Source organism: Oryza brachyantha, chromosome 6 (genome assembly GCF_000231095.2).
Source record: "Oryza brachyantha chromosome 6, ObraRS2, whole genome shotgun sequence".
Taxonomy (NCBI): domain Eukaryota; kingdom Viridiplantae; phylum Streptophyta; class Magnoliopsida; order Poales; family Poaceae; genus Oryza; species Oryza brachyantha.
This window is the reverse complement of record NC_023168.2, coordinates 15,464,826-15,536,914: the sequence shown is the minus strand read 5'-3', so window position 1 is coordinate 15,536,914 and position 72,089 is coordinate 15,464,826. Positions and strand designations below refer to the sequence as shown.

At 40.0% G+C, this 72,089-nt stretch overlaps 3 protein-coding genes across 5 annotated transcripts in view; 1 reads left to right on the top strand and 2 right to left on the bottom strand.

Moving 5' to 3' along the window:
• The window catches only part of LOC102705259, a 6,467-nt gene extending 143 nt beyond the window's left edge, over positions 1-6,324 (bottom strand). The window contains exons 1-9 of one of the 2 annotated variants that reach the window (XM_006656128.3): positions 5,888-6,324; positions 5,077-5,128; positions 4,122-4,195; positions 3,919-4,008; positions 3,272-3,415; positions 2,362-2,413; positions 1,719-1,792; positions 814-903; positions 1-293 (exon numbers count right to left, since the gene is read on the bottom strand). The exon at positions 1-293 is cut by the window's left edge and continues 143 nt beyond it. In XM_006656128.3, the coding sequence (XP_006656191.1) occupies positions 230-293; positions 814-903; positions 1,719-1,792; positions 2,362-2,413; positions 3,272-3,415; positions 3,919-4,008; positions 4,122-4,195; positions 5,077-5,128; positions 5,888-6,015 (768 nt within the window). In that variant the 5' untranslated portion in view covers positions 6,016-6,324 and the 3' untranslated portion in view covers positions 1-229. Of the gene's footprint in view, positions 294-402; positions 695-813; positions 904-1,718; positions 1,793-2,361; positions 2,414-3,271; positions 3,416-3,918; positions 4,009-4,121; positions 4,196-5,076; positions 5,129-5,887 lie in introns of those variants that run through there. The other variant, XM_015838880.2, reaches the window with a different exon arrangement.
• A 29,255-nt stretch (positions 6,325-35,579) lies between these two features.
• Positions 35,580-44,387, top strand: LOC102699875 (protein NRT1/ PTR FAMILY 4.6). Its single transcript, XM_015838848.2, has 4 exons — positions 35,580-35,671; positions 35,777-35,891; positions 37,354-37,571; positions 42,656-44,387. Exons 1-4 carry the CDS (start codon positions 35,669-35,671, stop codon positions 44,084-44,086), a joined length of 1,767 nt encoding a protein of 588 aa, XP_015694334.2. The 5' UTR covers positions 35,580-35,668; the 3' UTR covers positions 44,087-44,387.
• Positions 44,388-54,941: 10,554 nt separating this feature from the next.
• On the bottom strand, positions 54,942-58,347 carry LOC102705538. Of its 2 annotated transcripts, none has more exons than XM_006656129.3 (2): positions 58,213-58,347; positions 54,942-55,599 (listed from the first exon to the last, which is right to left on the bottom strand). In XM_006656129.3, the coding sequence occupies exon 2, from the start codon at positions 55,550-55,552 to the stop codon at positions 55,085-55,087; it is 468 nt and encodes a 155-aa protein (XP_006656192.1). In that variant the 5' UTR covers positions 55,553-55,599; positions 58,213-58,347; the 3' UTR covers positions 54,942-55,084. The 2 variants fall into 2 exon arrangements, with proteins under 2 accessions (XP_006656192.1, XP_015694155.1); XM_015838669.2 differs by having other exon boundaries at positions 54,942-55,585.
• Positions 58,348-72,089: the final 13,742 nt, after the last annotated feature.

Here is a 72,089-nt window from a genome sequence, read left to right as displayed (position 1 = left end):
GCTACATTTACGAGTATTAGACACTGAAACCTTGTAAGAATCTTGACAGTGTGACCAAGCATTGGCTTCAAGGGTCTCGATTTCAAAGCTGTTATGTATTCGAGTTTTGACCGTAGCAAGGATTCTTTTTCCAGCTCCAACAGAGATAACCAAATGAGAATGATGAGCCTTCTCTTCATATTGGAGTTCTGTGTGCAAAAGAATTGCCAAAAGATTGCATACATATTCTTCATGCTTTGACAGAGATAGAGGGTATAATGCTTGGAGGTCTTCCCTGCTCTGTGTTTAGGCTCCTTCACACACTCAAGATAGAGATCATCAAATCAAAGGAGTCGTGCAAGCCAATTTCCGCAAGACTTTAAACTAATTTGGCAATTCAAGTAATTTCCCCATCAACCAAGATAGTCACAATTTCCTTACTTGACTTTATTAACTCTGTGTTAAATGACCTTACAATGTTATAACAACTACATGAAGAAAGCTTTTGTAAAACGACTAAATTAGATATACAAATAAACAGCATAAAGGAGCTGCAACTGCATAAAAAGTCTGGCTCTTTTTGTAGAGAAATTGCCTGAAGTTATGTCATTAAGCCAGGAAAAACATTCTCTAATTGCTATATGATATACCATTTATTGAGATAATATTATTGTATACCAAGCAGACAGCCCTTCAATGAATTTTTCAAATCTTCCTACATTTCAGATAGATGAATACCGGATAAATGACCATATGCCAAGCTAAGTTTAGACAATTGCAAGCTAACCAGGCTTGGAGAAGATCGAGGATTACTGGGAAGGAGCAATGTCATACTTGTTATGAAGGTTCAATAACACATGATAGATAGGATCTTGGTATGATACTTGGAAAAGTTGGACGACAATGTAGCCACACGTCGTGATGCTAGATCAAAGAAAAAAAATTGTGACAAGGATCAATAAGTTATTTACAAATAAACAAGTCATGATGGAATGATGCATATAACTTGGGTAACTATTCTTGAGCAGGAAAGTCCTTCCATATAAAAACTAAACATAATCTATGGTGGTGCTGCTCATAAAGAGAAGCCCTAGAAAATAATCGTATATCTGGTTGAACAATATATGCATCATATAGCTATCATGGTACGACCTCCATTGGTTTCCAAAAAGAAGTCTTCAAGATTAAACTTCGACAATGGATTTCTCATAAAACATACTCTCAGTAGTTATAAAACCTACATTGTATGGAGTCACCTTGAATTACGGATCTATTGGTATAACTTTTTTTAAACTTAATCTATACTTTGGAATTTGAATAACTGGTTGCCAAAAATCTATGTAGTGTGAATTTTTAAATTGAAATATGACTTGTAAATATTTTTGGGGTCCTCCTACTTTGTAAATATTTTTGTGTTCTTTTTTCTTCCCCTTAATGAAATGAAATGCAGCTCTCCTACGTTTTCAAGAAAAAAAAGAAATATGCCTTGTAAAAATTAACAGAGGAGGTAATAATTTCTTAGTACAGGCAAGGTTTTATCAGTTAGCAGACAATAAGGTGATACATTTGATAGGTGGCAGCAACTACTATTTACACCTTATGTTTATAATGTGTAAGCAAGAAATAGCCTACCAAATTCGTGCAGTAAAATCCAAGTCACAAGGACAAAAAGAACCCCAATGCAATGTAGTAATGCAATGAAATGCTTTTTTCAAAGCCTCGATGAAAAAACTGTGTACCTTCCGAAGCATATTAGCAAGCATATCCAAATGGCAGTTGATATCCAGTTTGACTCCTTGTGAGCAACCCATACCTGAGGGGAAATATCACCAAAAGTTTACTGTTTGGTCTTAAGTTCCAACCTATAAAGTTCTTTTTTGTAATTTTTTGAAATTTATTTTAGAAATATCATGTTACTCATGTTACCGATAGCAGATATAGCTATTATAAAGTTTTTCTTTTAAAAAAAGTAGAACTACTGTCCAGTATTCCTGTGCCTAGGGCGCTACCAGCGTACTAGTGCCTCGCCATTTCAAAGTTGCAGGATGCATTACCTACTTCAAGGAGACATCTTTACAGTATGTGGACGGATGTGCTACTTCCGTTTTAATTTTTTTTTAAAAAAATAAGGTCGTCTTCATAAATTTTCAACAAGGAAAGAAAAATGATAAGATGCACTGCAGTTAGACAAATTTAATGAAACTGTGGGTGATATAGCATGATTAGAGTTGAGTTTAAAACAACCGAAACCTTCTCCAAATATCAATAGATTCACGCACTAGTTGTTTTAGCAAATGAAAAATTAGTTTCTGGATATATTCATGCAGGCAAACTAGTATGCTGCACATAATTAATTCTATAGGATGAAGAAGATATTTTTACCGATATTGCGAAGACATTTATATAGAAGTCAAGTAAGGTTGCCGCCATCCACCTGAATGCAAAGGAAAATGGTAAATTTGACACTTTTCTAACTGATAACACAAGTATGATAAAGAAAAAAAAATAAAAAATGCCAGCAAGCTTCTACATAGATAGCATATTTGAAGAATATATTGATAAAACTACAGATCAATTGGAAACATATATAACATTATCCTAATTGAAAATCTAGTTCCAGGGCATTAATTAGGGTTGGCCTCCAATAAATCTCAACTCTTCATGGCCAATAACATTTCCTGTGCTTCCTACTCCTATGGTGAAAATACTCATGAAAAGCTCTAATAATTTGCTGCAGTGATACAAAATAAATCTATCATGACAAGAAGTTTCAAATATAAATTATCTGGAAATAGAAAAGGGAAGTCCTATAGAAAGTGAAACGACAAAACCAAAGAAAAAGGGAAAAGGGAAAGCTGCTAATCACTAGAATTTGTTTTTTAGTATCTCCCAATACAAGTCACATTTAGTTTCTTAGGTAATAACCTATCTTGCCAAATTATTTCATAATTTTTCATGAGTTTTTGGAGTGATTTTTTAGAAGAGAAGTTCAGGCACAGAAGACACATTTTCCTGCATACCTGTAAGCAACTATGGTAATTGCTAAGTTGTCTTAACAGGACAATTGATAGATAACTATTGAATGTAAATTCAGCATAGGGTGCTTCTAGCACTTGTGAATGCACACTTATCTTTCCTTCAGCTGTATTGTCATTCTATGCCTATGTGATTTTTAATTTAATCACTGGCATTATCCATTTCCATGTTGCATTCAACTGTATTTACACTATACTTAAAGAAAATAAGGTCTTAAACGATATGAGCAGGTGTGCTTCATGAATGTATCACTTACGGCGTCAACAATTCCTTCCTAAAAGGTAGCCCATCAGTGATGACAGTATATATGACAATTGCAGCCATCATAGCCCCCAAAATGCTGAAAATAATCCTCCCAGTTATGACAAAAGAGGACTTTCTTTGGGAGAGATTTCCTTGCCTGAAATGAAGTTGAGAAATGCCTCAAGACACAGAAGATAAGAATAACAGTTGATATATGCAAAAAATATTCCTTCGACATCCAGAATGTAGTACAAGAAGGTCACTGCATTGGTCATTGCATGCAGCATGGCACTATGGCATGGGGAGTCTTTGGTATAGTACTCAAGATAAGAGGGATCTAAACCCAACAGGTGCAAAAATTGTGAAAGCAAATATTTCTTGTTGCAGGTGTTGAAATTTACTTGATAAAATATTTTACAGGTCCCCCAAAAGGTGAAAGAGAACATAGTGTAGCCACTAACCAACATAAGCTTCTTATAGTCCACCAGTGCCCCCAGAGAAAGAAAAAGATTGCCTAATCCATTTCTATTTTCAGTATTGACACAATAAAAAAATAAAACGAAGATATTTGTTTTACTTGCTCTGCCAAATTTATGCTGTCAAAAATGTCAAACTAAAATATTAAAATGTTCCTACAATAGGAATAATTTGAATCTGTACCTGAGGAATAAAAGATCAAGTGGATCCTGAAAAGGTCCTGAAGGTTTTATTTCAGAAAGCTTCACAACAAGATAAGCACATGTAGCAGAACTGAAAAGATAACAGGAAAGAAAGATGATCGCATCATGAAAAAAATGAATAACTCCATTCAAAACTTACAAAAATCTGACAAGACAAAATATTATCAAGAAGGAATCGGTTACCCGCCAAAACAGAACAACAGAACTACCCAGAAGATAGAATTAATCCAGTTTACTTCCTTGTAGACAACCCAAGTCTGCAACATACAAGAACACCTCTAGCTCACATCAAGATGAACATAATATTCAAATGTATCTCCATACATGAAGCATGGAAATATAGTATAATTTTAGTTTGCATTATTTATATCAATTAGAGTAAAGCATTTTAGTCATTAATCCTTGCAGACCAAAAATATCCTTTAGTGTTTGTGTGTGTGTATACATATATATGGTGAAATCCAAAAATTGCTTGTCTTAATCAGGGGGAGGGGCTAAATAGGAGTAAAAAATAAACAAAAAAACTTGGGTAATTTTCCAGTGGTACACAGGTTGGAGTTGGAGCACAAATATTAGCTCTGGTTCCGATTTATACAAAAAAGCTTACATATTAAGAGAGACTCTTATTGTAGAGTCTATCTACCTTCTTTTAGGCAAAAGAAAAACATGTTATGGAAGATAATACAACAGAACTTCTCTACCATCCTTTGATTTTTGATATCTGAGATCACCCAAGGTGGAATTTACTTATAGCTTCGACCAGTTAGATACAACTCCCTCATGCAGATTTGGAATTATATTTTTCACCAGATTTGCAGATTAAAAATTATTTTACCAATTGAGTACACAAAAATAAAAGGCTAACTCCAAGTACTATAGTTAATGTGCAGTATGTTTTGCCAGTGCTGAATTTATTCATGAGTGACAGATAAATAAATGGTAGAACATTGTCTACTTTTGTACAATGCATGCAAACGATTGACCACTTGACACTTTCACTTCATGCTTCACACTCCAGTAAACATTTCCATCTAACTATGCTGCTTGCAAAGATCACAAAATTCCTGTAGAACTTGTCTTACCAAAGTGACTAGTTAGTGACAGGATGCAAAGTACAGTATAGAGATAAAAGAATTACCAAAATTGCAATCACATTCACATAAAAATCAATCAGTGTTGCCACCATCCACCTGTAGAGAGAAAAGAACAAGTACATGTTAAGGCTTTTTTTAAAAAAGAAAAAGAAAAATGTGAGGTACTAAGGAGGTAGTTAGTACCAACTATTTTTTAGAAAATGGGATAAACCCGGCCTCTGCAAGACTGCAACCAACTCGATGTACACAGACAACAACAATATAAGAGTTCTCAGACTCTAACACCTTAAACACTATTAAGAAATAAGAAACTTAATCCTGCCCATAGTTTAATTTTGGGACGTGGTGACTGGTGAGTATCATGGGTTCGAACCCAATCCAGTAGCTTGCTCCTGGAAGCTCCCTGCCAGCTACTTTTAAAACATGCTTGGACAATAGTTCTGGTCTTGCCTAATGCCTACCCAGCTACCCTGATGCAAGAGATAGTTCATTGCTTAAGAACATGCCAATTCTCTCCAAGTCTTGAGGACAAACTATAAACCTAGAAAATAATTGGTGCACACAGTTTCCAATACTGCATCCATCAAGACTCAAGAACTACCTATACTTGCTGTCTTTCTGCAGCACCATTGTGCAGATCACAGGCTGGAACAATGCTTAAATAGTACTAAAGATTCCCAGCATTTGCTAATCATTAGCAACGCATTCCACGCTTAATTTTTTTTTTAGACCAATCCAAAAGCTTGAAATGGTTGACTCGAGTATAGGAACATACTCTTCATAAAATAAACGCAATAGCTGACTTAACAATCCTCCTTCATTTCGGGAAAAGCGAAGTAGTGTAGCAATACTCACGGGGTGAGCAGTTCGGGGCGAAACGGCGAGCCATCGGTGACGGTGGTGTACACCAGGGTGCCCACCATGAGCACGCCCAGCGCCGCGAACACCACCTTGTACACGCCTATGGATCCTGCCGCCGCCATGGATGCGCCGCTGCGGTCGCCGTCGCCGGTATCGAACTACCAACTCACTGGGAGAAGCAAAGGGAAACCGGGAATTCGGGGCGGAGCAGTGCAAAAATACTAGTAGCGGGAGGAATTCTACGCGTGGAAGAGCGGACGGGAAGCGGACACGTCGGGGCGGCGGAAGCGGAGGCGGAGGCGAGGCCACGTAGGCCGGAGAGCTGGTAATGCGACTAGGTCGGTCGCACTGGAGGAGGAAGACACCGGGAAGGATAGGTGAGGATCCGAGGTGGCCGGCGGCCGCCGCCGCCGCCGCTCGCGGCTCCGGCGATGTCGGCGAAGGGCTAGATCCGTAGATGAGACGGGTTCTCTTCTCGGAGAGCCGACGGGCCGCGGCCCACTTACGTAATGGGCCCGATCGAATTGGGCCCACATTGACGTCAGGCCTTTTATAAGTCGGAATGCGGGCCAATCAGGTGAGCAGACTTAATTCTGCATGAAAAAAATTTGAAGCATATGGGCCCATCAGAAAGGTCAAGAACATACGAAAATTCGAGATAGATCAGATCATTTCTTTGACAAAACATTGCATGTTCAACATTCTTTTGAGAAAATGGGGAGGCTATTCGAGTTTTGGCCTCACTTGATCGAGAATGAAGAATTGAGGAGCCCTTTGGATTGAAGGAAAATCATAGGATTTTTGGAGGATTTTTTGAGGAATATCATTGGAAAATTTCCATATAACATCCTATTGGACAAAGAAATACGATTGAAATTTGTCCAAGTATTTATTTCCTGTACCCTTAATCTATAGGAATTTTACAAAACTTATGGTTTCTTTTCCAATCCACAGAATTCCTATATTTTTAATTCATATGAACTCTTTCTACTATCTCTTCGGAATGGAGTAATTTTACAAAACTTTCACAGTTCAGTTCCTCCTATTTTACTTTAAAAACCCTTTAAACCGAGGATGCAAAAAAAATATTCAATTCCTCTAATCATAACATGAGACGACCTATTCTAACATTTTGCTTATTCATGTGTCCTAGAGGAACCTGAAGTATGATTTTCCCTACAGAAAACATGGATTGATGGTTTGGATGTGGGCTGTAACGACTTTCGAGGATAACATTCCAACTCCCTCAACCCCAACATAATTGACCTCAAAATTTCACCAAAACTACTATACTGTACTTCTCCCGATGATTCTATCAATAGAGATAGAAAACGTGTATGAATATAAAAATACGGCATATTAATTCATATGAATTTTTTAGAGGTTCAAGCGTATAAAAATTCTCCTATGTTTTCTCCGTAAAATATAGAGAGAAAAATTATCTTTTATTTTTCTTTACTTCATTTGTACAAACTAAATAGCTTTAATATAAATTATTCATTAGTTTTGTTTTTCTCCCAACCGAATAAAGCATATGACTCGCATACCTCCGACCATGCTGCTGGTCACGACGTTTGCGGATAAGCACCACTGTCATCTGTCATCGCTGGCAAATTTCATCAACTCTGATAATTTCACATATATTTTTATACTCAGGTTTTACGTGTATATTTTCTCAACTACCAAATAATATATTCTTTACAAAATATTTTTACATAAAAGATTATTATCCTAATTAATTAATGATTTATATTATCACATAAGTTAACTACTGAAAAATCAGATAATATTCTGTCACATGGTTTTGGCCTCGGCTGTCATCACCACTGCCATCAAGACGGTAGCAGCAGCAGTAAATGGCTAGACGACGGTGCGGAGAGTCAGTGAATTGGTCGGAGCCCAATGAATCTCCGCAGCCAGCCAGCCAGCCAGCCAGCCAGCCAGCCAGCGGAGCCGCTCTGACGACGCGCCTCGGAGTGATGGACAGGCTCGTCTTCAATTAACCGCAGCAAGAAGAACCATCGAATCCATCAGAAAATTCCGCCCTGCTTGATTGCTTCTCGCGATGGCTGCCGCCTGCAGCTGCGTCATCAGAAAAACCGGCCGCTCTGCTTTGGAATTTTCGCCACCGATCGTCGCTGGATGGGCTGCAGCAGCAGCAGTAGCCGCCGCCGGCTGCTCGGCCATGGCTGCATACATGGCATGCCACGCACGCGTCGTATCCGCATGCAAAGAAAAGATTCATCGACTAGCTTGTGTTCGTGCAGATTTTCAGATAAGGAAGGAGAGGCATCCAGCTTAGCTGACGACATCTTACTTGAGCAGAGGAAAAGCTTCCTAGAGATGATCGAATTGATCATGTTCATAGGTGTAATGCCATATCACTCTTGCAGAATCCATCAAACTTTTCGTCGGTTGATTAAAAGCGTCTCAACTTTGTCACATCACATGGCTGATTGGCTGAACATAGATCATAGCTTCACCAACGATTGAGCATACTATTAAAAGTTCTATTTCGTTTTCAGTTCCAAACTCTGCATTTTTATTGTACTCCAAAGTCCAAAGTAAACGGTCTGACATGTGAAGTCCAGAATATAGTAGAGAGGGGTTCCATCACAGAAACAGCTGGTGGAATCAGGATGAACCAGCAAAGCTAGCCACCAAGGCCCCGTTTAGTCCACAAAAACTTTTCGTAAAAACATCAAATCGAATCTTTGAACACCTAAATAAAACATTAAATATACATGAACATTAAAACTAATTATACAGTTATAAAAAAAATCGTGAGACGAATCTTTTAAGCCTAATTAGGACATAATTAGCCATAAGTGCTATAGTAACCAACATGTGCTAACGACAGATTAATTAGACTCAAAAGATTCGTCTCGCGGATTCTAGGCTAGCCGTGAAATTTGTTTTTTCATTCGTGTCCGAAAACCCCTTTCGACATCCGGTCAAACGTTCGATGTGATGTTTTTGCCAAAAAATTTTCGTATAAACACCATCTAACTAAACGGGGCCCAAATTTTCTTCTGATGCACTGTACTCCTGGGACCAGGTATTTATTATTATTGTTGCTCCTGCCTACTACCTTCACTGATGACAAAGTGAGTGCATTAATAAGTTAACTAATCTAAAGTCAACAGCTTGAGGTGATCTTTGATGCTCTAGCTAGTCTTATAATTTTCTTATATTTCGTTGACATGATGCAGCTCTGAAGTAGATTGCACACTAATAACTGTCATGTGCTGCCGTTAGTTCAGGCAACCTAAATTTCTGGAGCCGTCCTGAACATGACCGATCATTATTACAAATTATTACTAATAACAAATTAAGTTGAATACAGATAGTGTAAAGTCATGGTCAGATCCACATATATACGACCAAATGGAATAGGTATTAAGGTATCGTCTCGTCCTAATTGTACTATTTTACAAGGTCTTATTTTTTATTTTGCGACATGATAGAAGCACTTCACTAAAACTATAACTAGGTCAACTTCTTTCTTCAGTTACATAATTTGAACACGTCGCTTAGTTAACGAAGTAATATGTTTGCTACAATTTGTCTAAGCACACAACAATTGTCATCTCCACTAGTTTTTTTTTGTCTCACCAACTGATGATCATCTGATAAAGTCTTGCATATATAGCTTTCAAGAAAAAGAAACAAAACCATCTTAACCTGACATCTTTTTTTTTTAAAAAAAAGAAACGACTTCTGAAACTTCTTGCTTAAGTTCTTTGTAGCCAATAGCATGAAAAGCAATGCTTCTCCACACTTCTAATGCTCACGAAAGCAATTCCAGCAGGAGATCTTGTTGTGTGTGCATTGGATGCCACTAACAATTAATCGTAGTAGCTTGGTTGGCCTGCCTCTCTCCCAAGAACAGCCTTTATGCTTATTTATTCCAAAGGGAATTTGCAGTTTATGTGCAGGACAAAACCTATCACTGGTTCCTCCTTGCTCTAGAGCTGCTACCAAATTAGGAAATACTCCCACTGTCATATTGTTATGGACATATGCAATTAATCATGTGTTAAAACAAAGGCTGGTAAGATTAGTGATCCAAATGATATCTTGCAGCACTGAGAAATTGTAGTGGTTAATTAACATGTTGAAAATGCGGCTATAAATTGAGGAGAGACAACTTCGATGATTCGATCAGCTTCAATTTCTTGCAACTGCAAAAGTTTCTACCACAAGACAGTTAAAAGGATGTCAAAAAATAAATTGAATTAATCAATCAATCAATCTGAACCGTATATTCCCACAATATACAAGCAATAATTCGGTTGAACAAACAAGAAAGGCAAAGCATTCACCATTATCGATCAGTGGAAAGGAAAAAGGCATTAATCACGCCATATATTCCCACAATAATTCATAACAGATATTCCACTTGAACAAACAAGAAAGGCCGGCCACCTCATGGATAGCTACGAAAATGATGAACAGCACACAAGATTCTCATATAAGCGACAGAGATTAGATTCCATACATGATTAAATACTCTTGGAACAACCAGAAGAGTTCTTTAGAAAATAGGGGGTTGAGTCTGTATATTTTTTTTATTCATTCAAAAAAGGTTTATATATTTTTTAATTTCTATAAATTCGATGGACAATTAAAAAAAGGAATGATGTTCCCCTTTTCACATTCATGTAGTTCCTTTAGAGCCATCCTAATGCAAGACACTAGTCATGATTTCTACATCCTTCATGTCATTAATAAACTAGTACTAAACACCACTCTTGTAATGCAAACACCACTAATTGACATATAATTTATTTGTAATTATCATAGTCATTGCATGATGAATGCCCTTAGTCAAAATTGATACACTAATTGCAATTTTTTACTGTAAATGGATCACAATTTTACTATTTGTATTAAAAAAGTTTCCGCAAAAGAGGTGAGCTAGAGCTAACAAAGAGTTCTTTTGAATATTTTAAGGATCTGCCTTGACATCCTATATGTCTATGACACGAGAATCCTAACCTCATATGTCATAGTGACATGAATGATAAATTGTTAAATGTCACTATTATAGCAGTGACAAAAACTTACGTACCCCTTATAGATGTTGTATGAAATTATAAACATAGTAAATCCTCAAGCCAAGAAATTATATGCAATGCCAGTTGCACTAACCAAAACATGTTTATACCAAAATGCATATAATTGATAAGCGGCAAAACATTAGTGACCAAATTAAAACTTATCAAGTTGTAATATCCATGATTATAGTACACAATAGATCTGAACCGTTGGATCATTGGTATGCAGGGGCAGATTTAACGTGGGGGCGATGGGGACTCGAGCTCCCGCTACCCCCGTTAAATCCATTGGAATCCTACGAAGACCCCCCCTCCCCACCCTACCCCAAATTTTATGGCCAGGATCAATAGAAATGAGAGCTGAAACTCTATCTAACTTGTTCAGATCCCCTAATCTTGTTGGCTAGATCCACCACTGTTGGTATGATCCACTAGTATATATATACAGATCAGTAGTACGGTGTAGCATAAATGATCTCTAGACTAGAAGGTCCACACATTACATTAGTAGGCAAGTACCTTTACTTTAATTTGTTTGAAAGAATGACTTGGTGGTAAGGTTGGTTGAATATGATCGATTTGGGCAGAAAGAAAGTCTACAAGGAGGAGAACTCCAAGTAGTCTAATTCTCTAGCAGTAGTAGTCATCTTTGTATGTGGATGGTAATCCTTAAAAGAAACTAGTATATATATATGAGAATGGAACCTAATTCTCCTATTCGTTTCCATTTACAGGCTTTCCTAAAAGAAGGGAAGATTATATTCCTCCTATGTATGAACAATGGGAACAAGATCCATATATTGTTTCTCCACTGTTCTAACTCTAATTAAATTTAACAGAAGAATTATATTAATATATGTGGATCTTAGACAAGAATGCCTACACAAGGGGGAACTGGCCAATATCTTTGTTTTATATATAGGGGCATGGAGCCATGGAGATGTACAATAATTAATTTATCAGCTATCTATCTAGCTAGGTTTCTTACTGAGATTTAGACACATATAGGTGGGGTTAACACTAAAACAACAATGTTAGAACACCCTTATGATGAAACAAAACTTTATCTCTAGATAGTCTAAACAATGCTATAATTCTACTCATAGTAAAAGACTAGCAAATCCACTCATTCGGATTCTGATCATTGGATACTTGTAATTACACACAACTTATTTTGTCCATTTTTTCAGAGCCCCTTTTCCAGTGCATTCTAGAAATTAATCAACACCGTTGATCTATTTTTTATCGAATAGTTGTCGAATAGTTGTGAATAAATTATACTACAAATGACATTACGAGTAGTAGAAATTTGGAGGGATATTATCATCTTCTTAATTGTGAGCCTGAAAGTCACATACATATTATCTTCTCTTCTGTTGGGCTGCCGTGGATCGCAGTCTCGCCACCACGGATGCACGCACGGACGAAACGATCTTCTTTTCTGCCAGGCTGCCAAAAATCACGTATGTATTACTTTTTTGTTTGCCAAAATAATCTAAATTACAAAGTACAACTAATCAATTAGTTAACAAAGTACTAAAATACCCTTTTAAAACAATAACTCAGATTAATTCTAGCGGTAATATAATTCTACCAGTTGAGAGCACTGGAAAGGGCCCCATTTTTCAACCACTTGGGCTACATATCTCTATCGTCCCATTTCTTTGTCATGGGGAATTATGGATTTTTTAGCACTCTTTTCAAGCTCCTAAAGAATACATTTTGTGCAAAAAAAAATCTATGTAAAAGTTTATCCTCTGTCATTTCTAAAATAAATGTTCACTTTCTAATAGTCTTAAATAACTAACAGAAAAATCAGAAATTATTTAACCATTCAATCTCAGCTATTTCATAAACACCTACCCTAACATAGAATATTTTTTTTACTGAAGATGGGATATGTTCAATCCAATCAATCAAGCTGTATGAATACGTGAGAAAGAGATATAACTTGGAAAAATTCCTCCCAGAGCTTTCTGTGCTTTGGAGGAACCAAATTCTAACAGTATTCGAATCACGACCAGGAATTAACACTCTACAAGTTGGACTACGACAAATGCAGAAGGCCGGTATCGCTGTTGGTAATAGTTCTTTTCTTTTCTTTTCTTTTCCCTGTGGCGACACCGAATTTTAATTGACAAGATCGATGGTCTACACGGAATCGATACCCAGTAGTTACACAGAAAAAAGCACATCACAGGACGGTGCGTGTGTGCGACCCATCCTATGGAGTCATCGATCGAGCAAATTGTCGCAGCGATCGACGAGAGAGATCAATATATCATGCAGAGATTAAAGAAAGAAATCAATTAAGGATCATACTTTTGAAGCTAACCACTCGATATGATCGTGCATATGAACACACTTAGGGCGAAAAGTTCTTTTCACAACGATGTGGGGAAGTAACGGCCCTCGGAAAACGTGTGGCATGCAATGGAACATTGCATTTTTGTCGATAACTTTTGGCCAGTCTCAATACATAGTTTTATCATACAGTTATGCTATAAATTAGGTAACCGAGTCAGATACTCTCATCTGATGAAACTCTCTTATTTAATTAATGACTCTGTCAAGTCGGCAATTTTATTGATGTGACACCGTATTTAATGTGCATGACATTCCTATAAAACATACATTGAGACTGGCCTTATACGCGCAACTGGAACCGAGAATTATTGGATTAATAGACCACGGGAAAAATGCGGTTGTGTGTGAAGCCAACAAATTTCCAGCAAATTGCACGGTCAATTTTCCAGCTTAACTTTGGGCAATTTCTTGCAGTTTTTTACAGTTAACTGCACGTGGAGAATGCTTGCAGTTTCTTTTCGACATTTTTTTGTTATTTTTTTACTTGGCAGTGCGCGTGTACCTATTTTATATTCTGAGCACAAATTGGAGCCTTGATATTCCTCCCGGAAACAGCTAGCGACTGCCTTTTCATTGGCTGCCAATCCAACTTGCAGTGGCTGATCGATTCCCGGTCCAATATTCCTATGAAAATTAGCTTTTTTGGTAGGAGGCTGAAATTTCGTAGATACGTTTCTCAAGATATATTTGATATTCTTCGTATTGGTATGTATTATATGGGTTTGTGAAAGTACAATTTTATCTTAAGTTGGTAAAGTTTTTGTTTCATATGTAGTACTAATTGAAAAAAAAAGGCATGCATATGAATTGTTAGGTGTCAATGATATGTCTAAAAGGAATGTCCATAATTTTGAAAAAAATAAATAAATACGGTAGTGTTCAGGGGTGTGGCTCTAACACCATTACACGTTCGATCTCTATGGAAAATGCGGGAGAGGGGAAGTGGAAAGATGGGGGTGGGGTGGGGGACATGACTAGCCCCTAACCCTTTGATTTCTAAATTTGGTTGATGTGGTGGAGAGAATAAGACACAAACATCTGAAGACGATTTTTTTCCATATATTTGATTGGTGGAACGAATAGGAACAAGTAATATTGGTTTGTCACGGTTACGGAAATATTCTCCTTTTAGATAGTTTTGGTTCGATAATCCCGAGAATTTTTTATATTAGTAGATATTACTGTTTGTTTTGCTTATGTAAAAGATAACTAATTAAAAATTGTTATACTAATAAAATAATAGAATAAGGAGCCACCATGCTCTCGCGACATAATAAATCACACACTAGCTGAAAAACAAAAAAAATCTGATTGGAAATACAAATTCAAAATAATATAAATAAATAAAGTAAACAAAAAAAAATCATCTATGAGAACACTTTTTTTAAAAAAAATTAAATCCTATAGAAATAAATAATATCAAGAGAAGAACCCATATCTTTGCATATATTAATTCAAGTCTCTTCTAAAAGCCTAACATTAATCCTACAACATCAATAGTTCAAATTTTTTAAAATCCACAATTTAACTTTTAAAAGGGGAAATAACTTGATCGTCCAATCAATTAAAAAACACAGCTAACATTTGAGATTTGATCCTCAAACATATATGCCGACGTATAACAGAATTTCTAGCTTGAGTTTAAACCATGAACAACAACGATGAAATAAAATATAAGTTATCTGGTAATAAACAAGTGTTGATAAAATGATGACATTGTCTTATTTGAATCGGTATAAGCTGTTACGAATAAATGATACACTATGCTATCCTTAGCAGGTAGAATAATTTGTAGCAATGAAGAAAAGAAGAGAACAATCATGTACCATAAAACTTATATAGGTTTTGATTTTTTTTTTCTATTAGCAAAAGAATACTTAAAGGATCTGTCATGCTTGTTTCACGAACATATCAGTTGAAATATCATACATACAAATTTAATAAAGTCAGATTAAAGTTTGAAATTGTAATATTGTTTTAAAGATTTGTTGTAATATAAAATGTGAAAGTTTATATATATATATATATATATATATATATATATGTTATTATCTGAAAAACTGCTAGCCACGCAATAAAATTTGCGGGCCACCGGCCACCATGCTAGCTATGGCTACACACAACTTGCACCACCGCCCAATCCGCAGATGATCTGATCACGTCAGTTTGTGCACCGAGCCGATCGTCGATTTGCAATCGCATACGAATTGGCTCGATCAGTCACGCATCACGCGTGTATCCCAGGTTAGGTACGTATACTCGCAGTCGCTGCAAACTCCCAGCAAAAGATACTCTGAATTAATCCATAGTATAATCAATTAACTACCCATGGATTACTCATTCCGGTTTGTTTTGGACAGGAGTCGTAATCTCCAGAAGATAACTTTAATCGTTATTTATTATTATAATGTATATATAAATAATGATAAATATATGATTTTTTATTAGAGTATCTTTTCAAGATTAACCTATTCTTATAGTTTGCGTGCTTCTGAAGTAAATATTCTAAAAGTTAACCATAGGCTTATCCAAAATAAGAAATATTATAAAATCAGCTTGAGTAATTAACTTTCTAATATGATTGATTATTTTAGAATGAACGGAGTAGCGTTTGACTAGACAGGCAACATCCAACTCACTGGTACTTCTTTCAATCCCATTCATTCTATTTTAGATAAAAGTGTGATCAAATTTTTAAAAGTTCAACTATATATTAATAACTTCAAAATATTTAGTTGAAAAAACCTAGGTAAGTCCCAAAAATACTTCTATGAAAACAAACATTTATTTATTTTCTTTACATATTTAAATATAAAATCCCAGTACAACACATGTTTCGAAAACCGTGTCACGGTTCAAAACCATAAGATCAAGGAGGGGGCAGCGGGCTGGCTTGCAACTGACCTGAGCTGATCTCCTTTCGAGTTTTGATCGTAGCACTGTTATGTTACGTACACTGCACATCTGATATCAGTACTGTTCATTCCCTTTAAGTGAGTCATATGTCTTCTTTGGGTGTCGCTTAGCTTTATTTTCGTGTGGTTAAAAGCTAGATGTTGCTTGCTAGTAGCTAGAGATGGGAGAAGAATAATAATCGTCAGGTCAGGGTCCATGTAAATTATTAAAGCTTCTTGCTGCTGTAAATATCGCGATTCTATCTTTTTTTTGTTAAGAAGAAAAAAAAAAAGAAGGAAGGCGAAGGAAAAGAGAGAAGGTTAAGGAGATATGTGTGCATCTGTCACGTTTGGGGTGTATGCATTTTTGTTTTCCTGTCCTGCTGATCCACCGATCCTGACCTTTGAGACACGCTACAGGATATGTCTACTTTAATTTCTTATTGACTTTCACGGCAGTCACAAGTCACAACTTTGTGATATTTTTTTCTTCTATTTAATAAAACTTGTTACATTAGGCAATACCAGTAGATTGGGACACTGAGACAAGACAGCTCAATACTTTATATATTTCAAATTATTAATTAAAAAAAATATTTTTTATGATTATTTAGAAAGCACGGAGGTACTAAATTTTTAGTGCGAAATTTTAATAGCTATGTTTAAAGTAAAGCCTAACGGCCTATTTTGTTAGCAACTTTGGCACCGTACCTAACCTTAAGCAAGCTAAGTTTTTTTTTATAATATTTGGTTTCTGTCACAACTGTAACTTACATAACTCTTAACCATTTGGCCCACATGTTATTCACTCTATTTTATGGTTTAACTTTCTCTAAGATTAGTTTATTATTTATTTTCCACAAAAAATATGGCAAGACTAAAGTTAGCTATCTTAGTCAAAAATATATCGCAATGTTAGCTCTCAACAAACATGTCCTACAACCGACTCTTCACTGATTCACATCATTAAAAATGATATAACAAAATACTTTACTATTATCCTACTTTCCTTTTTATCCACTCAAATATAATAAAATTTACTTCAATAAATACTAAGAGTTGACTATTATGTGTTGATGACTATACATGGAGTACTTGGCTTCATGCATGGACCATTTGGAATAATTTTTGTTTCCTGCTTAGTACGTAGAGAGATACTCCGGAACTCCGGAAGTCAATGACTCTCCCCAAAACTCTGGAATTATGTTGATAGCCGCATAATCACTATTTTTCTTTTGGAATTTTCTTTCAAGGACCACCGCGTATTGTGACTTCTTGCATGACCAGCTTAGCCGCCCTTGAACGTGCATTGCAAGGTCAACACTTCAGGATCTCTCTCTATATATATTTAAGAGAGAGAGTGTGTGTAAGTATATAGAATTATAGATTTTCCATAGTACCACCTCTATATTTTTTATATGATGCAATTAATTTTTAAGTCCACGTTTAATTATTTGTCTTATTTATAAAAAATATAATTATTAATTATTTTATTATAATATAGTTTATTATTATAGAAACTTTAAGTGTGCCATATAATTTTGTGTGGTTCAATATAAATTTTGAATAAGGCGAGCGAAGATTAAAAAAGTCAACGGTACGATCGAATATGGAGAGAGTACACCCCTGGAGATAATGTGGCAACAGGAAGAAACCTATAATTAAGCTCAGTATTATTTTCGAAAATTTTGGCCCACCTCATAAGCAACTAATTAACCTGCCGGGAGAATGGGAGATCGATCAACACTTAATACCATTATATATGTAGTGTAGAACTTATTTGTTTAAATTTTTTCGACAACATGAACCAATTCAGGTTAAACTTTGCTACCAGAAGTCTCGACCTATTCTACGTAGGAAAAGGCCCGGCACACAATAGACCCTCCTGCAAGGCAAAATGCTGTTTTTTTTAATAACCAAGCAACCAGCTAATTACCAAGAGTCATTATCAGCATGTAACTTGCTAATCCTTCAGTCATGCATGCACAGTTGCACTGACCAAAGGCATGCAAGCCACCGCTAACTGAATTTATATAAGGAATTAAATATAGCACAGATTTCACTATCTTATCTTATTACATCAGAGAACAGCGACAGCTTATACTACTGCAGACAGGTGCATATACAAAGTCATTGCGAAGCAGTGCAGAAGTCTTCACTTCACTAGCTTTTATAAAACAGGTCATAGATGGAGATGTATTTTCACCGTTCGGTTAATGGATATTTACGGTTTTCTTGTATATCATTTAAATAGCTAATTAAAAAAATTGACATTTATATGAGTTTATATCACTCCATGAACATATAACTTTAAATTTGATTCCTACATGTTGTAAGAAATAAATTGAAACTATTATGCCCACATTTAAAGTTAAATTTCTTTTTTTTATGACTTATAGACGTTAAATTTAAAAATGCATGTTTGTGAAGTGATATATGTTAATTGTTTTTAAAATCTTTTTATAACTACTTAGATAACATTTAAGGAAGGAGTTGATATCTAACTAGTTGATGGAAATACTATCTCATCATAAATAAACCTTCACGTTGGTTTCGAAGGCCTTGGAAATACCACGTTAATTAAACAAAAATTATTTGCAATTTCATCATATGGAGATTAATTAATATATTTTAAAAATACAAATCACGTTTTTAAAAACAGCAGCAATATATTTATGTGAGAAATACAGTCGTATTTATTAAAACGGAAGCCAAAGCTGTATACCAAATTCATTAAACTTATAAAATTAATTAGCTTAATATTACTCCCTCCGTTATTTTTGATGCTATTGACCCTTCGTTTTATTCAATTTTTGTCCAAATGCATAAAATTATAAATCATACTTAAAGGTACTTTAGTAATAAGTTAAATCATAATAAAATAATCAATAATTATATAATTTTTTTAATAGGACAAATGGTCAAACGTACACTGAAAAGTCGACGAAAAAAATCAGAGTATAATGTAGTTGACAGAGGGTGCGGAACAGGTACACGTATATATTGGCGAAATCTATGCCTGACTGGCGGCTAAACCTATATGACATGCAGATCTTTTTGCAAAGAAAATTTGGGTTATGTACACTTCATCCAAAACGTCAAAATCAACCATTCGGACTTATCAATCAACAAGCCAAGTCTAAGCAGTGCAGATATATATCCAGCTAGCTGTTCCTAATCAGTAGAATATATATTGGATGACCTTATCGGTCAGTGAACAACAAGTACTGATCGATCGAGAGCCGTCATCCAGATGGCTACATATAACTAATTATTAGATTTTGTACTACACTACTGTATAGTACTCCAATAACATGGGGAGTATACATGAAGAAATTAAATAATTAATCTTGGGATGCATGCATGTTTATATGTCACACTCATCCTTTTGCCTCACTAAAAATGTTCATGGACTGTGACCTCTGCGAGTATTGGGGTGATTGTTTAGTCTTTTTATAAAAAAATAAATGGCATATTTATAAACAATGGATAATTTGTGAGTAAAATTTTTATATATGCATTCTTATGGTTCTAAAAGCTAAAGCTTTGATAAAAAAAATCTTAAAATCAATTTTAAATTTAAAATTTAAAAATTAATTTTAGATTATAAACGTAAGCAGAAGTGAAAAGATGGATCCATTACAACGGTGCACGGCAGAAAAGAAAGAATAAGACGGATCGGATATTAACAACGTAGTGGAGTGTATTCAAAGGAAGCCACACACAGCTCCATCGAACGCTCAAGCCATCCTTGATCTACACACACGTGTGGAACGCATTCGCATACGCACACGGAGTGAACTGTTCAGTCCCCCGTTTGATAAGAAACTACTTAATTTTGTACCAGAGGTGTACATCCTGCACCAAGTGGTGGCGATGGGCGATAGCCTTTAAAAATCGTGGTCGTATCACCTCAGTCTATATATACTCTTATCCGCAATGTAAATTTTATAGTCTTATCTAATATTATATATGATACTAATAAATATAGGAGTTTTTTTAATCATCCTTAAATAATATATCAAGATGCTATATTTTGCCATATTTTTTAGTGTAAAAGTTTAGTAACTTGAAATTTTTGGTACTTCAACATACTTTTCAAGAATGATAAAAAAACCCTAAATATAGACATATAAATAAATTATATACATCGATGAATGGATTACAGTGTAAATAGATAAAGTAGCATGTTTCAGTATATATAATTGAAACTATGTGGTCCTGAAGTGATTTTGGTTTAATGAACTGCTCCCTTCGCTTTATATTATAAGACTTTTTGATCTTATCTAGGTTCATACGTGTGTGAATAAATTTAGAACGTATATAAAATATATACGTTGATACCTTGATGAATCTAGTTGAATCCATAATGTCTTATAATATGGAACGGATAGAGTACTCTATAATTCTTAGCACCGTTATCATATTACCCGGAGTTAACGATTTTACACAAAATAATTATGAAGGTTGTCAACGTCGTATATATGATACATGGAGGTGTCATATGCATCTCGTGTTAATTCTTCTTAAAGTGCGAAGGATATGATGCACTAAGCTCCCAACAAGTCATGGTAGGTATGTCTGAGGTCTCCGCTAGTCTTCGCTGGTTTGCATCCATCTTTGGTGGTCTCCGTGACAACATCATTGGTCTCTAATTAACGGCCATGGCGGTTGTCTCCGTGGCAGTAGTCTTCGTTGGTCTTTCCATTGGACCTCCAGTCAAGGTATGTGGACAAAACGCGTAATGCACTTATGCCTAATCTTTTCGTTTTAATTTACTCGTACTTATATGTCAAATTTGAAGTTTTAACCATAAATTTAGAGTTGATTTTGAGTTTTTTTACCAAAGTTTATTTTCAAGCATTAGCTTTGAGATAACTAAGAATATACAAATAAAAATTTTATTCATAATTTTTTTCATTTACAAATATGTCGTTTGACTTTTTCGATTAAAAAAACCAAACAATCACGCCTTAGTTATCGTATGAACATTAATTTAAGTCATCCCACGTCAAGTGCAAGTGATGAGGTATAATATTACCAGGGTGTCCATGCATGCTAGCCGTCATTAATTACATGCCCCTTGACAGTTGACTTAAAAGCAAATGTTAAATCCGGTACATCTCAAGGTGTTGGCTAGCAATATTGGATTGGATGTAACACAATGGGCGTTGTTGCATGTTCCAGTGAAAACTAGCTAGTTGTACTTATTGAGGCCAAGGACTCCTAGAGGAGGGTCATGCATGGCCGATCTGATTGATACTGCAACTATTTTAGTAGATAACACAGTCACAGCAATCCCAACTTAATTAGAGCACAGTTGTTGAGCACTCTTATCGCCTAAGTGTAACATCATCTTTATTGTTATTCAACCTTCATTACAACCAAGCAAGAGCAGAGCTATTCTCTTTATCTCTTCCGGCAGGTGTGAACTTAGGTAAAACTCTCAGCGAAAAGAAGAGACGAAGCAGTGATAGTTTGGATAATTAACGACAGATAATAATGCTCCTAGCAGTGATGCATCCTCCAGTGATCTAGTTGTCGGGAGGAAAAGAGCTAGGAATCCGCGTGCATATGGGTGAGACAAATGCAATGGAGTGGCCATTTGGCTTTTCAGGAAAAAAAGACAACTGATATATTTACAAATAAAAAATAATTTATAAATAATTTTTTTATATACATGTTCTTAGATTAAAGTCGTCTAAAAATAAATTATATAAAAACCCTAGAATTAACTCTAAATTTAAGGCTAAAAATTTAAATTAGAATTATAAGCAGAAGCAGGAGAAAGGAAAATAGGCTGCATGCCTGTGACACTGTGAGAACCATATTCCTAAGATAAAGTGGGCATCTGACCCATGCATACCACCGAGACAATGTGCAGCAACTCAGAATGTGTTCATCCTGCATATGGCAAGGGAAATGGCCCCATCTAATGAAGATGCGATCATGATCACTGGACATACAATTTTTTTCTCTTCTTTTTTGTAAACTGTGGGCAGCTTTGTGTAGCTAGCTAGTTTTAAGTCCATTCAGTCAAGTTCTTCATTGTTCCTGCAAACAAGAAGTACACATATGAAGGCGGCATATGCATGAAGAGACAATGCGGTGGAGAGCTTTCTACCACTTGACTAGGAGAATGTGTATTTTTCTTGAGATTTACTATGGTCTAACAAAAAGTATCTCGAGGTACCGGTATCTCGCGGTATCAAATCATTCCTAATCATTAGATCTAATAGTGTACATCCTACCCAGCTAGATCTAATGGTGAAAAATGATTTGATATCTCGATGTACCAGTACCTCGAGATACTTTTTGTTGGACGGGAGCAAATCTTATTTTTCTTCGTTGAAAAAAAATCCATATTCTTTTAATGAGAGCTAAAGTGATGGCCTTCGGTTTGCACCTAAGCCTAGCTTGTTGACGCACGTTGTTGGTCTTGAAATAGATACTTAGACAGAGAGAATATTTGCTAGTACCTAACCACTTTGGCTTTTGAGATGACTACACATGCATGCATGCATGAAAAACTTTGTATTAATTTGTACTAATATATATATATGGTGCCAAAAGCTGGATTTTGAGTCTGAAATTGCGCTTACAACTAACTAATTAACGACCACGATTGGAGCATCCACAGTGTCATATGTCTGTGTCACGCCAACTAGTCTTATATCTTGTCGGGATATTGAATTAATTTGTGTCGTAGTATATGTTGATTATCTCATTAACTTAGTCATTTTTTTTATGTTTGGGCACTATAATCTTTGTATAGGTAACCATGACGTATTTGGCTCCGTAAGTGAAAGCTCTACTCAACGATATAGTGGTTGCATATGTATATATATTTAGCTTGCTACCTTAATGAGTTAGTTCATCTTGCCTCGTTAATTGTAAGGACATAAAAGCCTAAGCTCAGTCACAGACTAACTCATTAAGCTTGCTAAAAAAAGCCTTTCTATGTCATTTGTATCTTATTCATTTTTTTAAGTTCATTAATTTATCACATGTTAACATACTAACAAAACTTAACGAGTAAAAAGCTCACTTAAATAGAAATAGTTTGCAAGTTGTAATAAAGCTGTGTCCTGAGCTAATCAGCAGTAAGTATAGCGTTTTGTACTAGGCTAAAGGACTAGCTAGCTTGCAAGCTAATTGATCGAGTCATTAAAACAACAAGCTAAAAACCAAGCTTGATTTTAATTAAAGCTCATAACTTCACTATTTCTTTCGAAAATGATTCTCCGGAGCACCCAATCTGAGTGAATAGATCGGGCGTCCACGCTTCTCTGCACGGCTCGCGGTTCTCCTTGCCCGTCGTTGCCTTCGCCGTCCTCGCACAGCCGCCTCCAGCTTTCGCCCTGCTTCGTGTAAGTTTGTCTTTTCGTTTTTACTTATACTTATAAGCTAAAATTTAAATCGTAACCTTAAATTTAGAGTTCTTTTTATCGAAGTTTATTTTCGAGCATTGGTTATTACATCACTAAGAATAGGTATATATTTTTTATTTACAAATATACATTTAGCTTTTCCATAAAAAGACCAAACAATCTGCCTCGTGGTCTTCCTCGTCCACCACCGTGTCTCACCCTACTTCGCCATGACTCGCTGTCCTCCACGCCCACCACCAATTGGCCTCGCCGGCTCGTTTGGCCGCACCGCCATGCTTGAGCAGCATTCCACCATCGGTGACACCGTGTCTGTTTAACATGAACGATAAGTGAAATCCTATCGTGTATTTATGTGTTTCGATCAATATGTTTTGATATTACTTTGTGTTAAATTATGATGTTTATGTTGTCTTAGAGCCACTAGAGAGGAGGAAGAGCCAAAAGAAGAACTCTTTTTAATTCGATATTTCACTAAATATTTTTTAATATTATCCTGTATTAAATCAAAAATGCTATCGTGGTTTTGTGGTGATATTTGTTATTGTTGTCTTCGATGAGCAGGACATCATGTTGTTTGAATAGATAAAAACTCACGTGCTTTAGACTGTATTTTAATTATGTTTCATCATTTTAGATGAAATATTTTTCATGAACAATCAAATATTTTCTTATGAAACAATGGTTGATCTTTTTATTTAAAAAAGGCGGACGTCGGATTTTTAGGGAGGCCCTGCATTTTTTTTTTTCACCTCAACGGGATAAGCTGTTTAGAGTCCTAGCTAGTGGCCCACCAAACTTAAAATCCAAGCTCTAATTAGAGTTTACCATATTAGAAACATTGTCCACCAAACACAGAATCCGAAGGTTGATTTGGATCTTATCTACTTAGGGTCCACCGGATTAAAGGTTATAGAATTATTGTTTTATATTTCGTTTGTAGTGGGTCCATATAATTTTTAATGGACTTTCTTTTAGATAGACAGATCGGTAAATGTTCCATAAGGACCAGACATAACTCTTTTGCGTTAATTAGATATAAATTCCGATGAGAAAAGGTACATTTTACTCCGCAAAACTATTTCATTATAGCACTTAGCCTCTAAAGTACTTTTTGGTTCATTTTACACTCCAGAGCTATTGAAAACGGTTCACACTCCACTCTCTAACATTACTCTATTATTTGTTTCTCTTCATATTACTTAGAGTTTGTATTAAAATTTTGATATGATGATAGGTATATTACAACGTACGTCTCAATAATATTTTAGAATTTTTAAATTATTTACATAAGTTCGAAGCACCTTAGATTGATTTATAACATTAATATTTTAAAGTTCAAGCAAATTATCATGAAAAAATAAAAATATTTTAAAACTTTGGTAAGGTATCAGCAATGGCACTAAAACAGTTCACCTCAAAATATAACTTGTTATTAAAAATAAAGTATGACTTGTTATTAAAAATAACAACAAAGAGAAATATTATGAAGTAATAACTATTTTTAATATCTTAAGAGGTAAAATAATCAAAAAATAATTTGAGAGGTTAAGTGATCCAACCAATTAGTTTGGAAGTAAAATTAGTTTTTTTTTCTTCTGATAATGATTGTGCCAGGCGACCGTGGAAAATCGGACGCCCGCACCTCCCCTCCTCTCATGCATTGCACCGTGCACCACACCGTACACCTACTCCAGATGCATACATCCCATCTCTCCATGCATGCACAACATGTCAAGACATTTTAAACATATTTTCTTCTAAATTATATGTGTCATCTATAATCTGATTATACCAATGTGTTTGTAATAATTATTTTTTACAACAAGATCTTATATTCATCCAAAAGTTTTATTGTCTATTTTTTATGAGACAATTGCATATCTAATCCTACTTGAAAGGTGAACTATGAAATTGACCTTTTTTAACTTCACAGATTTAACCCTCTTTTTATAAAACGAAGCAGCCATTGGGCCCTCGTTGATATATGCCGTTAGGGTTTAGGGTAAATAAAATAAAAAAAATAAATTTTTATTATGAATGGAATATACTGCCCCTGCTTCTCTATCTCACACTGCATCGGGCCGGGGCAGGAGGGGGCGGCGGCGGCGGCGGCGTTAAGCTGGGGGAGGACGTGGTGGAGGCGGCGGCAGCCTGGGGGAAGAAGGCGACAGAGACGGCGTCGGGCTGGGGGGAGGAGGCGTCGGAGGCGGCGTCAGGCCGGGGGAGGCGGCGGCGTCCGGGGGGAGGAGGAGGAGGCGGCGTCCCGGCGTCGCGTTGGGCGTCATCCCAGAGGCGCGCGCAAGGCAGACCAGCGGGTAGTGCGCCTGCGCGTAGGTGGCACGGGCGCCGCAGGACTCGCCGTGCGACGAGCCCCGGTGGTGGAGCAGGTCGAGCCGCTCCAGGAGCAGCACGCGCACGCGGCGCGCCGCGCAGCTGCCCATGATGCCGGCGCCCACCACGATCACGTCGAAGCTGCCGTGCTCGGCCGCCGTTGCCGCCATGGATCTGCACCGACAGAACACTCAGATTTCGATCTCTCTCAGCGGAATCAATGAACGTAATAGAGATCTCCAGGGCATTATATTGTTTCATTTTATTTTCTGCCGTCAAAGAGATCAAACCTGATTCAAATCAAGTTGTTAGAATCTCAAAAAATTCATATACACTGAATGCTTAATTTAGTAATGAGCTGTGAATGAATTTATTAGCATGTGCAATCTTCTTATAATTCAATTAAGTTTTGAAATTGTATATATATCAAACTAACCTCAAATCTATCAGATAAACACTAAAATTCGAATTATATTAATTTATGTTAAAATGTATTGAATTTGAAATTATATATATCAAACTAGCCTCAAATCTATCAAATAAATGTCAAATACCATAACATATATTTAAATCTTTACATATATTTCCTAAAAATTGACATATAATAGGGTCAAAAGAGCAAGGGCAAATCAGTCAAGTTACACTCCATTTAACGGTGTTAAATGGCCTTTACGGAACAGCGTCAATCAGCTGCTTCATTTTTAAAAAAGAGGGTCAAATCTGCAAAGTTGAAAAAAAGTCAATTCCGTAGTTGAAAATAGGGTTAGTTATGCAATTGCCCTATTTTTTATTGTAGTGGATCCTTTAGCGCTGCATATGATGTTGTTTGAATGTGTAAATAAGTATTTTATGATGTTTCAATGTGTTATTTTGAAATATTGTATTGGCCTTTTCGGCATTATTTCATAACTTTATCTTTGATTTCTTACAAATATATTTATGTTTCATTTGTCGAGGAAAGATCGATGTTTCATATATAAAAGGTAATTAAATGTTTTGATCTAAGATTCCATTATGTTTCAATATTTTAATATATTGAAAACCTTTTCTTATTGTTGTGAAATATTTTTCTACTAGTAGTGAAATATTGAAGATCAATGTTCCATCTTTGAAAACTAATGTTTCATACCCTCAAGGCAAAATTTTGCAAAGTATGATTTAATTATGTTTCATTATTTTAATAGATAAAATGTTTTTGTGGTAGCAATGAAGCATCTATTTTACATGCGACGAAACATCCCAATTTTTTTACAAAGAATCAGGGGCTGATTAGTGTTTTTTTAATAAAGGATTAGATTAACCTAGCCTCTACACCAACACTGTACACAGACAAAGGGCCTGATTAGTGGTTAGATCATATATATATACATTCAAGAACCTTCTTTTATTTTATTAAAATAGTCTTCTGATGTAAGAGAACCCAAAAAATATACTCCATAAATTTCGAAATGTTCCAAAATAATCGGTACGTAGGGACAAGAGACGTGATTCGTCTAGGAGCTATGACATTTCCACAGGATGTAACATATATTATGACCACTCCTTTCATGCTTCTTTTTTGGTACCTAGCACATCACAAACAGGGGGAAAACGGTAATCACGTAGCTCTCTTGCATGTGAAGCATATTCCAATGTTTTTTTTATTAATCACAATTAACGGGAAAAAGGTTAAATATCGGTGTTGTTTGTGCTCGCAACAAAATTAGCACTGTGCATTTGTCTGGCTATATTTCGAACCATCTGGTGTACTATGGTTTCTATGTCGATCAGACAATGACATTATGTGCACTAGTATAGAATATTAACTAAAGGTGAAACTGGTTACAAACCGATGTCGACGATAAGTGAATTATATACTCTGTTATGAAATATAAATATTTCTGGTTACGTATCTAAACAGAAAAATATCTACGCACTTAAACAAAAAATCATTATATTTGGAATTAGAGATAAGTACATATCTGGGTACCAGAAGTATAAACAACCACCTTGGTGCACTGAACAAGCTACTTGAGTGGCTAGCTTGAATAGGAATGCAGATCAAGAAGATTTGGTCGGGCCGTTGGAGAATCGAAGGATACATGTAACCTTGTTAGGGCTATTGGAGCAATGCAACAACACTGCAGATGGTGAGTGATCACGACAGCCAATGGACAGAATATATAAAGCTAAAACCATTAGCGGCTTTATTTCAAGGCACCCATTAGAGGTTATAATTATTGAACAAAAAAATAGTAAATTCAAGATGTGCAAGTAGCAAGGGTAGAGAAAGTTCACCTCCATAGGTTATTAATTTGCACCATTAAACTTGTACAATCAACTTTTTCATATATTCAAATCCCATTTGTCTATACGCATGATTCTACCAAATTGGGGGTGATGAGAAAGTCAAACAACATATTTACAAACAAAAAGTTATAAATAAAATTAAACTTCCATATACATATTTTTATTGATCTAAAAGCTAAAGCTAAAAAATAAGCTTCGATTAAAAAACCCCAAAATCGATTTTAAATTTAAGGTAAAAAATCTAAATTTTAGCTTATAAATATAAACAGAAATGAAAAGACAACATCGTTAACCTTTTGCCTCTCATGTCATATATATCCCCAGATGGGACTGAACACAGATTAAGAAAGAACTTACGCATAATTAAGAAAAAGTGAGACTGGATCAAAGAATGAATTAATTAACAAAGTCGTCGCGTCTCTTAAGGACATGGAGGAGATCGATTACGAGAGGATCACATATTGCGATCGCCACGAAGGCACTAGCTAGCAAAGAGGATCCCTCCCGAATAACCTTGCCGAGAGATATGCATGATTTCCACGGTCGCCTCTTTGCATTTATCCGGCCCTCTTCCCATTCGCAGCATGCAGCTGGGAACTACCATGGCCACACGAAACACGCCGTGCCTGTTAGCTGTAGGCTGTAGCAGCTAAACACATCTGCCATATATATGCGGATGGTGCAGCTTAGAAGCCATGCAGATCATGCAAAGTGTACATGTCGCACAGTGTGGTGCCTTTATCAAATGGTGCACGCATGCTTGCTTGTTGCACAGATATCTATCCATCCAAAAGAAATCCTGTAATTTTGACATTTTGATCCTTTTAACACTTACTTTATAAAGGAAAATGTATAAATTACTCCTTGAATTATCACGGTCGGATGAATTACCCCCTAAACCTAAAAACCAGACATTGTTCACCTTGGACTTTCAACACCGGATAAATTACCCCCCTCGACCCAATCTAAAGCGGTTTTGTCCTACGTGGCGCACACGTGGCAATCCAGTCAGTGTTTTTTTTAACGGTGAGACCCACATGTCATAGCCTACCTCTTTCTCTCCCCTTTCTTTCGACTGGAGGGTGAGCAGGGGTAGAGGCGGTGGACGGCGACGGCGTGGCTCGGCCGGCGGTGACCAGCAGAGGCGACGGCGAGGCGGCGAGGGCGCGTCAGCGAGATAGGCAACGGTGGCGAGAGCAAGTGAAGGCGCGGCGGCAGCAGGCGAGGACGAGGGCAGCGGACTGCGGCGCGCGGGGTGCGGACAAGCAGGGGTGAGGGTGCGGATGACAGCGCACGGGGAAGGGGGCAGCGGGGACGCGACGGGGACGAGGCGACGACGGGCGGAGCTCGGACACATCGCACTGCGGCGGCCGCTCCCTTCCCCGCGCGCCGCCGTCCGCCTCCCTCGCCCTCATTCCTGCGCGCCGCTGTCTGCCGCCCTCTCCCGCCATCCAAGAGAACCCGTTGACGCGCCGCCTCGCCGATGCCTCCCCGACGCCGACGCGCCGCCGTCACCGCCTCCTCCCTTCAACGCCATGTTGTCGTCGTGCCGCCGGCCGAGCCGCACCATCACCATCCGCCGCCCCCACCCCTACCCGCGCCGCTCCACTGTCGTCGCGCGCCGTCACTGTCGCTCCACGCATCACCGCCATCGTGAGACCTCCTCGGCCCGTCGCTGCCACCGTCTTTGCCATCTTCCGTGTCACTGTCGCCTCCGCCTCCGCTGGTCACCGTCCCCTCCGCGCCACTGGCCGAGCTGCATCGTCGTCGTCCATCGTCCCCACCCCTGCTCGCCCTCCAGCCGAAAGGAAGGGGGAGAGAGAGAGTGGTAGGCTATGACATGTGGGGCCCACTGTTAAAAAAAAAGAAAACTTTGACTGGATTGCCACATGTACGCCACGCAGGACAAAACTGGTTTGGATTAGGTCGAGAGGATTAATTTGTCCGGTATTGAAAGTCCAGGGTGAACAATGTCTGGTTTTCGGGTTTAGGGGGTAATTTAGGCCAACCGCAATAATTCAGGGGCTAATTCGTACTTTTTCCTTATAGAAATAGATCTCCGGGAAAATTTATTGTACGAATGTATTTTTTCGACCGCTGACGTTAAATAGGATAGCATCAATATCGTTGGTGTCGTCCTCCAAGCATTATACACGTTATTAGGTTATGCTTATGTAGCCGGGGGACAGCGTCAATGATATTGGCGTCGTCCTATCCAACGTATGTGCCAGTAACGTTGACAAGGTCAAAAAGGTCCATTTGCGCAATAAGTTTTAAAAAAGTATCAAAATGTTAAAATTGCAGAAGGGAATCAATCCCCCAGTTGGTTGGTGCTAGCTTGTTGCTTATCATCCAAAATATCTTATAGAGTAAAATCCACAAAATTATATATATTTTAACTAAACTACTCCAAAATTATATATTTAAAGATATGTATCCCATAACTATATGTTTAACATTAAATATATCATAAAACTATGTATTTAAGGTCTCGTGTCATAATACTGCACATTTAGTGCTGAAGTTATCCTAAAACTATAAATTTTATATTTTACATCTTTAGCACTATTTTTTAATTAAATTTCGGGAAACTACACATACACATAGACCAAATTATCGTAAACTTTACATATTTAAGTTAGTGTATCATAATACTACAGTTTTAGCACGAAAATTATCTCAAAACTATAGATTTAATACGATCTGTCACAAAATTACAGATTTAATGATAAAATTATCAACAAAGTTATATTTAGGACTCATTAAATCACAAGACAATGTTTGCGGGATATTACGCTGGGTTAATCCTTGCGGCCGGTGTACAATATATGAGTAAAGTCTTATCCTCTACCTGGTGTTCCCACTATCAATGGGTAGATATCCAACTATGGTATTTGTTAGTCATAGTGTTTATTGGATGAAAAGGAATCCGTGAGATTGTAGGAAGGAGAAAGACATAGCGATTCTTATATAGATTGATGGAATTCAAGCCAATGTTTTCATTACATCAATATTGTATAGGTACAACATATGAGGAGAAAAAAATTCTAATGTAGTCTATATATTATATCAATATAAAACTTAGGTGTGGTTATGGGTGGCTACATGTTGTTGGACTTCTCCATTATTGACACGATGAGTCATCTTGACTATCTTTGTATACCCTTCGATGTCCTACAAACAGTTTTGATACAAGTTAAGTTAACTAGTGGGTGATTGTCTAGTTGTTTTATGAAAAAAGTCAAACAACATGTTTGCAAATGAAAAAATAATTTGTAAATAAAAAATTTATATATATGTATTCTTAGCGATCTAAAAACCAAAGCTAGAAAATAAACATCAGCGGAAAAATCTCAAAATCAACTCCAAACTTAATATTAAAGATTTAAATGTTGGCTTATAAGCATAAGTGAAAAGATAGGGACGTAGAACTCCGTATTTGCTTCTTTTTCTGCTTGGAACTTTATGCATACGTATATAATTTCTTTTCGCGTACGACTTGGCATATTACAATAACAGCATTGCTAATATAAAACAAACATAATATATCAAATATATCTGGTGTTGGATTTAACGAAACTAATTTCATGTTATAGATGCGGCTACGTTTTTCATCGAAAATAAGAACTTTAGAAAAAGTTTGACTTAGCCAGAGAAAAGTCAAAATGTCTTTAACATATCAAACGAGAAAAATATATAGCAGTATAACTGAATATGTGAAATGGTAAATGGGCTTGGCCTGCAGGATAAGTCTTGAATCCCTTAATACTGTACAAAATGTGTACCATTATTTGGCATGGTGCTATTTATGATCCGGCAGTAGTTGAAGTTATACGTGGTAACGGCACAGTGTTTTGGCAAGCAAGGTCGTCGTGTTCGATCAATTGTGCATCGACAACACTGATTGATACGAGGAATGTCAACATGAAACACTAACCAACTAGACTTTAATTTGCAATTCAGTGCGTCATTCCAAGAGAAAGGAAAAATGAAATGGAAAGAAAAGAAAAACAAGTGCGCATGCAATTGGAACAGTGTAGGACAAGAATTAAAGAAGAGGATGGATATATATACTGTACTACCTTTTATATCTCCTAAGATATATACACATGCATGCATGATCAACAGTGGGGAAAAAATATCTATCACTCATATTTTTCTTATAACGAAGAGAAGAGATAAATGAGATTTTTGGGTAAGAATAAGAGTAACAGCGTCATCACTTGCTTTTTTCGTAAAAAAAAAAGAGAAAAACGACGTATCCACAAACGAAAAATATTTTATAAATTAAAATTTATGTATATATTTTTTTGGTGATTACAAAACAAAGACTGCAAATAAACTATAAAGAAAAAACTAAAAATAAATTATTAATTTAAATTTAAAAGGTCAAATTTTGGTTTATAAGGGGTGATCGTTTGGGTTTTTCATGGAAAAACCAAATGGTATATTTGTAAACGAAAAATAATTTAAGAATAAAACTTTTATATATGTAATTGTAAGTGTTAAAAATAAATTCCTGTAAAAAGACCTCAAAATCAAATGCAAATTTAATGTTAAATATTGACCTAAAGCAATGAGACCTCCTAAGGATAAGCATCATTCCATATACCATAAAACATTAAGGTCTTGTTACCTGATATTAAAAGCATATATATTTGTTTGGAGTCTCTGCAATGTGGTGTAACCGCTTGGTTTATCATGACATATCTGAAAGTGTAAAATTATTTTGTAAGATGTAAAATATAAATTTAATGTTCGATATTTTTCTGCACCAATTTTATCAGAAGGTTAAATTCGAAATGCCAAGAGATGCTGTAACCGAGAATATATAACGGCATTCAAATTTGACATTCAAAATATAACTGAAATTTCCACCGTACATATAGAAAAAGGGAAAGCTCAGTAGTGGCAAATTTTCGTAAGAACTAAAAAATTAAAATTGTCTTTTAGACAGTAACTATGGGGATGTGCATTTTTCTAACCCAGATGGATCCTTTTTATAAATTTAACGTATTTTAAAGGAAAACAACCATAGAGAAATAATATTAACGTCAAATAACTTGTCATATTAGTAATGCCTATTGCATATTTGTATTCTCAACTTACTTACAAATAAAAATGCTTTGGGATATAGAGGTAGATTATCTGCATACTTGTCCCAACTATTAATTACATGACTAATATAATGATGTGGCATCCCCTTCGCTGCCCCATCATTACTATATGGATCTCCCATCTCCTCTTTTCTCAAAGAGCAATTTTATAGTACTTATGAAAGTACTGTGAGGTATTAGGTATTATAAGATACCAAATTTTACACTAAAGTTTTAGTGCCTCTCAGTACCTACTTAAGAACCGTAAAATTGTTCTTTCTCAAATACACTTAAGGTCATGTTCTTTCAGAGGAGATTACTCAGTTGTTGCAGTTGCGTTTCCCGAATTATTAAATGGTGTTTGAAAAAAATCTTTTATATAGAAATTTAGCACTTAAAAAGATAATAATTGATTTTATAGTAGTTAAATTAAGCATGTATACTATTAAATATCTATAAAAAACATTTTTTTCATTTTTCGGTTGAAAAAAAGCAACCTAAGTGGTGCAAATCAGATGGCCAAAAGCATGAGGCACACATTTAGCCACGATTACGACGAAGGCTACATATATCACATACTCTATATGTCCTATCCAATATGTCCTATCCAAGTATGATGCCTATAGTTTTCAAAAAAAAAAAAAAGTATGATGCCTACGGTTACAAAAATGGTCAACATGGTGCGGTAGAAGGCTGACAGGTGACAAGCATAATCGTGGTGCCACGACGATGTATTTCTATATCATTTCTCTATAGGAAAAATAGTATTCCCTCTGTTTCATATTATAAGTTTTTCTAGTATTGTCTAGAATTCATACATATGCTAATGAATCTAGACACATATATAAAATATATACGTTAATATATAGATAAATTTGGACAAACCTTAAATGTCTTAAAATATAAAACGGAGGGAGTATCCGACTGCGGCATGTTACAGCTGTAACTAAATCTTCTCACAATATAATCTTGACATTTATCTTTATCCAAACAATACTTTAATGACTCTTTATAAACTATTCCCTCCATTTAGATGTGTTTTGGTATTCTCCATGTCCATATTGATACTGATGAACCTAAACATATATATATAATATATACATTGGTTAGATGAATTTAGAAAAAAACCAAAATATCTTATACCCTGAAGCAGCCAGAGTAAACAAAATATAAAGATGAGGCAAAGACGCAAGACTAGGGATGGTCGTGTGTCTCACCCACCGTTAATCTAAGATCAGTTTTAGCTCATCTAAATAAACTAAGTTCCATATAAAATAAAACTTTAATTTGTTTAGATGATTAGACCTGACCCTAAATTACCCGTTGACTGATGAGCATCCATCTATATGTAGGACTAAGCATAATCTCCGTTGAATAATTTCCCTGCATAAAAAATACCAAACCAAGCATTGTTCCACAATTTTCCACAGTTCCCACTCCCTTCTTTTTCTTTTTTTTTCTTAGGGCTTATTCGGTTCACAGGATAGAAAAAACGCAGGATAAAAAAGTATAGGAAAAAGAAAGAAATGAATGTGTAAAACAAAGGATCGGAAAACAGAGGAATATGCAGGTTGAGAGCATTCGGATTACAGGCTAGGAATATATAGGTTTAGTACTTGATTTTCTCATTCTTCCAAAGGAAATGAAAAAAAAGAGCTTGGGGTGGATGCATTTTTCGTGTACTTTCCAGGTGAAAACAGTCCCATAGAAAAATTTCCTCCAGTTTTCCTATAGCTAGCTTTCTTGAATCCCAATGAAAGAATAGTAAAATATCCTATGCAACAGTATTCCTCTAAAATTCCCAAGAGAATTCTTTGATCCGAATAAGGCCTTAGCTCACAAGAGGGGAGGAGGAAGAGGAAGAAGAACGGCGTTGAGATTGACATGTCCACTCGTTTGCGGCTACGTTATAAGGTGAGGGTTACCTAAGTCAAATAGCCACATAAAAAACGATAAATATGATTAATATATGGTTAATTAAGTATTAGTTATTATAAATTTAAAAAATAAATTTATTTGTATATTTTAAAACGATCCCTATATAAAAAAATTTCAACACGCCAGCGGAAACCGACGATTAGTCAAGCAATGCAGCCTGCATCTCCATCCCCTGTGGATGCGGCTATTGTCGCTATCACCCCTCTGCGCTGCGCTGGGTGTGGCGCCCCCGTCTGCTGCCTTTTGCCCCTCAGGCCTCCTCCCTACTCTCCTCTCCCCTCCACTCTTTTAAATACACCACCTCCTCCTCTCTTCCTCTTCAAGTCCTCACGCACAGAGGCTCGCTCCCGGACGCCGCTGCTCGCTCTGTTCGTCCCCCATTAGCTAGAGCTTAACTGCATCGCGCGCCATGGTGAGTTGCATGGATGTTGTTGCGAGCTTCCTCTCTGTTCTTTGAAGCTAGCTAATGGAGACGTGCTGATCCATGGGTTTTTTTTTGTTTTGTTTTGTTTTGCAGGAGGATGGGTCGTCAGCGAGGGAGGCGGAGAGGTGGGAGGGGTACGTCGACTGGAGGAACCGGCCGGCGGTGCGCGGCCGGCACGGCGGCATGCTCGCCGCCTCCTTCGTTCTCGGTAAGTATACTACACACCACGCGCCTCCTTCCTCTCTGTTTCTTTCTTTCCAGATTCTTCTCGAAATCCATCTGGCCGATGGGGATCAACGGAGAGCTCGGGAATTAACTACTAACCAAGTAGGCAGCACGGCAAGGGGGGGACCTGGCGGAGCAAGAGCGAAAAGATCGATCATATCATTGCTGCTGCAGCAGCAGCATGCAAGCACGAAAGAAAGGAAGAAAGCTCGAATAGGATACTCCGCCACCACAGCGGCCATGGACCATCCCCTGATCTTCTTCTTCTTCCTCCTCCCGTTCACCTCATCTAGCTCTCTTTTCTCTCTCACTTTCTTCTTTCCTGCAGCCTGAAAGGCAACGCACCGTCGTCGTCGGATCGATCGGGAAATCATCACCCACCCTTTACGCCTCCTCCTCCCCCCTCCTTTTTCCCGATCAGACCGCACCCTTTTCCCGCCGGATTTGTCCGCTTTCGCGCGGCGAAACCGGTGCGAGAGAGAGAGACCCCTTTTTTCACCTCCCCTCTCTCTCTCTCTCTCTCTCTCTCTCTCTCACTGGTCGCCGTTGGGTTGGGCTCCATTTCGCACTCCCCTTTTCACGCAACTGTTCTTGTGTGTTCTTGCAAGTTGGGGGGGACGGGACGGGAGAAGGAAACCAATCGGGGAGGCATCGATCGCCTGGGCGCTGCATGCCCAAGTGCATCGCCATCGCCCCCCAATTTGCAGAGCAAAAGGGGAACCCAACTTGCCCCTGCAATTGCGCATCGTCGTCACCAGTGGGGCGAACCTTTCTATCTGCGCCCTCCTCCCAAATCGTTGGCATCCTCCTCCTCCATCAATGCATTCATGCACCTGTGAAAACAAAAGGAAGATCACGATCGCCAGGTGCGTGCCTTCGTCTCGACTTCGACGACGGCCTCTGCGTTCTGCTGCTGCTGCTGCTGCTGCTGGCGGCGGCCGGCTTCGGTTTCGACATGCATCTCGCGCTCTGATCTGGAAGCCTCTGTCCGAAAATGACTTGGGTGTTGCTTGCATGTGTGTGAGAAAGATAGAGCAGACATGGCGTCAGGGGAAGAAACAAAATTTCTTTCCATTTTAATTTAATTTGATCCGTCCAAAATTGTCGCGACGCAACGCATTCAAGACGGCGGCACGAATCGCAAGGCGGAAACGGCAGGGAGATAGTGCTGGGGCGGTTATATCAGTTATCACCGCACATGCTGCTTCCATTTTTTTAAAAAAGAGCTCATATTTATTTAGTAAAATATTCACATCCCCATCTGAAGTTTCTCAGCACACCACGATAGCTCTCAGTCAGCTCAGTAAACAAAAACCCGGCTAATTAATTTCACAGTGTCAGTAGAAATTGAATCTATAGCAGCGTAGAAGTTGATCTAGTGTACTAATTATTTTTTTATTTGTGGGTAAAAGATATCTGGTTGACTTGACTGGTTGTTGATGCAGTTGTGGAGGTGCTCGAGAACCTGGCGTTCCTGGCGAACGCGAGCAACCTGGTGACCTACCTCATGGGCTTCATGCACTACTCGCCGTCGCAGTCGGCGACGACGGTGACCAACTTCATGGGGACGGCCTTCCTCCTCGCACTCCTCGGCGGCTTCCTCTCCGACGCCTTCTTCACCACCTACGCCATCTACCTCATCAGCGCCCTCGTCGAGTTCCTGGTAAGTGTGTCAATCACTTCTTTGCCTTAAATAATACTCGTATATTGATTTTGTTTTCCTTGTGTTTCTAGCTGATTAATTAATAAAAATATAGTTTTAGTCGTAGTAGTAGTTTTTTTTAACCAATCATATATCCATTTGTTTATTCGCGTTACGAGCAAAGGAAAAAATCACGCCAGATTACGTGGTCGTAGGCCGATAATAAGATGTTTCCGGATAGACATACTACTATTTATTAATTAGTGTGCACGAAGGGTAGGTGCCCATCTCATCGTATCTCCATGTTGACGTGGAAGGAATATACCGGTATATCCTGTCCAGCTGAGCTGCTACGTCATCGTTGACCCTCTTTCTCTCTCTGGCCCGTTGGCCATTACCATCAAAAATTCAAAACATGTTTTATTGACCGGCGAGTGAGAGGTCATTCGCTAGAATTTTCTCTGCAAGTCCTAAAGCAGCCTGTCAGCGATCGGATCCGCTCGCGTGATTGCATCCCAGCCGTCCATTAGAACCGACCCCCACAAGATTCGTGCACGAAGCTTAGCACCTTACACCTGTCCTCCAGCCTACTGCCTACCCAGATGAGCGCCAATCTCGAGGCAGGAAACAACGGCTGCCATGCGCCGATCGACGGCCACCGCTATTTTGTCCCAAGATTTTGTGACCGACCCGGCCCTACGCACGCTGCGCCCTTTTCCTCCACGGGTTCCATCTGACACAAATTGGCCAAACGGAGCTGACACAATTCCCTGCGGTTGGGGTTAAGATGATACGTGATTAATTAATTAGCTAAGGCCAATGATTAAATTGTAACCATCACTTTATTCGCTACAGTAGCTAGCAAGATGGACGAGAGGAAGCTAGCAAGCAGAGATAGCCTGGGTCAAAGGGAACCCTGCACTGATCACGGCCTCTCTGTATAGTGACTGCACACACTGGCTAGGTAGGAGATTTATCTATCTGAGTAGTAGGGGTATCTATCACAATGGCATGCTTTATGCATGGGCTTTGGACAATCGATCCATCAACTCATATATGGTCCTCAAGCTTTGGCTTAGCTAGAGGCTAGCTTGGCTGGATTGCAACGGGGATGGTCCTCTGATAGATCGTTGAGGATTGCTACTAGCTTAGTTGCTTTTAACGACGGGGAGAAAAGAACATGTTTTTGGCATTTGGATTTTTTTTTCTCAACAAGTTTTTCTTTATAAGGAAATCTATCTATGAGATCTTTTTACAAATACTACTTTGGCAGCGTTGGCCTGAAGGTGTGCTAGTTATTCGGCGCGAAAAACGTAATCATAGATTAGTACTACCTCTGTCCCATAATAATTTTATTTTTCGTTTTTCTGTATCCAACGTTTGACCATTCGTCTTATTTGAAAAATTTGTACAAAAACTTAAAAAAATTAGTCACGCATAAAGTATTATTCATGTTTTATCATATAGTAAAAATAAAAATATTAATCGCAAAAAAAATTCAAATAAGACGAAGAGTCAAAACATTGTATCAAAAAACTGAAAAATAATCTTATTTCGGGACGGAGGTAGTATATGATTAATTCATTACTAATTATAAATTTTTATAAAATAGATTGATATGATTTTTTTAAAGCAACTTACCTGTAGAAAATTTTCGCTAAAAATACACCGTTTAGCGACTAGAAAAGTGTGCGTGTGGAAAACGAAAAAATCTAGGGTTAGAAAGGGAGGAGCCGAAGGCGGCCTTCATCCTTTTTTTAATTTGGTGTTATTGACTTTCGGGTCTATTTGAACATTTGTTTTATTAAAAAATATATAATTATGTTATGATTTAATTTACTACTAAAGAATCTTTAATCATGACTTATGATTGTGTATATTTGTATAAATATTTTAAATAAAATGAACAGTTAAAATTGGGTTTTCTTTTAAGTGTCATGCTTCACTCGTATCATCTATTCATGATTTTGTGGGTAGAGCTAGACAGCTAGTCATGTATAGGATGAGCACGTACGTAGGATGGGCCGATGGAAGTGGATGTATACGGCGTATATAACGGGGGTATAGAGACGTGTGCGGTGCGGCGGATCACGTGGGTGGGCAGTAACCATATATACCTATCTAGTGCCATACCGGCGAGGTGAATACGACTATAGATATATATATGCTTGACCAGAGAAGTACAGTCACTGTACATACACATCAACCGTCGTTCACCGTAGGGCAAATTTGCAAGGATGTCCAAAGCGACTTGTCTAAATGGAAGTACAACAGGTGTGAACGCATGCAATATTTGTTGATTAAGAAGACAAGCATCAAGCTAGTAGGGGGTAATTAAATGGGGCATCCATATATGGATGGATCTTCTCAACCAATCATTTACAACTTTTACAACTAAATCTATATACTTAACTCTATAAGTGATTATAGTTTACAACTTTTACAACTAAATCTATATAGTTAACTCTATAAGTGATTATAGTTTAGAACAAAGGAGTAGCAAACATCGCTACCATGAGAGGTTCTACTAGAGGTTCCACTAGGAGTGGTAATGGGCCAAGGCCCTTAGGTTATTTCATAACCATATTTAATTCTTGAAAATTTTTAGAAAAACTCTATACAATTTTATTTTAATTCCGTTTTAAACTTAGTGTTTAAATTTTATAGATAAAATGGTAGATATATTACCTCTAGGTTTCCTCTAGGTTCCACTCTATCGTAGGGCCTTAGGTAGCCTGCTTCACACAAGTCACACCACATATGAGATTGCGATCGGTCGCCGCCGCCGCCGCCCGGGCAACCCCTGAGGGATGGGGCAATGATCCACTTAACCGTCCCAATCCCATCGGCGCGCACGGCCAAATCCGCCGCGGATCGAATTAAAGGCCGGTGCCCTCGCCGCCACGTCACGTTAACGCTACGCGCACCCGCTGCTTGATTCCTCCTGGCCGGTCGACGGGTCGAGATGGATCACCGTTCACCACGACTGAGATTATTCTTTCGGCATCCCGATTGATCGATCTCGCTCTTTTTAATTTTTCTCCTTTTTACCGGTTGACTTGATGAAACATAGTACGCGTCTGTTTGAGTGTGACTAGTAAGCGGCCGGAACACGAGCCGTACACGGAAATCATTGCGGGATATAGGCACGGGGCCTTATCGAAGTGGAACACGATCGAGAGTCTGGCACAGCCACTGTGGAACATTCTCGAGGTATTTCTCATGACCGACCCGATCCGATCCAATCGATCGCCACCACCTTATTTATCTTATCGGATCGCTGTGATCCATCGAGATTTCACCGATCCCACCAACACACACGTACGTACGATGCCCACTACCGTGCCGCTCAGCTCAGCTCAGCTAGCGGACACTACCACACACTCGTCTAGTCCTCCTCACGCCTCGCGTCCGCGGTCGCGCGCACAAAAACCTTGGCCGGCGCCGCGCTTCCATGTGGCGTGGACACGAGAGAGAGAGGGAGAGAGAGAGACGGACGGACCGACCCGCCGCGCGGGATGCTCTGCAGTGGTGGCGTGCGGGCGGGCGGGCGGACCAGTGGGGGGGCCGGGTGCCCTGGTGGAGAAGGCGACGGTGTGCGTGCGTGCGCGCCGCGTCCGCGTCCGCGTCCGTTCACGTCGCCCGCCCGCCTCCTCGGCGTCACGAAACCTGCGGCTGCCAGCGAGCACCGGCCTCCGGGCGGTGCCGGTGCGAGTGGGCCAAGCTGGGGTTTATCTGGTAGTTTGGGGATCGAATTGCCGGATGGGTTTATCCGTTTGTCTGGACTAATCGGGGATTTTGCTTGATTTCTTTCTCCGTGGCTGTGCTTTTCCCTACCGAGGGAATCGTTGTGTCTGGTGGTATTCGTTTTTATTAGCCACTTGTTGACTTCGTGAGCAGTCGAGTGATTCGCGTGTGAAATTTTGTACGGGAGACTGGACTGTTCGGTCCAGTGATAATTCTGGAAAGATTATCGGGGTACGAAAAACAAGAAGATGGTTTTATTTTTGCTTGAATAACAAATAAACTGCAATATATCGTAGAAACATTTTAAACAAAAGGATATTTGGAACATTTGTTGGTTTCCTTTTGCCTGTTGGGTGTAGTCCACTACGCCACATGAATCTTTAGAGATACTGCTATGCCCTATAATAACTACTGTTCTAATTTAAATTTAAACCGTAAGCCGTCGTTATTATTGAACGGAACATACAAGCCTATAATAATATAATGGTACCAATAATATTATGTTCGTATCCATGGTACAAAGTATAGTATCACGTATAATACCAATTCTTTTTATATACCCATTTCACTCGTGGGCTAATTAAGACTCGTTAATAGACTGGTACAGCTATTTTTTTCAAAAATATAAATATTATTACGATATTTAGTACAGATTAAAATTTTATAAAATAATTTAGTGTTCCTTAGCAGATATGTATGATGTGTGGAGCCGAGGACACAGGTGATAGTAAATTAGAAATAAACTTAAATATAACCGATCGATAGGACAAATAATTCATAAATAATGCTGAGATAGAGTTATCCATAGTATAAAACAACGTGTCCATACTACTTAGCGGTCCGTACCACTAGTCAATGTAAGTCCCTTCCTGATCTGTGGCCTAAGTGCCAGAAAACGATCGCCGTTTGACTTACTAGCTTCATAAACTTGTTGAGTTTTCAGCCCAACCTTTGCTATTCCGCACGGTTTGTTGTGAAAAAAAAATGCCGGTCAGCGCTGGCAAAAGTTACATAACCCATTCATTAATCATTAGCCGGCTCACGGGCCACCGCGAGGCAAAGCGACGGGCGCGCCGGCGCGGGCACAAGCCGCACGCCGACCACGAAACTTTTCTCGCTTTCACCCGATATTTCTTTCCCCCAACCAAACCGCTGGACATGGCGTCCCGAGTTCTTTTCTCATCGGTTGATATGATCCAAGACGCAATGCTGAAAAGAAAAAAGTTTTTTTTTTTGGCACAAACGCTTTGTGCGAGTGTTTCGGGCCCTGGGCTTGGGCTAGAGGCCACATGGGCCTGCATGTGTTATTTGAACTTTCTTAATTTCATGCCAATAAATGGCGCGCAATGTGTTTGCAGGGGCTGGTGGTCCTAACGATCCAGGCGAGGACGCCGTCGCTGATGCCGCCGGCGTGCTCCAGGGGTGCCGGAGCGGCGGCGTGCGAGCCGGTGTCGGGGCCGAAGAAGGCGATGCTGTTCGCGGGGCTGTACCTGACGGCGCTGGGCGTGGGCGGCATCAAGGGGTCCCTCCCGTCGCACGGCGCGGAGCAGTTCGACGAGCACTCGCCGAGGGGGCGGAAGGGGCGCTCCACCTTCTTCAACTACTTCGTCTTCTGCCTCTCCTGCGGCGCGCTCATCGCCGTCACCTTCGCCGTCTGGGTCGAGGACAACAAGGGGTGGCAGTGGGGGTTCGGCATCTCCACCATCGCCATCCTGCTCTCCATCCCGGTGTTCGTCGCTGGCTCCAGGCTCTACCGCAACAAGGTGCCCACGGGGAGTCCGCTCACCACCATCGCCAAGGTCGTCCTCGCCGCCGCGTTCGCTGGCCGCGGCGGCGCCCAGAGCTCCAGCAATGGCGCCGTCATCGACCGCGCGCCCAGCCCCACGGGGAGCACCGACATGAAGGAGTACTGCAAGCCCGGGGACATCTGCTTCGCCGACGCCGAGGCAGCGACGGAGCCGTCGCAGGAGCTGGTGTTCCTGAACCGCGCGGTGCAGCGGCAGCAGCGGTGCGGGGCGCTGTCGTGCACGGTGCAGGAGGTGGAGGACGTCAAGATCGTGCTCATGGTGCTCCCCATCTTCTTCTCCACCATCATGCTCAACTGCTGCCTGGCGCAGCTGTCCACCTTCTCCGTGGAGCAGGCGGCGACGATGGACACCCGCGTCGGTGGCCTCAAGGTGCCGCCGGCGTCGCTGCCGGTGTTCCCGGTCACCTTCATCATATTCCTCGCGCCGGTCTACGACCACGTCATCGTCCCATTCGCGCGCCGCGTGACGGGCACGGAGATGGGCATCAGCCACCTGCAGCGCATCGGCACGGGGCTCGTCCTCTCCATCGTCGCCATGGCCGTCGCCGCCGTTGTCGAGGTGAAGCGCAACAACGTGGCGTCCAGCGCCGGGATGCTCGACTCGGCCGCGCCGCTTCCCATCACCTTCTTCTGGATCGCGTTCCAGTACCTGTTCCTTGGGTCTGCCGACCTGTTCACCCTGGCGGGGCTTCTCGAGTTCTTCTTCAGCGAGGCGCCGGCGAGGATGCGGTCCCTGGCGACGTCGCTGTCGTGGGCGTCGCTGGCGCTGGGGTACTACCTGAGCTCGGTGCTGGTGACGGTGGTGAACAGCGCGACGGGGCGCGGCGGGCGGCGGGCGTGGCTGCAGGGGGAGAGGCTGAACCACTACCACCTGGAGAGGTTCTACTGGCTGATGTGTGTGCTCAGCACCCTCAATTACATCTTCTTCCTCTTCCTGGCGATCCGGTACAAGTACAGAAACGCAGGTGTCATCAAGGGTTGATCAATATGTAATGCAGGGTTAAGTGTTTACTTATCAGGCAAAGTTAAAAAAGAGAGAGGAGGTTAAAGGGAAGTAAATGTGGTTAGTTGGCTTGGTGGTCTTGAGAATGTTCATTGCTGTGTGGATGAACAGAAGAAGCAATTAAGCAATTTGTTCATAAGCACACCAGTGATCAATGCAGGAAGAGGATACTTGTGATTAGTGAAGATAATTTCCGATCCATACCAGTTCATCTCCGTCTCTGCTAATACAGTGCTACTCATCGCTGATTTAAATATATGATATTCAGAACGAGATTCAATCCAGTGTTAAAATTTAACAACTAATTCTAAATTATATAATTTTATACAATCAGATGAGTTTACCACCCCATGTTTTGGCTTTTACTTATGCTTATGAGCTAAAATTTGAATTTTTCACCTTAAATTTGGAGTTGATTTGAAGGTTTTTTTCATTTTACTTTATTTTTCAGCTTGGGTTTTTAGATCGCTATAAACATGTATGTAAAAGTTTTAATCGCAAATTATTTTATGTTTACAATATGTTGTTTAACTTTTTCTTTTAAAAAACCCAAAAGATAACCCCTTACGATTTTCCAGTAGTAATTTTCATGAGAAATTTACTCATATACCATTTGTATTGCTTTATAGTAAGCATGTGAGATATTACTAATGGATAAAGTTTCAATAGTTTAGGGGGTGGTGATTAGGCTTTTATATGAAAAAGTTAAATGATATATTTGTAAGAAAAAAACATTTATGAATAAAACTTTTGTATTCTTAACGCTAAAAATCAATGTTGGAAAATAAATCATTTCACTTATGCTTAATGTTAAGCAAAGAATAAGGCCGTAATAGATAACCGTACTTTTAATACAGATGATCTTCGTAGTTATCCAGGCCTTAAATCTGTCCATCGAAGTTCTGTTGCGATGATATCCGGTTTATTTAAAAAACAATTAATTAAGGGAAAAGTATAAAGAGTTTTTAGTACACGTGAAAGGAGATTTGCCAAAGGTTTGGGCCTTTGAAGGCCCAATAGATTAAATCGGTACAAGATGGCCTAGCTCCTACTGGGCCGAACCAACCCCAGCCATCGGGACAATAGCCCAACAACACTAAAAACCCTATACCGTGCAGCAGCAGGTGAGGAGAGAGCAGCCGCCGCCACTACTACCATGGGTAACCCTGCTGACTAGAGATGGCAATGGAGACCCGAGACCCGATGGGTATTTACTCTATTAGGTTACGAGTATGTGCTAAATGCTTTACCCGTGGATAAGTAAACGGGTAAATACCTTCACCCAACGGGTACGTGGGTATGAGAACGTTCCTATGATACCCATACCTGTTTACCCGCGGGTAATAAATATCCGAAAGCCCAAATGAACATTAGGCTAGTCCAATATAAAACCCTAGGTATTTAAGCCTCAATCCATATATGAAATTACGCGGATTTATGTATTTACGCGGATTTATGTATTGTCTACTACTACTTAAGTACTACTTGATGGGATTTATGGTATTGTGTGACTGATGCGGATGTCTTATCGTTGGCTGGTTGCTACAATTGGATCAAAACATTTTGTGTTATTTTTATTGTCATGTCAAATTTGGCAGGGAAATGGGTGACCCGCGGGTGAGGCTTACCCAGGTGGGTACGGGTATGGGAAATTTTTTATACCCATGACGGGTATGGGGATTTTGGTGGGTCTAAATTTCAATGGTGGGTATGAGTATGGGGTACCAATATCCGATGGGTATTTACCCATTGCTAACCCGATGGGTAATAGTTGTAGCAGTTAGGATATGTTATTTAAGTAGGGACAATGCAATTATTATATATATAACAATCGATAAATAACAATTAATATATAACACAAGTGATATTTAAAGTATCCGAGTACACCACAATAGAAGTAATAAGTAGCACAAATGTTATACCGTTAATTTTTCCTACATACATCTTTCTATAGAAAGTAAATGTATACCTACACATAATTCAAATAATTCAAATAGTATTATTACCTAGCAAGTGACAACTAAGATTTTTATTTTTCATATTATCTTAACCCTACAATAATTCAAATAGTAAATATTACCTAACCCTAACAAGTGACAACTACATGCAATTAATATAGAACACAAGTAACATTATTTTTTGTTTTTTGGCCAATTTTTCTTTTTCACTTTGTTCTTGTGTTTAAATTTGTTTTTTTCCATATATTTCTTTCACTAAACATAACTGCAAATCAACCTCTGCCACATATAATTTTTGTTTCAAAATTTCTCAATTTTGTTGTATTCGGCCTAAATTCATATGCCCCTACCACGGTTTACCATTACGGTGCTTTACGGAGCACATGGTTACCGCGGCGGTAATCGTGATTTCGTCAACCTTGCTGTCATCCGCCACTTGCATTGCTGGTAGCAATAGCCATTTGTCTTTCCATTGATCAACATCATGCATGCATTTGTTTTCTCGAACGCGCAAAAGAATTGCACGTTAATATATTAGAAGAAAAAGAGTATTGATACACGACGCATACGGTCAGACCGGCCTCCAGCAGGGACCCCCAAGGAAAACAACGCAGGGGGGAGAGCCTAGACACTACAAGCTAATCTCCCAACAGAACACCCAAGAGGGGGAAACACACTTGTTACGGTACGCTAATCTCCTAACAAGGCGCCAAGGGGTGCTACCCCAGCGGAGGACCACGGCAGGCCCTCCGAACGGATGACTTGGAGCACATCCTGGAGGGAAGAAAGCTCGTGATCGAAAACCCGGCGATTGCGTTCCAACTAGAGTTGCCAGGAGATGAGAAGGACAAGGGAGTCAAAACTGGCCTTCAATGCTTCGGAAGGAGGGCTCTCGACGAAGGCCACCAGTCCTGAAGATAGGCAACCCTAGATGGAGAGATGGAAGCCCATCCCGTGACTATTAGAACCAAGAGCCAGATCTGTCTAGCGAACACACAGTCGAGAAGGATGTGGTTCGCTGTCTTAGAATCCTGGGCACAGAAGGGGCAGACAGAGTGGGAATCAAAGCCGTGCCTAAGGAGCAGGTCCGCTGTCCAACAACGGCGCTGAAAGGCGAACCAAAGAAAGAACTTGCACTTTGCTGGGCCTTTAGCATGCCGGAGCAGATCAGCGCAAGGGAGGAGTTGCTGGTCGAAGAAGAAGGCCTGGTAGGCCGAGCGCGCCGAATAGCATTGGTCGCTGGTTCACCGCCAGCAGAGGCGGTCCTAGGACCCTGGCGAAAGTCGGATCTGATGTACCGCATCCCAGAGAAGGAGAAATTGGCCGATGACCGGAATAGTAAGCGCCCCGCGGAGGTCAGAGATCCATGCATTGTTCGCGAGGCCCGCGACGACTGAACGTTGGGACCGGATTCGACGGGGGACTAGGGGAAGCAGAAGCGGGGCCAAAGCGGTGACCGAACGGCCACCAATCCACTGGTCTGACCAGAAAAGAGCAGTCTCCCCATCGCCAAGCGAGAAACAAGTGGAAGCGGCGAACATGTCAGAGACACGACGTTCAGGGGCGGCTTTGAGGCCCGCCCAATAGGGGTGCCCTGAGTGTTGCAACCAGAGCCAGCGTAGGCGTAGAGCAAAGCCGGTGCATGCATTTGTCTTGATGCATGACATGTTGGGATAGTTAAAACAGACGCAGATCCAACATAGAGGCTCCACCCCCTACACGCTGGGTCCCCATACATAGAAAATAGAGGGGAGATAAGGGAGAAGAAGAACGGGAGGAAGAGGAAGATAACTAATCCTGCATCCTCTGTATCCTAGATCCACCACTGAGTGAAGGTATGGCCCATGCACTAGCTAAGTTAGATATATTAGCCGTTTTTTTCATATATAGATATAGCCCAAGCATTAGCTAAGTTACACATATTAGTCCATTTTTTCATATATATTGATGTGGACAAGGGTGCACAACGTCTACTGTGGTTATCAACCATGTCGAAACCCGGTTGACCTAGCCGAGAAGGCTAATCCCTGCTTGCGAATGGAAGAACACAAAAAAGAACCAGATAGATTGCAACCAAATTACAGATGAATAATTAAACTCATAAGTTGGGTTCTCATAAACCGACGAATGACGTAACTATTCTAGACAAATTAATATAAGCAAAACCTAAACCCAAACTATCCAGGTGACTACTAATACATAGAATTCAGGGTCACGCAACACCCCTTGATGCAACCTTAATGGACTCCAACACGATACACAACCTAAAGGGGCCCAAAATTCAACGATGCAGCACTGGGACAAATTATAGACGTCAACTTGTTCGGACGATTCACGTTGACTCGTAACAACTTTAGATATGGGAGCATAACCATTGGAAATATTATCTTCTTAGCTTTCCATCCATACAAAAAATGCCCCAATCTGAACTCATATGTGACCTTGGCACCTGTTTTAGTGCAGATTTGTTCTGGACTCTAAATCATACTGAAAGTCGACATGGTTTGAGCCTCTATCTTGATCAAGATATGGGACAACGACTCTTGTTGGTCCTCAATGCCTCTAAGTACCTCCCTAAATGTATCCTTTCCCTCTCCATTGTTTTATATCATAATATAATAATTAGATAACAATCTATTCTTAAAATTATATAGAGAAGAACTTAGGAACAAACTCACCTGTAAATTCAATTGTCGTGGACTTTGAATGATCGATAAAGGATTGTTGTGTATATTCGAAGGAGTGATGTTCTCATCATATACTTCATCTAAGTACGCAACGCTTGGTTCATTGGTTCTATTAGAATTTCACTTTTGTAGTTTGCATGTTTGGTGCCATCGTCAACCTCAAGCCATCAATGCTTCTTTTGTTGAACCATTTATCTGGATGTTTTCCCTGGCTTATTTTATCTAGCGCTTCCTATATGAGATTACACAAAAAAGTAGAGACATAAGGCATAGTGGTGTGGTTGAATATATAAGTACATAATGATTTCATTTATTACATAAATAAATCATGACATTAAACATGTAAACTACAATACTCATACGATCTATACATATAAACCAGACAGTTAAACATGAACAAATCATATGTTAGAGGGTGAACTCCTCTAGCGGGAAGCCGCGTACCCTCTTTGTTGGTTCGGACCGGGGGTGTGGGTGAGAACGTCAGAGTCAGGAGATGGAGAGGATCGGGCCCGTCAGGTGCAACGAAGACACAAAGTATACATGTTCGGACCACCGAGAAACGTGATACCCTACTCCTGTGTGGTTTGCTTGGGGCAAGGAATTACACCCTAGTTGGCTCAGGAACTAAGTGCACAGAGAGTCTGTTGGTTGTCTATCGACGACAGCCCGCTTTTCCTAGGCAAGGACCTCCTTTTATACTATAAGGGGCTCCACAGGACCCTAGATCCATATTCTAAGGAAAAGGAAAACAATCCTTTACGGACAATTAATGCCCATCAAATCTAAGGGCATGCGGCGATAGCGCACGCCTTTTCATGGAGTGGCCACGTCCCTTTGCAACGTGGGTGGAGAAGTCCATATCACTTCATCATTTAATGTCGAAGACCTCCGGTTTCTTCGCCTCCACGGGGTGGCGGCGATGATGGTGAGCCTCGAAGACAGAGCGCCGACTCTATCTGGAGGGAGAGGCAAAAAAGCCTCCCTGTCGGAGATATGGGCCCGGGGGTATCCCCGCGGGGACAACGTGTGGCGGCAATAGGCCCAGGAACTCCCAAGCCCGAAGGGGAAGGGGGTCAGGCCCTAGGGAGCGTGCAACCCCCGGGTCGGGCCCCAAGGGTGGTCGGCCGGATAAAGGGGTTGGGGCACCCCGACCCCCACAATAAGTTTCTAAGACGCTGTGGGACCCCCGTGGCAGGGAGGGTGAAGCCGTGGAACTCAACCGCCACATTTATTGCTATGGGAGTAGGCCTGAAGCACATGACGCCCGCATGATGGGCGAAGGCATGTGCCTGCACCGTAGCGCGCGCGTGCCCGTTGCCCCTCCAACAGAAAAAGAGGCTACAAGTGGGCAGGTATCTGTGATAGGGTAGCAACACCTCGGTCGTGTCAGAATACCTGCCCCCATTCCGTCACCATTGCATTCAATGCGACGGACAAGCTGTGGAGAGATAGAGAGAGACCATATCGTTTGGAACAGTCGCTTGTCCTAGGGACGATACCCTAACCGATGGGACCAGGCGGGAAGAGGCGTGGCCGCCCCTTCCGCCAACCCACTGGCTGATGGGACCAAGCAAAGACAACATGGCTATCGATGCACACCTACCCTCTGAGGAACGAGACCAGCATGACGCCTGCAGGTCACCACAGCAACGACCTAGCAAGGCAACAAGCTATTAGCCATAGCGCAATGATAACCTGTCCGTCAGTAGTTGGTAAGACCATGGCGACTGTGGTGTCCTCTTACTACTATAAAAGGAGGCACTGCCCACTATTAAAACGGGGAGATAGCAAGCGACATCAGTAGGGTATTATGCCACCCGGTGACCTAAACCTGTATAACTCCTCTCACACTTTCTTTCGTTCTTAGGGTTTTCGGCAACCCAACCCTGCACCCATAGGCCGAACTAGAAAGGGGGTTCAGTGAACTCTCGCTCGAGGAGCTCAGACTCCGACACTCCAATTAATGGTCGATGAGATGGGGCTAACACGGATCACATCCCCTGCCAGGGGCAGACGGATACGGGGTTCTGACATGCCTCTGGTCTGCCGTCACACCCGTCGATCCCATCGGACGACTTACCGCGCCTCAAACATGCCGCATCCAATGTGTTACCTTGTGGATGGTAGAGCACCATTAAATGTGGCGGCAGGGCGTCGCGCGCTGGGCGCTTCCCACACCACGTGTCCTCTGGCGTGCGGGGCGCGAGGACGAGGGGTCGGTAGCTTGACCCCCGGCACGAGAAGGTGGCTGTCTCTTCGGTTCCGGGCCCGACTCCCTCGGTGGATGCCACGTGGCCCAAGGGCGGCTCCTTCCGTGCAGCAAAGATTGTAGGTCTAGGTTTGTAATGTATCAGCTTTGACCTTACTTTGACCAAAAGAACATGATAATGTGGTTGGATGATATGTTCCCTTCATATGACATACCACAGGCCTATAACACTGATAGTGACAACATATAAGAAACATGATGAACATGTACCGAACGTTATAATTCTGTCGTGGATCGTGTTGATGAGGAACAAGCGCACCAAAAGGGGAGAGAGAGGTTATGACATATGGGCCACACTATTTTCTAAATTTTTTTAGAGACTTACATGTGGGCCCAAAATATTTTTAGTTTTTTAATTGAAATGCCATGTAAGACATGTCATCTAAAAGACTAAACCAACATATCACATAGGCATCATGCCAGCCTATTCCAGTCTCAACATTACTGAATGACTTGATTTGCACTAGTTTATAAGCTATGGATTCTTTATACCCGATCTGCACTAGTTTTATAAGCTATGGATTCTTTATACCCGATCTCGCAGCTCAGGACATAATTAAAACTCGATCTATAGTCGAGGGATCTAGGGGTGATGTTTGGCTTTTTCTTAAAAAAACCAAACGACATATTTGCGAATGGAAAATAATTTATGAATAAAACGTTATATATGTATTGTTAGTAGTCTAAAAGGTAAGGTTGGAAAATAAACCATGGTGAATATCCTTAAATTTAACTCTAAATTTAATGTTAAAAATTTAAATATGTTGGCTTATAAACATAAACAGAAGTGAAAAGATAAGAGTGCTAAAGTGGACTTTTCTTGAGAAAAGTATTTCTGCCAAGCACCGGGATAAATGGACTACCAAACTAGTGATGGGCTAATCGAACCAGCCCATTAATCTCTGCCCAAACAGCAATATGCTCTACTGGCAGTTTCATTGTTTGGACGAGAAAAATAAAATTGAGTGTTATAGGAAAAATAGATTTTTTGTTATTATAAATTTGTCTAAATCCTCTTTGGCCCACGAGAATAGCTACTGGAAGTAGTCGTGTTTTTCCTAAAAACAAGTTATGGAGTATTTTGAGAAAAACTTAAGTTCTCATCTTTTCGCTTCTGTTTATGCTTTTATAAGCCAAATTTAAATTTTTAATCTTAAATTTGGAGTTGATTTTAGGTTTTTTTTACCGTAGTCTTTTTTTTACCAGGTACCGTAGTCTATTTTCCAGTCTTTACTTTTATATTACTAAAAATACATATATATATAAAAGTTGTATTAATAAACTATTTTTAGTTTGCAGACTTCCTACGTGTTAGAATGCTCTATTTTTCTTCGGTACGATTCTAGTCTACTTGTTTTATATAAAATAAGATTATGGAAAACCAAATTTAACAAAATACTATAAAAAAATTAACAAAGTCAAACAATCCCTACAAGATGATTGATAATACCCTCTAAAAAAGTTTGTCTTTGTCTTTGAAAAGTACAATTGTATTTGTTGTCTTTGTCTTTCATAAATATAGTTGTATTTTTTATGCTCATAGACATAGTCACATAGAGTGGTTATGATCGAAAATATAGTTATATTTTTAATACAATGATAACCACTCTGATAATATATTCGATGAATCTGCAAGTTGACCTCACAAACCCACGAACATAGTGATGGTGTTTAAATGTTTCTTGACTGTACCGTTCAGAATAATAGCCACTCAACGAAATCATGAAACCCTTTTGACATATCTTAAAGCAAAAGCATGATAAATTTTGCATTCGCACTGATCCACTATCCATCGTTCAGCCAATTTTCGTAGTGTCAATCGGCTCCACGAACGAACTGCATGTGCTCGATGGATGACGCAATATTTTTCATTAGACAAGATGTTAGAACATTATTGGTTGTTCTGAACTGCTGGACGAAGTCAACGGTAAGTACGATGCCTGTATGCATGTGTCGCACTATTACTGAACACTATTCAATTCAATGGAAAGTCATGCACTCATGCGGAGGACAAGTTAATTATTCCGCGGACAATGAACAGATCAAATTGCACACTAAATATTTTACAGTAAAGCAGATCGCGATCGGTGATGGGCCGCATTCGCCCCTCCCGTTCTCTAATGCACGTTTTCTAAACTAACGATGTATTTTTTTAAAAAAATTTCTATAAAAAAATTGTTTTAAAAATTCATATTAATCTATTTTACATTTTTTAATAATTAGTATTTAATTAATCATATACTAATTAATTGCTATGTTTTTCACGTTAGATAAACCCTCCCCAACCCACTGCCGAACGCGGAATGTACTACCGAGACTTAGGGCCTGTTTGGGGGAGCTTTTTCTAGTTGCAGTTTTTTTTCAGAAGCTGCCCTAAACGGTCCACGGCTTTTGAGAATCTGTAGTTATAGATTCTGGAAAATGAACTAAGATTCCATAATCTGAAGAAGCTGGGTTTAGAAACTTTTCCAAATTCTCAAAAGCTGGCTACCAAGTAACTACTTCTCAGAATCTAAAACTCCCCGGACAGACCCTTAGATGGATTCAAACTAACTATCACTTCCTTCGTATAAAATATATAACTCCGTTAACTTTTTTTTACATATTATACCACCCATTTTATTAAAAGAGTTTACAAATATACAAAGATATAAGTTATATTTAAGATACATTTAGTTATAAATCTAAATACAATAAAACATAATTATATAAATATTTTAATAAACCAAACCATCAACGTATAGAAATATTAATAGTATGATCTGTTAAAATTACAATAAAAGAGTACTGGAAACCACGTATCTTAGATATTATTGACAATCGAGAAGCAGCAACAATAGCGTGGAAGTTACAACAAATAAATAATGAAACCAAGGGGTGACTTGAGATCTACTACACGGTAGTTAATTACGATGACCCACCGTTTTCTTTCAGCGAAGTGGTTAATGATGTGACTGCTATGGCTAAGCAAGATGCACGCGTCGTACCACGAGGCGGCGTATTATTTCTTTAAGTAAGTAGGCCGTTAAAATTAAGAAAAGCCACACAATTCTACGTTTGAAGTTGGACGGAAGACAGAAGATTTTTTTTATCTATTATATGTGATAGTTATTTAATAGCGTAAATAATAAAATTAACTATTATTATTATATAGTTAATAATCTGAGATAATAAATTTTTGTATATTTTTTTAAAAATGTATAATACAGTAGTTTGGTAAACATGCTCACGTAAAAGCTGAAAAAATCATAGAACAATTGGCCCAACGAGCCATGGTGGGCTGGGGACACTCACGCACGGATGTTCTTTGGATCTTTCGTTCCAAGAAGGGTCAGAATTTCATAGATATTGAGAGATAATCCATCGGATGACTTTACCTTGCATATACGTCACTTCACCTAGGTCAGTCATCGTTATCGCGTGCTCCAAAGGTTGCTTTCGCCCACGCGTGCACGTAATGGCGCAATGTGATGCAGACATTCAGCGTACGTTTGCACGCTTCACACCATTGCTCGAAGTTTCGACCAAATTTCGGTTAAGCGTCCAAACTTTCAGTTTTTCCGGCATGTCCTGTACTCGTAGCGGCGACCTCCGTTCATATCCCTGACGAATTCATCAGTCTTCCGAATAGAGTTTCACCGTCGGCGCTCGTCCCCGATCTCATTTTCCACCTTATTCCCGACGCAAGAAAGCGAAGGGAGCAGGGATCGAGCTAAGTGCCAAGGCCCGATAGCGTTACCGTTACGTACTTGCCCGATTTCTCTCGGTTTTCAGGGAAGATTTGTCAACTTTTCGACCAATTCCGAACAAACTCTGGAAACTTTGGTTCTCCCGAATATAGATGTTCCGCGGTTCAGTGCGAGCAAATTCAGGCATTCGGTCGGGAGACAGCACCCCAGGAAGTGACGCCGACGATACGAAGTTACAAACCATAGAAGCATTACCATTACTATTAGTTTTATTATTACACAATAGCTACACACATCATACCTGATCACCGTATGTGATGTGGCGTACATGAACCTCACTGAAGACGCATCGAAGAGAACACCGCGAGAGCTTACATGTTGGGCTGCTCCAATTGGGCAGCCTTGTCCTGGTGGACGAAGAAGGCGTAGAACCCACCACCGATTGTGGCAAACGCCATCGCCCACACCAAAACGGCGACCAGCGGCGGCATTATCGCAGCCACCTTGTACGAGAACATGACCGTGAGCAAGGTGGTCAGGGCCCAGACGAAGAGCTTGAGCCATTCCCGGCGGGGAGAGTTCCTCGGCGCCCTCTCGAATAGGCGAAGGCACGCGAAGAGCAGCACGAGGTCCAAGTAGGATGCCACGACGAACGCCACGGATCCCTTGTCGCCATCGGACCGGTAGATCGCCATCCCGGAATTGAAGGTAAGGAAACCGAAGCCCAGTGCTGTCAGCCATGAGAATCTGCCGTCGCCGCCGTCCTCGTTCATGCCTTTGCTCGTCGATTCCTTCGGGTGGTTAACAAGCGGCTCCGTTGTTGGCGATCGTGAGGACATGCCGACTGTGACAACGCCAGCTTGAGGAAGGACCTGTAATAGCGAAACTGCGAAAGGTGATAGTGTTTTCTCTGTATTTTTTATTAATTCGATGAAAAAAAGTTAACTGTACAGGTGAGAAATTAAAAACACTACGACGAAATTGCACCGGCACCTGTGAGTACGGCGACAAATCCTAAACTTACTGATTTGCTATCTAATTTGCAGCACTTATAAGATTTTGCCACTTAATTTTGTAAGGTTTTCATATTTTGCCAATCATGTATACGAATTACAGAAAAAAAAAACTATCAAGGGAGGCGGTCCTCCAGGTGCGTAGCGTCGCTTCTCGAGAGTGGGACTGGAATTGAACCAGAGCGGCCGCAGATGCCGGCCACTGACAGGGTACTGTTTGATGGATAGAATAATTCGAGGTCACAAATCTTAAAAGCTCTGCGAGCTAGAGGGCGGATTTTGAGAGGGTGTTTAGGTGGTGAAATAGAAATTTTTGCATGTCACATCAGACATTTGAACTGGATGTCACAAGGGTTTTTGACACGAATGAAAAAACGAATTTCACAGCTAGCGTGAAAACCCCGAGACGAATCTTTTAAGTCTAATTAGTCCGTCATTAGCACATATGGGTTACTGTAGCGCTAATGGCTAATTACGTACTAATTAGGCTCAAAAGATTCGTCTCACGATTTCCCACGTAACTGTGCAAATTTTCGTTTTTATCTATGTTTAATACTCTATTTAGGTGTCCAAAGATTCGATGTGATGTTCTGGGTGAAAATTTTTAGGAACTAAACAGCCAATGAAATTTTGAAAATTTTTGGGAACTAAACAGCCAATGAAATTTCTGCCGTTGGCTCTAAGGACATGCACTGTACGCCTGTACGGTGACATTTGGCGAAGCTTCATCCATCCTTATACGAGATTTCTGTTCAGCTCGGACTCAGCCGAGCCCTCACGAAGCTCCACGTGCCTTGCAGAGGGAATGCTTGCCTCGTCAGGCTTTTTCCAAAAGCATGCAACTTTTCGTCAGAAAAGAAAGGGAGAAGGGAGCAAGCAACTTTGCCTCGCCGAGCTTGGCTGACGCACTGCCGCCGAGAGCTCGCCGCCGCCGGGTGCCCCCTGCAAGCTCCGTCGTGCCATCGATCCGGGTCATCGCCGCGCCGTTGACGGGCCACTGCGAGCGCCGCCTGCAGCGGGCTCACCGTCGATCCGCGCCGCAGCGAGCTCGTTGGCCGCCTCGCCGTCGATCCGCGCCGCCGCGAGCGCCGCCGGCCGCCTCTCCGTCCATCCGCGCAGCCGCGAGCGCTGCCCCGGCCGCCTCTCCGTCCATCCACGCCGCCGCGAGCGCCGCCGATTCGGGCCACCACGAGCGCCGACAGCCGCCTCGCTGTCGATCCATGCCACCTCGAGCGCCGACGGCCACTGGACCGTAGATCCGGGCCGCCCTGACCGCCGCCGGCTGCAGAGCTTCGCCGCCCGTTGAGGCTGACCCATCGCCACCGACGTCGGCCACCGCCGCTGAGGTCGCTCGTCGACCGCCGCCCCAGCGTCACGTCGCCGGAGCGGACCGAGAGAGCGGAGAGAGAGAGAGGAGAGATCGAGAGAGGGGGAGAGATGGAGAGGAAGTCAAAAGTAAATGTATAAAAAAGGGAAAAGTTTTGGTGGTGGGGCCCACACGAAGAATGGTGCAATGTGGAACATGTATCTTATGCGTGGCTTTGTACTACCCGATAACTCTTTTTTAAAAAAATATCTTTTTTCAAGGAAATGTTTGCATAGTGCATGCCCTAAAACCCCATCGCTTTGCTTTTCAGAAGAAAAAACATTATCGTATTTTTGCAAAAAAAAGTGATTCACGGTAAAAAAATTTATATATGTCCATAGCAAAAAAAAAAACTAAAAAAACTAAATAAAAAAATAAATCAAGTTTAAATGTAAGTTTTATATTTTAAATAAATGACATATAAACGGTTGCCACAGCAAAACTATAGGAGCGTAACGTTGCGATTCGAACGGTTTTTTTCCTAGTCTAAGGGCCAAAGATAGATTAGACGAACACACGGGCTTGATTGCCAAACAACATATTTATAAATAAAATATAATTTATAAATAATATATATATTCTTAGGGATTAAAAGCTAAAACTCAGAAAATAAATCAATAAAAAATCTAAAAGTTTAAATTTTGATTTATAAGCATAGGTAAAAAAACAGGAGAGATAATAACAGCGCTCGTAATCCGACGTTCACACCCCTATATCTTAAATCTTTTCATGATTGTCAAGCTAGGATTTCTGAGGATCCCCTAGTTAGTTATAGGACGACGCGGAGGATGGCACGCATCACACCGTGCAGGTGGGTTGGGATGATTCAGTCATTTTTCTAGGATTAAGGTGACCCAAATTTGGACCTAGAAAGAATATTTTTCTTCACGGTATAACTCATTCTACCCATACTAAATCAAACAGTGTTAGAAATTAATTGACACTATTCCAACCCATCTCTCCAAGGAAACCAAACATATCCGGTTTTCACCAAATCCGCTTTGGCACATACAGGGTGTTACCGGGAGAAGAAAATACATATGTACACTAGGTGGGTGGGAAACAAATAGATATAATAAAGAATAAACGAGAATGACTAATTGAGCAGAACAATACCCACCACCAGATACAAGACAAGAGATCGATGTGCAGAACTTTTACTAGTTACCCCTTGCAAAGCGTCTCTATCTCAGCCTTTGACGAGTTTTTCTGCGGTATCGCCAGTGGGCGAGCTCTGCTCGCCCGTCGTGGCCTTGCAGCTTGTATATATAGGAAAAACGGAGGAGCTGACGAACATCGTTGGGGGCAACAATGTAATTTTTCGACCGACTTCTTAAATGCAAAATAATACTTATGATGGTTGTCGTTTTCAGCGGTGTCACCAGCCCTTACCTTCCGGTGGGTGAGATGACCGCCACCACCTAAAGTCGTTTTGTTTGGTTCAGAGCTCTCTTTCGTCCCACTTTCCTTTCGAGATTTTTCTAATATCCTCGCATCCAGAACCACGAAAGATGTGAAGACAATGGGCTCATTCAGGATCGAGTCCACATGGCAAAGCCACGAGCAGCCCCTGAGCTGTATCCTACGATTGCGGGTACCCATGTAGAAGGACGATCAACAATCGGATTATGTACTCCTATGAGATAGCCACCGCCCGCGGCCACGATGGACGACGATGCAACCATGGAGATCGGCGCCATGGCGCTCCGCTGCTGCAGGCGGAACCGCCCCATCTTTCTTCTTGGATGGAGACCACCGAAACAAAAAGGTTCTCTCTCTATCCTGGTAATTATAGTGCTCTCCGTCCTCTTCCGTCCAGAGCCCGGAGCGGGTAGGGAGACAGGCGACCGGCGATCGGAATAGTTTTAAATAGACGGGGAGGTGGGATTAAAGTTACCGATTTGAAAATTAGACGTAGGCGCGGTAGGCCGGTTTCCTTTGTTTAGTGTGTATGTATATATTGTTTCGTCCGCTTTAAAATATAATGTATACATTGTTTCGTCAGTATTATGGTGGAATGACCGAAACGCCCCTCTCTTTTTAAGAGGCTTTCCTCGTCATCCTTCACCTCGTCCGCCCGTTCCTTAGCATCTCCGTTCTGCGGTTAACCGTTCATTTTTCACATCTTACATCTTTGATTTCGCACTTAAGCGTTGGTGATTATCTTCAGATGGCCATGCCAACTTGGTGCCTGCCGCATCTTTCCATGTGTTTTCGTGCTCCGTTTTATATTCTAGCGTTGATTTATCATACGAGGTTTTGGAGATATATAACGGGGGTGCCGGCATGCCCGGATCATCAAAGCACGCTACGTAAGAAGATGGTTCGCTCGATAATACCTGGACTACGCAGAGCGACCTGACACAAACAATTCCAAAAACGATGCTGATTTTGCATCAAACGCGCTCTCCTCTGCGTTTGGTGCTCGCATCGCGGATGGCAGCCGGACCCCGTGACGAGGTGGCGCTCCAGCGCTCCAAACCCCTCTACAGCAGTACAACCTGCGTGTGAGGTTGGGGCAAAACAGGGGCGCACAGCGCTTTGCAACCTCTTGTGTGTATTTATAGCAGATGAATGGGGGTACGAAGGAATCGCTGTGCGGTCGCTGTCACTGTCAAAGTCGATTTGAGATTCTAGGGTTTGCTTAGTTATAAATAATAGTGTCACGTCGTACATTTAATCGGACGTCAGAAAAAATTTTTAATACGAATGAATAAACAAATTTCCTAGACCGTTTGAAAACCGTGAGACTGATCTTTTGAGACTAATTAATTTATGATTAGGACATGCGGTTTACTGTAGCACTTATGGTTAATTATGGACTAATTTGGTTAAAAAATTCGTCTCACGATTTTTCTCCTAATTGTGTAATTAATTTTTATTTTCATCTATATTTAATGCTATATTTAGATATTCAAAGATTCGATATGATTTTTTTATGAAAAAAATTAGAAAACTGTATGAGAGGGTGATAAAAATTATAGGATGTTATCTTTTGGGTGGTAAAAGAATAAACTAAACAATATATTTATAAACGAAAAAATAATTTATGAATATAATTTTTATATATGTATTTATAGTTGTCGGAGGCCAAGCTCCTCGAGCGGGAGGTCGGTGAACCCTTTTTTTAGTTCGGCCCAGGGGTGCAGAGTTGGATCCGTCGAAAGTTTTCCGTCCAAGAAAAGACACAAAGAGAGTTATTCAAGTTCGGGACACCGGGAGGCGTAACACCCTACTCCTGTTGCTTGTGCACTTATGAGTAAATGCATACAAGTGGTTACCAGGAGTCCAAAAGAAGTCCTCCTCAATGGGGCAGGTCCTCCTTTTATAGCATGAAGGGGTCACCACATTGCCCATCGTTTTACCCACTCCTAGTCGTAGACTATCATGATGCTTTTACTGAGAGCCCCCTGGCGAGCCAGCTGGTTGCCGCGGCGCCGTGCTGGCGCCACGTCGTCCTTGCGAATGGAAATCCATCAGAGGGTAGGTGATGTGGGCAGTTGGGCTGTCCCTGCTTGGTCCCATCGGTCAGTGAGTTGGCGGAAGAGGTGCACGCCTCTTCCTGCCTTGTCTCTTCAGTCAGTGCATCGCCCTTAGGACCGGCGACCGTTTTGGACAACATGGTTCCCGCCTCTCTCTCCGCAGCTGTCCGTCATATTAAATGTGACGGCAATGGAATGGGGGCAGGCACTCTGAAGTGACGAGGGCATTTGCTGCCCTATGAGGGGTGCCTTCTTGCACGCGTGCCTGCACGGTATTAAATGTGGTGCAGGCGCATGTCTTGGTCAACCGTGAGGGCTGCTCGTGTCCCCGGCCCTCTCGCATCACAATAAATGCGGTGATTGAATCGCAGAGCTATGCCCTCCTGCCACATGGGCCCCACAGTGCTGTTAGGGCACGCTACGGGGGTCGGGGCGCTGAACCCCCTCTCTCGACTGGTCACCCGTGGATCCTGACCCCCGGGGACGTGTGTCCTCAGGGCCCGACCCCCTTCCCCTCCGGGTCTGGGAGTCTCTAGGCCCACACTTGCCAAGTACCAACCTTACGTGGATCCATACCCCCAGGCCCATATCTCCGACAAGTTCACTTTGAGGTTTTTTAATCGAAATTTATTTGCAGCCTTATATTTTAGACCTCTAAGAATATGTATATAAATATTTTATTCATAAATTATTTTTCATTTACAAATATGTCATTATGTTTTTTCCATAAAAAGTCAACCAATCACCCCTAACTAGTTGAGCGGTAATTTCCTATTTATGTGTAAGATTTTTTTTTATATTGGATCTATCTATATCGTAATATTTGAATATTTTGAAATTGTTAAAGTAGTCGATTATTAACGATGTAAAATACTATTTTTATATTCTATAATGAGTAATTTTATCATCAGATACCACTATTTTCTATGTAAAATTTGGTATCTCTTGGTAACTTAGGTACTAGAAGGTGCCAAATTTTACATAGAAAAAAATGGTATCTTATTGTACCTTCTCAAGGATGGAAAAAGCCTCTTCTATTATATATTACTAAATGTATACCTAAATATGTGACTGTGGTGTTTAATTTTTTTGTCACGCTAATTTGTGATATTAGAGTTTGGACTAGACTATGCACTGAAAAATTACTGGTTATGCCAGTAATAGCTAGCACACTTATTCTTATTGTAGTTGCTCTTAGAGCAAGTTGAAAGTGAACTTAACCACAACTCCATCTGTCCCAGTATATCTGCATATGTGGATTCCCGTGATCATCGTTTGATCATTCGTATTATTTAAAAAATTATAAAATGAATTTAAAAAATAGCTACACATAAAATACTTTCTATGTTTTATCATCTAATAACTATAAAAATACCAGTCATATTTTTTATCAAATAGGACGGACGATCAAAAGCCGAACAAAAACAAACGCTGAACAAAAACAGTTAAAAAATGCACTTATCCAGGGACGCTGAACATAAACAGTTAAAAAATGCACTTATTAAAGAAGGACGGAGGGAGTATATGTGAGTTTATATTAGAGCTAACAAATACGGTAGATTAGATGTAAGGTCTAAAATTTTCTTCTATCGTTTTCTCTTACTATGGACTAGTATAAAGTTACCTCTTCCATAAAAGCCATAAATCTTTATTTTTCAACTTCTTTTCTCCTCCGTATAATCCTATAATTAGCTTGGAGCCCGCTATTGTACTTGATCTTCGTAGAGAATTATGGTCGTCTATTTTTACCTAAATTATTCGTTGGCTTTTATTTTTTACAAAAAGTTTCTATATAGTATATTTTTTTGCAAAAGTTTCTATATATAAATTGCCCGTCTCGTATTTCGAAATTATATTTTTCATCTTAATACTCTCCATGTTTTATAATATAAGATATTTTAGCTATATCTAAATTTATCTATTAATTAAAGTATATTGTTTATATATATGTCTAGATTTATTAACATTCATGTAACTAGTCAATGCAGAAAGTAGTAATAGTTCATTCTATTATTTATATAATAAAATAGTTATAAAAATTAGATAATATTTTTTTATCTTTGTCTAGTAAAACAACTCAGCTGCCAGCTCGACCATGTTATTTTCCTACTGACCTTCACAGAATATCCAAACGCTGCCAACTGCTACCCAATATGCCATGACTACTCACCGAGCGGGGGACAGATGGTGAAGTATGGTAAGCACGTCGCTGACTAGTGGCGTCGTGCAGATGGCGTCGGCACGACGCGTGCATATAAGAGCGGCTATAAGCTATAAAAATATTCTAAATATAAGCATATTATATATATATATATATATATATGTATGTGTGTGTATATATATATATGTATGTATATATATATATATATATATATATATGAGAGAAGCGAGAAGATAAGTGAGTTACTAATAGTCAGCTGCAACACGGGCTCTAAGACAATATGTGTATGATATATGAGATTACGTATTAATATTTTATAGATAAATATTATAGGAATCGACTCTATAGTATTGAACTTCTCTAAGGATTAGAGATAGAGAATACCGGGACAGCCACGGTGCACGGTCCATCCACGATAAATAATTGGTAAATAAAATTTTTATATACTTATTTTATGTAATATAATAACAATAACTAAAAATAAACTATAATAAAACAACAAAATCAACTTTAAATTGAGCGAGATGGCCTCGTCTTTTTTTAATGAAAAAACCAAACTATATATAAATAAAAAATATTTTGGAAGAAAAATTTTCCACACTAGAAAATAAATTATAATAAAAACCCTTAAAACTAACTCTAAATTTAATTTAAATATTCGAATTTTAGCCGGCAAGCCTAGGTACAAACTAAAATACGGGGTGTAAGCCCGTCACCGTCGGGGCGAAGCTGCATCGGTCCCGACGGTGATCTCAAGCAGAATTTCGTGATGGTTTCCGTTCAGGCTGGCGGATATTCCCATGCTTTTTTCGTGTGAGCATGATCATAAGCGCCGAGGCTTTAAGGTGATACTAAACGTGGCCCTACGTTCACATGTTACGCTGTTTACGGTTTTATCTTATTTCGAATAAAAGAGTTAACTCAAAAATACCATGGTTAAAACATCAAAACTTATAAACATGTCTTCACTTATCTAAATTTTCAAAGTGGTACCACTATTGCACGTACACTTCTAGGTTATATATGCAAACTCACGTTATTAATAGGCGGTGTTACAACGATATTGTTTAATTATAGCTATAGTACTTCTATAAACGTTGTCCACTGCCATTTAGCCTTTCGTTTTAATCGAACGACCACGGAATATCTAAAATGCTTATTTCCGTAGCCCTCTATAGTAGATATATGCAGATCTCTTACAAACTTCACGTGTTTTTATTTTCTCGATTACATAATGACACCATATTTCCTTTCAGGGGACGATCTCTCGAACACGCCCATATTATGGTTTCTCTTATCCTATAAATCGAAATTAAAATTTTTTAACTTTTAAATTTAGAGTTAAATTTAAGACATTTTTACACAAGTTTATTTTACCACATTGGTTTTTATATCATCAATATATATATATATATATATATTATTTATAAATTATTTTTTGTGTGTGAATATGTCGTTTGACTTTTTCCATATAAAAAGGTAAAACAATCACCCTCGTGGTGGTCTCATTTGATTTAAATTTGCAAACGTTCGACTGAAAATTTAAAACAATGCATAAAAAGATATTTCTATCAAAAATTCAAAACTTTTAACTCAAAATTGTAAACTTTCTACTGAAAATTTTAAAAACTCTAGCCAAACTTTAAAATTTTTAACTCAAATATTAAAACATTCAAACCTAAATTTGAAGTTTCAACTCCAATTTTAAAACTTTATACTGAAATATTTATTTAAATTTTCGCTAATGAAAGATTCCATTTTTTCTTTTTAAAACAATTTAACTTGCACTTTTGGAAGGAGAACCGCGAAGAGCGAGGATAAGTACCTAATGTGCTAGAACATGAATCAGAACAAAACAATCACACCACGCAGGAGTGGGAAGGGCACATAAGCGATAAGCCTCGGAGGTAGAGTCAATATCACATTTCTCATACGGGCAATATACGCATGCGTACGGTATCATAATTTTTTATTTGTACGTCATTAATTTCATGTTAGTTAAATTAATTTTTCTAAATAAATCTAATGACACTTTAATTCGATTCAGGTTATGTATCAAACATACATGTGCTGAAGCGTAGTGATATTTAGTAATAAAAGTCAAATAATTGAAATTTTTTTATGATTTAGATGTTACATAATTTTATGTTTTGGTCTCATCTTATGTTAACGCTTAAGTTATAAAAACACAAAAAACTCCGCGTTCTCCGTACAGGTGCGACCGCTGACGTCGAGGCGCTTTGATCTCATAGCGTGGTGGTAATTAATTAGCAGAAAATTTTATAGCACTGATCCTACATTTACCAGATCGGTTGTAGTATAGGAGATCTCCTAATTAGCACAATCTTTGTGTGTGCGTATGTGATTAATTTGTTGCTGGGAGTCGATACTGAACCTGTTGTATTGCTAGTCGTCGATGAATATGAGACTGATCGATGGGGTCAAGATGGAGGAGAGTCATGGTTTCTCAAGCTGGTTCTCTTAACAGATTAGTGAATACGCGGTAGGATTAATTGCGATATACAATTAGTCATAAATTTTAGATGTGTATATATATAGCATAATTATAGGAGTGGTATACTTGAAAAGCGTATATATTTATATTTTATAGGAAATTTCTAATATATAGAAAAAAATTATGTATGTATGGCATGGGAGATGTACAATCGATTTGGACCATTCGATTGATGTAGATAATTATGGATTATTAGATTTTTACCTTAAAGTAATGAGTCATGAGTCACACTAGTTGTTGCACTATAGAGTTGATAATGGTGATATATAATTAATCATAAATCGTGAGTATGTATGTATTTATATATATATATATATATATAATTATAAGAGCTATATACATGAAAATTCTATATATTTATATTTTATAGGAAGTTTCTGATATATATAAAGAATTTTTCTATGTATGGCAGTAGGATGTATGGCAGTAGGATGTAGAGTCGATCTGGACCATTCAATTGGTGTAGATAATTCTGGATCGTGGGATTTGTCTTATAATTCAATGAGTCATGAGTCACACCGATTGGTGTACCGTAGAACAGAAGATAAGAACTAGTCAATCCACACCTGTTTGAGCAAGTTTTTAGTCGCAAATGTCCATTTTGATGATTCTCAAACCCTTTTGTTTGTTATCTACTCTACAGTACGTCAACTGGTGTGGCTCAAGACTCATCGCTTAATGAAACAAATCCAATGATCCATAATTACCTACATCAATCGAATCTCAGATTGACTTTACATCTGCACTGCCATTCATAGAAAATTTCTTTCTGCATATTAGAAATTTTCTCTACATCCCTCACTTTCATGCATAAACAAATTCTTTTAGAAGCTTTCTATAAATATAAGTATATACAATTTTTATGTATATAGCATCTACAATTATGCTATATAATGTGTATTCCTATAATTACCAAAAGTTATGGAGTTGTGGCTCGTTGAGTTTTAAAAATTTATAAGATTAATTATTACACATAGTTAGATTTTTGAATTTCATATGATTAAGATGTATGATTAAGATTTTCTTTCACATGGCCTATGATTTATTGTAGATTTTTGTTAAATTGGGATAAAAGAACGTTGTCAATAGGACTGTACGAATTTACCTAAATACTTTAATTTACATGAACTAGAAGATAGGTTCCAATTGCAATTGCATTAAAGAGTCATATGCTCGCCTTAAAAAATTATTCTTATTTAGTCCATCTTTAATATACACATGCCTTAATAGCACGGTGGATGATACACATATGACCATAATTCTTTTTGTCAAATATGACTATGATAGATAAAATTATGCAATATCTGAAACATAAACTTTATTTCAATTAATTGATTTTGATTATCAAATGTCACACCATTCATGAGCACATATGTGTTTGATATATTAAAGTGCAATTAAATCTATTTTAAAAAAGTAATTTAACTAACATGAAATTAAATGATTCATATAAATATTATGATACTGCAGCGTTAGGGCGAGTATATTGCTAGTTGCTTAAGTGGAAAGAATCTAGCTAACTCTTGCCAGCTAATTTAGAGTTTTTAGTTGTAGTTATTATTTATGCTTTGCTTTTAGATCGTTAACAATATATATAATATATATATAGAAGTTTTATTTGTAGATTATTTTTTGTTTATAAATATATAAAAAACAAACAATCACCCATTTAGCTATAACTTTCGTCAAAACAATTGGAAACCGAATCCTATGAAATTTACATAAAATGCCCAACCAAAATTTTATATTCAATGGGTTCCATAAAGGATATTACACTTTGTGTCAAAATATAGGTGTCGACGATTTGGATGTCGGCAATATATATGGGGTGCCTAGCAAGGCGTAAAGATCGATGGTTAGGATGAAGACACAGGGTTACCTAGGTTCAGACTCTTGACTAGCGAGATAATACCCTACTCCTGCTTGGTGATTGTATTGGATTATGGACAGATCAACTAGAAGATAGCCGATCTGAATATGTCGTCTGTTCGGCCCTCCCCTTGAGGGGTGCGGTGCCCCTATCCCCCTTATATAGTGGGGGATAGGGCTTACAGATAGAGTCCTAATCTGATAAGACCAAGATCTATCCTAATACGGTTACAACTCGGATCCGGTACATGCAGCATACAATCCTACAGTAACCAAACTCCGGTTGCTACCATAATAAGACCAAGATCTATCCTAATACGGTTACAACTCGGATCCGGTACATGCAGCATGCAATCCTACAGTAACCAAACTCTGGTTGCTACCATACAGATATAATCTGCTTCCTATTCGGTACCCCTATGACTGTATGTATATATCTAGTCTATGGATACCCCTAGTATAGGTATTCCACAGTAGCCCCAGAGTCGTACATAGCCGCGCAAATCATCCGTGTGGATTGTTGACCGTCAGACGTATCTTCACACAGTATGCTTTACGTTATCCGAGTGCTTCCTGGGCGCTCCCTGAGTGCTTCCCGAGTGATCCCAAGTACTCTGTGATGATTGTAGAGGCTGTGGATGGCTCCGAATGGAAGAAAGGCATGGGTGCATCAAAGATGCACCTATTAGGTGTAGCCTCCAACTCAATGCTTAAATGCGTAACAATTAAACATAGAGTCTTCTATGGACTGTTATCTAAGAGATGTTTCTCGAAGTTTCGAGTTTTCCAACTCGAGCAACACTGTTTTGAGTGCTTCCTGACCCGAGTGGTACCCAGCTCTGGTTGCTCTCTTCGAGCGATTTGAACCCGAGTGGTTTGGAGATGGTTTTTGTGCTGTGTTTCCCCAGACTTACAGCCTTCGGCTATGTTCTGCCCATGGGGTAGGTTACGCCAACTGGCTTAACCGTTACAGCCGAGTAGTTAGTACCGAGTTTATTCAGGTTTACTCAAAGTTTTGGCACAGGCTAAAAATCGCAATTAAGTGCCATGAGCAATATCGACCGACGCCTGCCCGAGTGCGGCCTTGGACCCATAACATCGTGCCATCGATTCCCTAAGTGTGAGAAATCACGAATTTCATGTCACCATTTGGGCTAACCATAAACCCGTAACGTTCTCGTCGACATGGTATTAGCTATGCCAGCTCCGAGCTTTACGCATCGGCCCGCTATGCCCATGAAGGGACACGGTAACACTTAGTCGATTTTGAAGCCGTTGAACTGTTTTAGTTCGGCGATTTTGGGGATTTGGTGCGATAGAGCACCCATGCCACAGCAGCCAATCTCGAGGCCCGACTTAATATAGTCAAAGCTACTCGGGACCGGTTTGCTGTTGCGGCTTTTGGTGATCTTCGGGTCATTCGAGACTATGGCTACTAGCTTCAGCTCCGTGCCACCCAATAAAATCCTTGAGAGGCTTTAAAGAGGTACCCGGGCGCGTGGCCGATGAGGTGAGGGATATGGTGATGATTGCAGCTTGTCAAGCCTTCGCCATAATGAAGCCCCTTTACCCTAGGTAGTCTTTTTAGCCACCGTCGAAGATTTTACAGCCGATTGCAACTCAGAGAAGGTGTTGGCGCTAGTGGAGGAGACTGAAGTCGGTGTCGAATCCATAGTTCGGACCTTTGACATGCAAATAGGAAATATGGCCATTAGCAGTAACCTGTCTTTTGCAAGACATTTGTTTGTTTGTAATGTAAATTGTTTTGCTATTGCTTTAAGTCTTTATTCTGTTTAGATCTCGCAATCTGAAATGAGCCGTATAAACTTGTGCTGTGTACCCATCCCGACAGCCCCCGAGTAGATTTAGCCAGCGTGGAGCGTAGCGTATTACTCGGTTTGGTACGGTAAGTAGGGCGTAGCCGTGAAGTTTGTTTAGCTTTATTCAGATATTAATCTCATGTTCGAGAAAAAAGAGCTTTTAAACAACAGACTTTATTAGAACCATATGACATGATATAGTGTAGCCCCGCGACTGGCTTGCTGAGGGTGAAAACCACTAGGCATGGGCAGTCGAAGGATGGAGAAAGAGGAAACTTTGATAGAAAAAACTACTAAGTATAAAAGGGACTTGGCTGTTCGATATTCCATAAGTTCTCTCGTTGATGGCGATGATGACGACCGACATACAAATGCGATCACGATTTGTTGATGACGATCCTGACGTCAAATAGAGTCGTGGCTGACATTGTCAATAGATTACCACTCAGCGGCGACGAATTTGATGCGTCCGACACGGTGGTGGTGCATGCATTCATTGTGGTGATGGGATCACCACTCGGTGAGGATGAAGTCGGGTGTGGCCGACTTGGCGAAGAGATCTCCATTCGGCGACGATGATCTCGATGGTGACGAAGTTGATGAAGAACCTTCGACCTTCTGTTGGAAACTAGGGTCATTGATGACCACTCGTTTCATCTTGACCACTCGGCGGTCTTCAATCATGTTTGGTGTTAATCTGTTTGCTAGTAGTCTTTTACTATTGTGTGTCTCTTAGTCGTGAGATGAGTTGGCTTTGCGGCGTGTGCCCATCCTAACAGCCCCCGGGCGGACTTAGCCAGCACGGAGCGTAGCGTCGTTTACCCGGTTTGGTACAGTAAGTAGGGTGTAGCCACGAAGTCGTATAACCACATCCAGACATCGATCCAGTAAACAGATAAAGAGCTCATGAGCAGTAGATTTCACTTTCTCGATTCATGTCGTCCAAGTCATCGCGCCAGTCGGAACGAGATGTAGAGATTGCATCTGCCGATGTGGCATAGTAGTTAGTCATGTCAAAGAGATCCTTGACTGTAGTTGGCTCTTTGCGAGTGAATTTCACGATGAATAGCTCATCTTTCACGCCTTTGCGAAAGGCGACAATGACTACGTCATCCTTGACGTCAAGGATGAAATTGCGAACCTCAGAGAACCGTTTGATGTAAGCCCGTAAAGATTCGTTCTTCTTCTGTTGGACCTGGTATAGGCCGTATTTGGGCCGTGGCCTATCGTAAGTACCTTGAAAGTTGGCTATGAACCGATTGCGGAGTTCCGCCCAGAAGTCAACAGACTGTTTGGGGAGCCCCAACAACCAATGTCTAGCCGAGTCATCCAAAGCGACTGGTAGATAGTTGGCCATTGCTTTAGTGTCGCCGCCGGCTGCTCGGATAGCCATGGTGTACACCGTTAGCCAAGCCTTGGGGTCGGTGGAGCCATCATACCTCTTGATACCAGTCGGCTTGAAACCAGTCGGCTAAGCTGGCTCAAGTTTTTGGTGAAGGCTGGTACACCGTCAGTCATGTCGGTGTCAAAGCTCTCGGGTGACCGATGCCTAGACCCCCAACTATGGCTGCGATGTTTGCGGTCCTAACGATGACCGTCCTAGCGAGCTTGGCGTTGGCATTCGATCTTTTGGTGAGGGTCGGAGCTATCCTCCCGATAGAGGCGCTTTTTCTCGGCCTCAAGATCCTGGCGTTGTTTATCCAGTCGGCGAATTTCCTCATTGAGGCGGTGTTGCTTACCGGCAGTGTCTTTCCTCTGCTCAGAGTCAGGACACGCTTGGCATGATCTTTTATTAGTCGGTGGCCAAGATCTGGATGGTCGTTTGGAAACGTTCAGTCTAGATCAAGGTGACCTAGATGAATGAGCCTCCAACCGTACTGGTGGCATTCTCGAGTTGCGTTGCAACGAGTGTTGGATCATAGCTGTTGTCACCATTGCCTTGATCTTGCTGATGGTTTCAACCACCAACAGATCTTGTTAAGGTAGCTGCTGAATGACGTCACCGAGTAGATCCGTCGCCACTTGGACGTTTTGTTGAGTGTGGAGTAGATCGTACTGCACTTCGCGCGACCGGCTCCTTAGTTGTTCGCGAGATTGATTCTCATGTTGGTGTCTGGCTTCGTCCTCAAATCGATGGTGTTTTTCTTCCTACCGTTGTACCCTGGCCAGCTTGGCTGCTTGCTCCTCTTGGTGCTTCTTCTCAACCTCATTCGTTGTTGCCCGAGTGATGGTGAAGACCTCTCTAGGGGAACGAAGCTTCCCGAGCTGCTGTAGGTGTCCGATGCGGCGACTTGAGTAGTCGGCTTTGCATTGACCTTGATCTCGAGCGGCGGAGGTGCTGACTCAGGAGACTGCAGCTCGGTGTGGCGAAATCTTGATTGGATCTCATCTTGAACCAGCGCTGAGTGGTTTGGTTCAAAGCGGTGCACATCGTCCTCAAGCCCAGATGAATCTGAACACGTGTAGGAGAGCGCACCACCCTAATCAGCGAGGAAGTTGGTGTCGCCGAACTTGAAGGTTTGCCCCTGGACAAACTTTGTCTTCATGATCTTCAAGTTTGGCTCCATTGATCTCGTCGAGGACCTCGGAGTAGCTTCCCCTACCTGGCGCGCCAACTGTTGACGATTTGAATGTCGGCAATATATATGGGGTGGCTAGTGAGGCGTAAAGATCGATGGTTAGGATGAAGACACAGGGTTACCCAGGTTCAGGCTCTCGACTAGCGAGATAATACCCTACTCCTACTTGGTGATTGTATTGGATTATGGACAGATCAACTAGAAGATAGCTGATCTGAATATGCCGTCTGTCCGGTCCTCCCCATGAGGGGTGCGGTGCCCCTATCCCCTTATATAGTGGGGGATAGGGTTTACACGTAGAGTCCTAATCTGATAAGACCAAGATCTATCCTAATATGGTTACAACTTGAATCCGGTACATGCAGCATGCAATCCTACAGTAACCAAACAGTCTTAATCTGTAGGAACACAAAAGTTGCCCTAATACATTATATCGTGAAAGGCAGGGAGTATCGAATCTGAAATGATAGTAATTTTGTTTGTGTTGCTCGTGTTGATGTGATTTTCTTCTATTATATTTAAAAAGTTACTTCTAATTTTTCCGGCCTCCTGCAAAATTTTCAAACAATTT

What these genes read in the sequence shown, in the direction of transcription:
- LOC102699875 (XM_015838848.2), top strand. An exon ending in CGCCGCCTCCTTCGTTCTCG is followed by an intron (nt 35,892 to 37,353) that starts GTAAGTATACTA and finishes TTGTTGATGCAG; the next exon opens with TTGTGGAGGTGCTCGAGAAC. An exon ending in GCGCCCTCGTCGAGTTCCTG is followed by an intron (nt 37,572 to 42,655) that starts GTAAGTGTGTCA and finishes ATGTGTTTGCAG; the next exon opens with GGGCTGGTGGTCCTAACGAT.
- LOC102705538 (XM_006656129.3), bottom strand. Translation starts at nt 55,552, where the DNA reads ATGTCCTCACGATCGCCAACAACGGAGCCGCTTGTTAACCACCCGAAG.